Consider the following 72,089-nt stretch of genomic DNA (forward strand, 5'->3'; position numbering starts at 1 on the left):
AACCCAAGGAGAAGTTCGTATCTGACCTCAATCTGATCACACTAGGTTGAGGAGGGTTTGCCCATTGGACCATACTGTCTCCATCACGGCGCTCTCACTCGAGATAGGGAGACGTTCTCTACGAACCATCCTACCCAGTCTTAAGACTTCGAGCCCAAGGAGAAACTCGCAACTAACCTTGTCCTTGCTATATGAAGTCAAGGGAGGATTTAACTGGTGAACTGTGCTTCCTAGCCCTGACATTCTCACTCAAAGGGGGAGGCGTTCTCTACGAATGGTCATGCCTTCCCTTGAGACTTCTAACCCAAGGAGAAAGGTTCATAACTGACCTCGTCCTTACCCCACCGAGGCAGATGAGGATTTTAACTGGCGAACCTTACTTCTTACCCTCGGCGTTCTCACTCAAAAAAAGGGTGGGGGGGTGCGGGGAGCGTTCTCCATGAACCTTCATGCCCTCCTTTGAGACCTCTAACCCATGGGGAAGGTTCATAACTCACCTCGCCCTTGCTATGTGAAGTCAAGGGAAGGCCTTACTGGCGAACCCTATTGTTCCACCTTGACGTTTTCACTCGAGGATGGGGGGAGGTGTCTTCTGCGAGCCTACCTTCCCTAGTCCTGAGACTTCTAACCCAAGTGAACGGTTCGTAACTGACCTCATCTTCGCGTAAAGGCAAGAGAGGATTTTACTAGCGAACCATACTATTCAGCCTTGGCGTTTTCACTCGAGGGGAAGGTGTTCTCTACGAACCTACCTTTCCCAATCTCAAGACTTCTAACCAAGGTGAATGGTTCGTAACTGCATTTTACAGTTCCCTAAAAACTGTGTACAATGCTAATAGTTCAACTGAAGTAAAACTTGAGGTGGGTCGCATTCCAAGTACGAGGAATCGCGTCGCCCTCTAATGTCTCAAGCATGTATGCCCTATTCCCAAAGGCCTCTGTCACCCTGAAAGGACCAGTCCACTTGGGGGACAACTTGTTGTCTAGCTGGTACGTGTGGGCCTTTCGCATCACCAGGTCGGCGACCTGGAACTGGCGAGGTCTCAGATTAGAGTTGTACTTGTACTCCACCCTTCTCTTCAAGGCTTCAGTTCTGTTGTTTGAATCACCAATGCTCGATGTCACATCGGCCTTACTCTGTTGCTGAGGACACATCGGCACATCCTGGTGATCGACGTCTGACCACTCATCGGCTCCCTGGCGCATGTTGCTTGTGAGACAGTGGCCCATGCCGCTTGTGGGTCCCATCTTACATGGCCCACCATTACTAGTAGTCAACGATGTCCGAGGACTAGTCGGTACAATTATCAATCATCCTAGAAAAGCAAAGGATACTAATAACATCCAAAAACTAGTGTTAAAATTAATAACTCAAATTGAAACTCCATCAGGCAAATGCAACTCTTCCACATAACAACTTGACACAAAGAAATGTGTCATTCCATAATCATACAAAACTTTTAACTCTCTATTAGCTACTACAAAGACACACTCCTTACACCAAACTATCTCACTTTGAAGTGTTTGTCCCAGTCAAAATAAAATCATGTCAACAACTCCAGGCTAAACCACTTTCTCATATGGTCTACTAATTATATTGATGCCTTTATTGTTTAATTTGATTAGATCCACATGATATAATTTGCTTCCTCCATCATGAGATTTGACTATTCTTTTGCCACCACCTCCTAACCTCTCCACCATTTTAGCCTTCTCATCAAGGTAGGGAACCCTCTAATGGACATAGGAGTTGCATTCCTTTTCAACTTATGCTCTAGACCATCTTCAAACTTCTTACTTCTCCAAACTTCAGAGGTATCTTGTGTATATAATTTGGTTAGGTTTTCAAACTTAGTGGCATAAACATTCATCTTTGTATACCTTTACTCCGCTCCCGGAAACTCAACTTTCTTTGCATACTTGACACTTTATAGCAAATATTCTTCCAAAAATATCAACTTAAAACTTTCCAAATTCACTACTTCATTTTTTACCTCCAACATTTATTGGGTGTCCATTAACCAAAATTGATGCCAACCGTCCAGGCACAAACTCTACTAGAGCAAGGATCAGAAGACTCAAAGAAGAATGAAATTCAGTAAAGACCGTTAGAGGGATATTGTTTCCATTCTTTAGACCTTCATCTAGTTATTAAAAGTTAGAATATGATTTTCTTTTCTTGAATAGACTAGGGTCAGGGTTTCTAAACCTACCTAGGGTTTAATTGGGCTCAATTTTGGCCTATTTTAAACCCTAGGTCAGTCATGGAAACCTAGTTGGCGCACATAAATCACATTGCATTCACATGGCAAGTGTGACTAGGGTTTAGGGTTTAGGGTTTAGGGTTTAGGGTTTAGGGTTCCATTTTGTTTATGGTTTTTGAGATTAACAATTATGGTGAGAAACCCAAAGAAGATTCTCACTGGACACGAACTTAACCAAGTGGTTAAGTAAGTGTGAAGGTTCACTTCTAGAGGGCAAAGAGAAAACATAATTATATGGTGATGATGATGAAGAGCTGCAAAATTAAAGCATATAATGGAAAGCAACAAGATGGAAAAATCAAAAAGGAAAAAGAAGAACACAATAATATAAGAGGAAATGGAAATGGCGTAAGGAAGGAAGAGATGAAGAGATAGAGGAAGCTTATGGATGATGATGGTGGTCACGCCACTTGGAGTGGTGAGAGACTCCAAGATGAGTGGTGAAGAGCCACCACTTGAAGTGCACAAACACTCAAGATAAGACCCACTAAAAGAGAGCTCTCGGGTGTCATTGACCACTAGTAATGATGGGGCCACGTAAGCTAGGTCCCACGAGCAGCGTGGGCCAGTGTCTCGCGAGGCACGTGAGCCAAGGTGTCGAAGAGTGGTCAGGCATCGATCACCAGGATGTACTGATGTGTCCTCGGCAATATAGTGAGGGCGATGAGAGATCAGACATCGGTGACTTGAACAGCAGAGCTGGGCCACGAGAGGTGGATCCCAGACCATACACCAGTTATCAGTTAGGGAGAAGCCTAGATCACGAGGGGTCCATGCATGTGGTGTGGATGACGCGTTCAAGCGTAACAAGAGTAAAGAGCCACTGGAAGAGATATGACCTATGAGGGTTACGTTCCAGGGGTAAACTGCATGCATGGCACGTGAACAGCTAGGGCACTCCCAGGACGAATGACCCTAGAGATTAGGTGCACAAGTTGGTACCCAGGTGGTCATCCCGTCGGAGGTTGCACTCCATTAAGGGAGCCACACGCGCTAGATTGCCCTAAGAGTGGGTGATAGCAACGCTAAGGCACACCTTCAGTAACCCTAATTGCAGTTAGCAGAAACAGTGGAAATCCTAGAGTATATAAGGGGTGGTACACACAGAGCTTTTTACAGCTAAGTTTTTTCAGCTTCTCACTACCTAAGGTTTTAATATATATGATTTAAACACTCAGTAAAGAAATGATATATTCAAAAACTAATTCACATATCATCCTTGATTTGTGACCTCAATTTTCATACATTTTATTCATGTATATCACAACATACTCAACATATATTATTATTCATATGCATTCCAACTTAAATCATATTTCATCCTTCATCATACATTTCAAATTCTACATCTCATAATGTACATCATCAAGCACATAATAAGTCATACAATCACATATCATTAAATAAAATAAACCAATAATAGCCAACACACTCTTTACATCATATATTATGCCCTTTTACTTATTATATTTCCTCAAAATTCAAAGTAACTTATAAGGCAAGGCTCATTATGTGACAATTGTTAAAGATAACAATTTATATCGAGTACTACTCATCCAATCATGCTCAAATATAACTCTTAAGAAAGTTAGAGGAAAACTTACAACAATTATGAAGAGGTCGAGTTTAAAAAAAATACTTAGCTTAAAATTTTAAAGAAATGCAACAACTTTAACTAACACTGACAACTTGACCTTTGCTCACTGAAGCAATTATAACTAGAATTCTTAACTTCCTTTTTAAATTACTTCAAGCCATTATAAATTTAACATCCAAGGATACAACTTTCATGAAAATCACTACGCCCAATTCAAAAAGCATTGATACACTCAACACCTACCTAATTGTTAAGAGAATCTTTCAAAGTAAAACACATTTCCTCCCTGCCTAAAATTCGTTGGGCAGTAGGAGGATAGGCTGAGCAGATTATGCATAAATGTTCCAAGTTCTACAAAGTCTTAAAGTGTTTAAAACCTCACATTGGCACCCTAATCTATAAAAAAAATTTAAAATTAAAATGAAACCAATAATAAACCTTTGAATCATAAAGAGTAAATCAATTTAAAGTATTAAAAATCTTACTAATTAGATTTGTATAATTAGAAAATTCTTTAAATTAGTTCTTCAATGTACATTAAAAAAGACAATAACTTAATGAGTATTCAATCTTTAAGCATTACTCATACTATTCATATAAATTTATTGGCTAAAGAGTTAAGTTACTTTTCTGATGGCAGTTCAAGCTGAGTAAAATGCTAAGTTTGCCTCTAGATGGGATAAAACACTTCTGGTTAGTAATATTCTCATCTAACTCATCTCCATCCAATGTAATCTCTTCAGTTAGTTCATCTTCATCCGATGTGGGACTCCCATCTTGTTGGGTTCTTCAAGTGGACATATCAGAACCGGACGCCACTTTTAACCCAAAAGCTTCAAATAATGAGTTGATGACTTTTTCTCCTTATATATTTCTCATCTTGCTCATCTCCACCCCATGTGATACTCCCAACTCTAAATTTGAATCTCTCACAATTATAGTGCTCAACAAGAAGAGATCTTCCATACTTGCTATTTCCAGGAAAACAACTATCGAATCTTTAATGGTCTTTTATCAAAGGTGTTGAAAAGGATGGTTAAACCATGTAAAATTGTTAAGTAAATAGACTATCTAGTCAATGCTAGACAATCCTACACCCTCTTGAAGGTATCATGATATGTCAGTCTATATGTTTTGATGATAACAAAAACTATACGATGTGTTAAGATATTTAACAAAACTACTAAGTCTGCAAATTCATTAGACGTTATGGGTTGATTGAACCTATTAGATGATCATGTAAGCTAAACATATGATATGGTTGAATAGACATTCACAAAACATGTCAAATATTATCAATACAATGTATTAGATGATGACTTTCATAGTCAATGTATCAGAAGATACAAAGTGAAGAGTGAATGTGGTAGAGTATGCCAAAAGTGCCAAAACATTGTTCAATGAAGTGATAGGAGTTGTCTACAAATGAAAGTGTTAGACGATGTCAAACACTTAAAAGCTCACACTTTCAAAGAGAAGCATTTGAGTAATAAAATCGCCAGAAGAAAAATTTGGACAAAGTCCTATACACAATCCAACATTCAATACATCAGATGATGATGCAATTTGAATGTGACAAACGATCATGCTTCTTAAATGTGTTGGACGATAAAATAAGAGGGAAGTTTTCGAACTTAGTATTTACATTCTATAATTATTCCAAAATGTTTTCTAAACTTGTTTTGATATGATTAGTTCATATAAATAAAAGATTTAATCAAAACTAGTTTATTAATTTGATAAAAAAAAAACTTCAATAAATAATGTTTTAACTAGAAAGATTTTGAAAAACAAACATTCACTGTATTAAAAAAAATTTAAAAAAACATTTTAAGAAATTAAATCCAAGTTAAAATCTGATTATACTTCAACATTTAAAACTTGTGTTAACTTGAAAACTATTTGAAAGTGCATTTTGTTAAAATCCTGAAATAGAAGGTCTAGATAATTCAAAAATATAAAGGATATTGTTTCCATGATTTTCATATGTTTAAATGATAATTGAATTTAATATTCCATGGATTTCAAAAATATGATTTGGTATATTAATGTTATTTAAGTTTGATTGCTATCAACAATTAAAACTTATACAAACTTAGATTTTTCTTTTGAAAATGCATTTATAGTAGAATTTCTAAAATAGGAAGGTTCGGATAATTTAGAAATATCAAATATAATGTTTAAGTGATACCTATGCTTTATTATAATGATAACTGAAATTCACAAAAGGTTTCTAAATGTGTTTTAGGAACAAAAAGACACAAAGGAGAATAAATACAAAGTTTCCTTTTAGAGCGTCCAACATGGAAACGAAGTTGTTGCAGAGCGAGATTTGTGCGAAGAATTTAAAGCCTCATAAAGTTATTGCAACAACTAAGAAGAAAAATATATAAAGAAATATATTCAAAAGAAAGATGCATTCAAGACATATATGAGAACATTTCCTATATAACATCTAACGGTAAAGTGATAAAGTGAAGAATGTGGCACATAACTTATTCGAAAAATATATATCAACATTCAAATGAGTCACAAGAAAGGAAACAATTCAAAGAGCTTAAAAGAAATTTCAAATGAAGATGACATGAAGATTATCGAAGGAAACATTTTCTAACTAGACGTCTATTGCATTCATGGAAAAACAACGTGACAAAGATAATTAGTCACAAAGCATTAAAAGGTTAACGTTCACATAATTTATTTAAAGGAAACAATTTGAATTGTTTCTACAAGCTTGCAGCGTGCAATATACAATCAAAGCAAAAGTTTTTTTGTATAGAATTTGATTAGAAGAAGATGATGAACAACATCAGAATGAAGGACATTGTTGAAGATACTCAAGATCAGAATAAATAATTAAAGTATCAACATACACATTTGAACAAAAGAAGAAATAATTCAAGGTTGATACAAGCATTCAAAGCCACAAAAACACATTAAAGACACACAAATTCTATCATAGCGAAAAGCTTCCATAACGAGTGTATAGGGCATTGAAGACAAAAAAACAACTTGGAAAATTACATCAGATATTTGAGTAAAGAGACTTAATGTTACAACAATCATAATTGAGGTATGAATAGAAACAATTTGAATTGCCTCACATAATAAAGACACGAAAGACTCAATTAGAGCAAGAGTTTCCATTTCTAACGTCCAACAAATATAACTTCAACAATTAATTCCAAAGGCTATATAAAGAAGAAGAAGAAAAAGAAGAAGAAGAAGAAGAAAGGGGTGTGTGTTAGCCATTATAAATTTGTCACACATTGTGAAGAATACTTTGTGATCGTTCATTGTTACTCTCTCTAAAGAGTGTGTTTTCTCATTGTATTGAGAGGTCTTGATCTTAGGGAGAGATTAAGGCTAATTTCCTGGAAAGGTATATAATACTTGGTAACCTACTGAGGGGTAAGAATATTGAGTGACTTGAAGACGTGTAAGTATACTTGTGTGCTTGGAGAGTTGTAAGAATACTTTTATTAGTAAAGGCTCTTAAGCGGGTTACTTAAGAGGATTCGACGTAGCCCTAATTGTGGGTGGAACTAGTATAAATCTGTGTTTACTCTCTCTACTCTCACTCTATTAAATTGTATTGGTTATAATTTGCGATTTAAGTTCAGGCTTTATTCAACCCCTATTATGGAGCCAATTGCACCTTCACAAACAACTCTACTAGTAATAAGTTTGAAATGATTTTGAATTGGAAATTGCTACCAAAGTTTTTGATTATCTAAGGAAGGAAAAAATTATTGTTGAGAGTTGTTTTTTTTTTTTTCTTAGAACTCTTTGATGATTAGCCGAAGCATACAAGGAAATCTTTTTTCTTGTTGTCATGTTAAATAAAGTTATGATTAAGGCAAAATCAATATTTAGGTGGGAGAAAATTGTTATACCCAAGAGAAAAAACCATATGTATTGATCATTTTGGAGTTAATTCTCTACACGAAAAATATACATAGAATTTTATATCACTAAGGAAGTTTTTGTTTTTGGAGCAAAAAATCTTATCTAAGACCTTGTGATGTGAGTTGATTTTGAGATTCATTAATTTGAGACACTTTAAGAACAAAATAAGGAGGCTTAAGGAAACATCAATGGAGTTCAATGCCTTCCAAATGATGAAACAAACTCATGAACATGAGTGTCATCTCCTTACACAACAAAATACCGAAAGGAAACTAGATTAGAATGCGAAAATTGAAAGGAAAGCAAGAACAACACATTAAATCGAATATAAACATAATATAAAGCAAATGAATTGATTGAAATGAAGAATTAAGTGCAGAATTGAAAAGGAAACACAAGAACAACAAGAACAATAGGTAGAATTGAAGAGCAAGACAACATAACCGAATAGAAATTGAAGTATGGTGCGAAAATGGAAATGGAAGATGAAAGCAAGAAGAACTTATGTGAATGAAGCCATGGAAGGGAAGAACACGCCACTTGGATGGTGATTGATCCAAGATAAGTGCAAGATGCCGTCACTTGAGAGCTTCCCAAACTCACAAGATAAGACTAGTAGAAGGAGAACAAGTTTCACACTCACACACAAATGTGTATAGTAACAATACTTCAATTTTCAAATCTGAATTTACATGAGCATAGCACCTCTATTTATAGTGTGAGAGGGCTGAAATTTAGGTGGGAAAATTCAAATGAAACTCATTTGAAATTGCCACCAAAAACAAGTCACATGGAAAGTGTGACTTCACATGGGAGGTGTGACTTATCTTTGTACATTAGCACCCCTTATATCTATATCTACACCTTCCTTTTATGTTCTACATAAAACCTACTCTACTTTTGTTTATTCTTTACTTTGGACCTTTATGTGAGCCCACTTATTTACAACATTTTGCTAATTATTTTAAGAAGACTAATAGGAACAACTTCAAGTGCTTTGGCCCTTGTCCATTCCTCCTTATGATGAAGTTTTTCTTTGCTTGTTGAGATAACCCTTCAAGTACAACATCCTTGGTCATCTTCATGTATTTTTGGTTTACATCACCTTGAAATCCTAACTATGCTAACAATCTAAAACTCAACTATCATATATCATTACATCTTATGCCATAAAAAAGATTAAAAAAAAGGATCAAAGTTATAGTTTTTTTTTTCTATTCATAAAGAACACCTATTTTTTTTCTCTTATGGTTTTGGAAAATTTACAAAGAGGGAGGATATTCTTGTTGAATAAATAACAACATAGAATACAAATTTTGTGAACTTGTAATAACTATTTCACAGTCAAGATTTTCACTTTCACATGGTTAAATTTAATGTTATCATGATCATCAAGATTTTCCCTTTCACATGGTTAAATTCAATGTTGATCATGATAATCCATAGATGGCATTATATATTGTATTGGATAGGCCGAGAGGTCGGCATAATAAAAACTAAATTAAAATAAATAAACAATAAACCCAAATTAAATAATTGCAAGGTGCGAAGAGTAAAAGCCCAATTAAATCAAAAGCTTAACAAGTGAACACTATAAATAGATGATCTGCTTAAGAGGTAAGTAAAGTGATTTTATCTAATAATTGAACAAATTGATTTTGACTTTATCATCGGAGCCCCTTGTAGGTACACCCACCCACCCGAGAGTTTATCCTAAGCCCATAAGCCGAGAGTGGAACCCGACCAAGCAAGACGAGAGTCCATCTTCGGCAACCAAGAACCAGCCCAAGCCCAAACAAGTGGACCTTGTAGCCAAAAGCCCAAGATAGTAGTGAGTGTCTGAGATACCGAGAAGAGGAGAAGAAAACTAATTGTTTCTAATGCCCTGTAAGTACATTTTGGCGCCCACCGTGGGGCCGAGAAGCAAGTTAGCTAAAGAAGTAAAGAATGATGAGTCGAAGAGGAGATTATTCGAGAGGACAGAAAGATAATCAAAATGCAATGTCAATGGTTATGTTGATGCAATTGCAAGAAGAATTTTAAACACTGAAGAAAAGTAATGAAGAAAAGTTGAGCATGTTGACAACTGAGAATGCATACATGAGGCGAAGGTCAAATGAAGAAATAGTTTTAAACGCATCATTTGAGATTGTTCAACCGAGAGCATGTATCCATCAAAGTACATATAATGAAATAAGTTTTGAAGCTACAAAGAGAAGACAACGGAAACATCTGGCACGTTTGCCGGAACATTTGTAAGAAGACATCCCTTCTCTAAGGCGATCATAAAGACTCCATTACCCGAGAATTGGAAATATCCAACTATGAATACCTGGTGTACCGACCAGTCCTCGGGCGTTGTTAACCACTAGTGATATTGGGGCCATGTAAGCGGTGTCTCACGAGCGGCGTGGGCCAGTATCTCGCGAAGTACGTGCGCCAAGGAACCAAAGAGTGGTCAGACATCGGTCACCAGGATGTACCGACGTGCCACTAGGCAGTGTGGAGAGGTGGGACATCGGGACTCAAACAGCAGAGCTGGGCAACGAGAGGTGGATCCCAGACCACACACCAGTTATCAGTAAGGGAGAAACCTAGGTCACGAGAGTCAATACGTGTGGAGTGGATGACGCGTTTAGGCATAACACAAGTACAAAGCCACTGGAAAGATGCTCGCACCCCTAAACACCCCTTGACGGCGAGTAAGGATACCAGCCAACTTGGCCCATTTCTCCTCATTCAGAACCATCCCTGTGTTCAAATTTCAGAATACAAGAGGTTAGGAAACACAGGGATAAAACATGTGAATGTACATGGGCAGAAAGTGCAAACATAACAGTACGATAACAAGAATCAGTTCCTCGAGGGTCCTGGGTTTCTTGAACCCTAACTCAGGGAAACCCACATTCGAAGGAAACCCAAAAAAAAGGAACAGAGGACGCTTAAAAATACAAGGAGTTAAACAGCCTCAGGCAGTTATCAAGCATCAGAATCAATAGATAAGGGCGATCAACAATTAAAGTTCGTACCGTTTGATCAAGTACGATGAAGGTTCTGGAGTTTGTAGGGAAAATGCGAGAGCGCTCGAGGAAGAAGACGAAGCAATCAAGGGTGTTTCAGAGAATGATAGAAGAGTGATTGGACGCGCGCGTTTTCGAACATCTAAAGTAAACAAGGAAGCGTATGCACCGTTAAGCCCTGACTGTTGATCAAAACACGTGTGCGCAGGTAGGACAGGCTAAGAGAAACGTCACTTTCCTGCACTATTCCCGTCCTTTCATACAAAGCCACGTAGGTCACCAAGGGCAAGAACTTAGTCTCTTCGCTAAACAAGTTACAGCTCGAGACTGGGGGTTTTGTGTACCGACCAGTCCTCGGGCGTCGTTGACCACTAGTGATGTTGGGGCCACGTAAGCGGGGTCCCACGAGCGGCATGGGCCAGTATCTCGCGAAGCACGTGCGCCAAGGAACTAAAGTGTGGTCAGACATCGGTCACCAGGATGTACCGACGTGCCAGTAGGCAGTGTGGAGAGGAAGGACATCGGGACTCGAACAACCGAGCGGGCCACGAGAGGTGGATCCCAGACCACAAACCAATTATCAGTAAGGGAGAAGCCTAGGTCACGAGAGTCCATGCGTGTGGAGTGGATGACGCGTTTAGGCATAACACATATACAAAGCCACTGGAAAGATGCGACCTGTGAGGGTCATGTTCCAGGGGTGACCTGCATGCATGACACGTTAATAACTAGGGCGCTCCAAGGACGGCGACCCCAGAGATCAGGTGCACGAGGAGGCATCTAGGTGGTCGTCCTGTCAGAGGTTGCACTCTAGTAAGGGAACCCCACGCGCTAGGTTATCCTAAGAGTGGGTAACAACAGTGCTGGGCCCACCCCCCTCAGAAAGCCCATTTTGGGTAAAGTGGAAACCCTAGTTTCAATCTATATAAAGGGAAGTAACAAACTTAGTAAGGTACACTATTCATTTGCGTTGCCCAATACACACACAGTTATAGTCTTACGTTATAGTTTTGGTGTTTCCTAGCCCTAAGATTGACTTGAGCGTTGGAGTGCAAACGGCCTCTAGGGCGCCCTTTGTCTTTGTGTTTTCAGGCATAAAAGCACGTGCAAGTGCAAGGATTCTGGACGTGAGAGTGACGTAGATGCACGAATACCTTTTAGGTCAACCGACAAGAACATTTGGCGCCCACCGTGGGGCACGATACAAAATATTGTCTCACCAGCAAGAACCAGACAGATCCAGGAGATGAGAAGTACGTGGCAGGGACCTGTTGCACCAAACAGGGGCGAAGGCCTCACCCTCCAATAGGTTATGGAGACGATGCAGGCCCTTCAAGAAGAGATGGTTGTGTCAAGAGTAAACCAAAAACGCATCCAGGCTGATTTGGTGGCGTCGCGAGCAACGAGCAAAGAACTGCGTCGTTCGAATGAGGAACTGCGCAGGGATTTGCAAAACCACACAGGCGAACGTGAGGAGGAAGATCAAGAACCTGTGACGCCGCCCAGGGAGTTCCCGATGCTGTTCTCACAAGAAATCATGGACGCCGTAATACCAGCCACGCTTGTAGGGCTCAAAGTTTCCTTCACTGGTACGGAGGACCTAGAGGCCCATCTCACGGCTTTCCACATGCAGATGATGCTGGTTGGGGGCTCCGATGCGGTGAGATACAAGTTGTTCATGAGCACCCTAGTAGGAACAACGATGGACTGGTTCATCAGCCTCCCTGATGGCCATGTGACGTCATTCTCACAGCTTACAAAGTTGTTCAGGGCACAATACATCGCGAATCAGGCTCCCCCATCTATCTCTTATGATCTCTTTGACATAAGACAATATCAGGGAGATTCGTTGAAGGAATTCCTCCATCGCTTTGGAGAACAGGTTGTGAGGTTGAACCTCAAGGACGAAAGGATGATGGTGCACGTGTTCAGGAAGGGCATTGTGCCAGGCCCCTTCAGTGAATCCCTTATCAGAAACCACCCTAAGACCTTTGCCGAGATAAGGCGTCGCGCGGTGACTCATATTGCGGCATAAGGGGAAGTTAATGAGAAGCGCACGTGTGTGGTTCCCACACGCCCGCGTGCATCAGGTCGAGCTCAACCCCTAAGGGTGCATGAGGCAACGACAAAGAAGAAAACCCTCACGAAGCAGCAACCCTATCAACCAAGGAAGCCTCAAACCAGGGGGCGTGAGAGGGAGAACGTTCCACCAAGGCACGAGTTCGTGGTAGAATTGAAGGACGTCATCGCAATCCCCAACGTTGCGGAGAGGCTGAAGGTACCTCCCAAGACCGATAAGAACGCCTGGTGTGAGTTCCACTAAGCATTTAGCCATTCCATACGCAACTGTTTGGCACTGGGACACCAACCAGATGAGTTGGTGAAGAACGGTTTCCTGAGGGATTACTTGCAAGAAAAGCAGGGGACTGAGGACGTGGCGGTGACAGGCGGTGGTTCGAGGCATGAAGTACCCGTGCACGGTGAGATTCACACCATCGCGGGACGTTTTTCGGGAGGAGGTTGTACCGCCTCTCAGCGGAGGAGATACACACGAGCAGTGATGTCGGTAGAAACAGAAAGGGCCGACGATGCTTTCGATGTTGAACTTGTCTTCACCAAGGCCGACCTTCAAGATGTTGTCCCCATGACAATGACCCAGTGGTGATCTCAGTGGTAACCGCAGGAAGGAAGGTGCACCGTGTGCTAGTGGATCAGGGAAGCTCGGCAGACGTAATGATCTGGACGACTTTCAATAAGCTGCAACTGTCCCCTAACATGTTAAAGCCCTATGATGGCTGCCTGTACGGTTTCGCGGGAGACCAGATGGAGGTGCGCGGATACTTAGAGCTGGGCACTACTTTCACGGATGGTACCGGGTACCGTACGGAGAACATCAGGTATCTCGTCGTCAATGCCTCCTTCGCATATAACATGTTGTTGGGTAGACCTACGCTGAATAGGTTGGGGGCGGTGCCGTCGACGAGACACATGAAGATGAAGCTTCCTGACTTGGCAGGAAAGGTGATTACCATCAAGTCAGATCAGAAGGAGGTCAAGAGATGTTACGAGAACAGCCTCAAAACGAAGAGAGGGGTATTCATGGTCACTACACGATCACCGTACACAGAGGAGGTCGCCCAGCCCGAGGTCAATTGCACCGAAACCGCCTGGACCAAAGCAGAGATTGCCTGCAAAAAGATAGCCCAGGATAGCAGACTTGATCCGTTTGGTGATACACGGGAAAGAGAGATTGGAGGAAAGGTCTCCAAGCTTAGCAACACCCCTAACCAAACGGCGCAGGATATGAATGCCAAGGTCCGACCTGTCCACCAAAGGGCAAAGGAATGACACTTAATGGACTTAGAAGGTATGTTCGTAAAGATAGCTGAGTACAGGCTGAAGTCGAACCCCGAGAAGCGTGTGTCCGGAATAGAAGCAGGGAAGTTTCTAGGTTTTTTGCTCACTGAGCGCGGTGTAAAAGCAAACCCGGAAAGGTGCGCACTGAGTTGGCGCATGTTTGTCTTGTTTGAATTTGCACCAGTTGGAGGAGGGGGCAGCCTCCCTTACCAAGAGGGTAAAAAGGTGTCCATCAAGTTGAAGGAGTACTTAGCCAGCCCTCCAGTCCTGTGCAAACCACAGCCAAGCATGCCACTTAGTTTGTATCTAGTGGTTATCGATCAGGCGATGAGTTCAGTCCTTGTTCAAAAACAGGACCAGTTTCAAAAACTCATATGCTTAGTGGGCAGAGTATGGCAAGGACCTAAGGAAAGAACCAGGTACCGAAGAAGGCGGCCCCATTGGTTTCACGTCAGATCTCCCCTGTGTGGACTGGTTCTTTCAGAGTAACAGAGGTCCTCGGGAACAAAGCATGCAGACTTGAGACGCTGAAACGAGGCCGATTCCTCGCACATGGAATGCGACCGACTTCAAGTTTTATTTCAGTTAAGCAGTAACGTTGTACATTGTATTAGGGGACACTCTTCTTCCCTTATAAGGGTTTTTTAGTGAGGTCACCCAATAAATTTCGATTGAAATATTTTCTCGAGTTATGTACAATTCAGTTAAGAACTAGTTTTCCTTGCGTTAGAAGTCTCGTGAGCAGAAAGGTAGGTTCGTAGAAAACACCTCCCCCCTCGAGTGAGAACGCCAAGGTTGAACGAAAAAGTTCACCAGATAAATCCTCCTCGCACTTGAGCGAAGCTGAGGTCAATTAGGAACTTGTTTTCCTTGCATTAGAGGTCTCGTGAGTGGAAAGGTAGGTTCGTAGAGAACACCTTCCCTTTGAGTGAGAACGCCAAAGTTGAACAGAAAAGTTCACTAGATAAATCCTCCTCACCCTTGAGCGAAGCTGAGGTCAGTTAGGAACTTGTTTTCCTTGCGTTAGAGGTCTCGTGAGTGGAGAGGTAGGTTCGTAGAGAACACCTCCCCCCTCGAGTGAGAACGCCAAGGTCAAACGAAATAGTTCATCAGATAAATCCTCCTCGCCCTTGAGCAAAGCTGAGGTCATCCAAGGAATTATGTCCCTTGCATTCGAAGTCTCGTGAGTGGAAAGGTAGGATTCATCAAGCACACCTCCCTTCTCCGAGTGAGAACGCCAAGTTTGAACGGCCTGGTTCATAGTTACACCCTCCTATTTTCTAGATTTATACAGCGAGGGCAGGGTACCAAAAGGCGCTAATAAAAGCATCACGGTGCCAGGCACCACGAGTTAGCAGTTGAGTAAGATAAAGAGCAGTTTTCAGTCAAATTAAGCTTAAGGAAGTAAAAGTAAAATTGCAGGCGGACAATAAACTGTTTGTTTGACAACCAAGTACAAGCTAAAAAGGAAGAATCCTTGGAACGATCTGCCCGTTTACAACACGGTTTGATACCGTGAAGGGTGAAGCGTCCATCTCGGGGTGCACACAGGAAACCTGAGCGAGGGCATCCTCGAACCCTGCGTCGTAAGCATCAACAACATCTCCGGTCAGCTCAGCCTCAGCTTCTTCGAACCTCTTGGCTTGTTGGAGGAGCTAGGCCTCAACACGACCCAGTTGCACTTCTCGATTGATGGACCTTTCTTCAAGCCTTGCCATCTTGGCTTTGGATGCCTCAGCTACCTCTTCCAACTCAAAGACTCGAATTCGCAGGGGCAGGATTTTTGCCTCCAGCTCGACAGCCTCTTAGAACTTGTCATGAAGTCGTTTTGAGAAATCCTTTTCAAATTGGCAAAGGCTAGCCAACTCCTGCTTCAGTGCGGTCTCGCAAGTAGCAAACGAACAAGCCAGCAGGGTCGTCTCTTCCTTAGCCTTGGCCTCTACCAGCACCACCCTCTCCTCAGGCCTAGTTATGAGGGCATTGGACTAGGCAAGAAGAGCTCCAAAGTTGAGGCCCAGCCTTTCCCTCGCTGCGGTCTCATCCGAGTCCACCGTCATCTCTAGTTGGAAGCCTTTGAGGGCATGTTGCAGAATGGCGGGCAGTTTGAGGGCAGGTGGATCCGCAAGAGCACTCGTCCCACCGTCTTCAAGCGCGAAGAGGTCAGGGACGAGGGAGCGCTTGGCGTTCGGTCTCGGGGCGATGCCAGGCGACATACAGTGGAGGAATGCGAGGTCGTCGCCATCGTAGGCCTAATCCTTTTAAAGATTTCCCCTTAGTGGAGTCCTCATCAGATTCGCTCTCCACTACCTTTCTCTCGTAAGGAAATGGAGCAGGAGATGCTTGGGCGACGACAAGAGAAATCGCGACTACAGGAATGGAGGGAGTAGGCGAGGGCGCAATAGTGGCAGAAGAGACGGCGCGAGGGCTAGAGGTGCTCGCACCCCTAAACACCCCTTGACGGCGAGTAAGGATACCAGCCAGCTTGGCCCATTTCTCCTCATTTAGAACCATCCCTGCGTTCAAATTTCAGAATACAAGAGGTTGGGAAACACAGGGATAAAACATGTGAATGTACATGGGCAGAATGTGCAAACATAACAGTACGATAACAAGAATCAGTTCCTCGAGGGTCCTGGGTTTCTTGAACCCTAACTCAGGGAAACCCACATTCGAAGGAAACCCAAAAAAAAGGAACAGAGGACGCTTAAAATACAAGGAGTTAAACAGCCTCAGGCAGTTATCAAGCATCAGAATCAATAGATAAGGGCGATCAACAATTAAAGTTCGTACCGTTTGATCAAGGAGGATGAAGGTTCTGGAGTTTGTAGGGAAAATGCGAGAGCGCTCGAGGAAGTAGACGAAGCAATCGAGGGTGTTTCAGAGAATGATAGAAGAGTGATTGGACGCGCACGTTTTCGAACATCTAAAGTAAACAAGGAAGCGTATGCGACGTTAAGCCCTGACTGTTGATCAAAACACGTGTGCGCAGTTAGGACAGGCTAAGAGAAACGTCACTTTCCTGCACTATTCCCGTCCTGTCATACAAAGCCACGTAGGTCACCAAGGGCAAGAACTTAGTCTCTTCGCTAAACAAGTTACAGCTCGAGACTGGGGGTTTTGTGTACCGACCAGTCCTCGGGCGTCGTTGACCACTAGTGATGTTGGGGCCACGTAAGCGGGGTCCCACGAGCGGCGTGGGCCAGTATCTCACGAAGCACGTGCGCTAAGGAACTAAAGTGTGGTCAGACATCGGTCACCAGGATGTACCGACGTGCTAGTAGGCAGTGTGGAGAGGAAGGACATCGGGACTCGAACAACCGAGCGGGCCACGAGAGGTGGATCCCAGACCACACACCAATTATTAGTAAGGGAGAAGCCTAGGTCACGAGAGTCCATGCGTGTGGAGTGGATGACGCGTTTAGGCATAACACAAGTACAAAGCCACTGGAAAGATGCGACCTGTGAGGGTCATGTTCCAGGGGTGACCTGCATGCATGACACGTGAACAGCTAGGGCGCTCCAAGGACGGGCAACCCAAGAGGTCAGAGGCACGAAGAGGCATCTAGGTGGTCGTCCCGTCAGAGGTTGCACTCCAGTAAGGGAACCCCACGTGCTAGGTTATTCTAAGAGTGGGTAACGATAGTGTTGGGCCCACCCCCCTCAGAAAGCCCATTTTGGGTAAAGTGGAAACCCTAGTTTCAGCCTATATAAAGGGAAGTAACAGACTTAGTAAGGTACGTTTTTCATTTACGTCGCTCAATACACACACAGTTATAGTCTTATGTTATAATTTTGATGTTTCCTAGCCTTAAGATTGACTTGAGCGTCGGAGTGCAAACGGCCTCTAGGGCGCTTTTTTTCTTTGTGTTTTCAGACATAAAAGCCCGTGCAAGCGCAGGGATTTTGGATGTGAGAGTGACGTAGATGCACGAAGACGTTTTAGGTCAATCGGCAGGAACACCTGGAATGATACATGGAATGATGCTATTTTATGCTGAGTGTTTGCAACAACTTTAAAGGGGGCAACATTAAGTTGGTTCACTCGTTTACCGTCGTTATCTATTGATTGTTTTGATACAATAGTTGATAAGTTCGGAGCTCAATTTGCTACGAGTCGAACACATCACTTAACTTCAATTGCTCTGGTCAATATAAGGTAGGAGAAAGGGGAATCACTGAGGTTATTTATTCGCAATCTAAGTCCAAAAGTAAGGTTGGGACCATTTTTCGATAGTCTTTGTAAACAATCGACAACTAATCTTGATGAATTGAGGCAATGTGCAACGAAGTTTACGCAGATGGAGGAGTTGAGAGATTTTCGAAATCAAGTAAGAATAGATGGCGGAATTGAGACGAAGCATAATGAGAAGGAAGGGGGACAACAGTACAAAAGAGCTAAAGAAGGACCTCGTGGACAAAAATTTCCATATTATACACCGTTAAGTACCAACAGAGAACGAATATTACAAGAAGCAATTGCTATAAAGATAATTCCAACACCTAGGAAGGCAAGAACACCAGAGCGAGCTGATCAAAGCAAACACTGTCAATATCGTAAAAATCATAGCCATTATACGGAAGATTGTATAGCTTTAAAATATCGAATAGAAGAGTTAATTCAAGTTGGACATTTGAAACGTTTTGTGAGAGATGGAGCAATGAGAAGTAGACGAAGTCCATAACTAAGAGGGAGGGGGTACATCGGTAGAAAGGCGGAGTGGTTCGAAAGGAGGGATGAAGGGAGGGAAGAAAGGATGGAAAGGAGAGATGAGAGGAGACATCACAATCCTCAAAGGAGGAGCAGCCGTGAACGAAGTCTGTGTAGACCTATTAGAGGTTTTATCAATACCATTTTTGGAGGGTTTGGTGGAGGAGGAATGTCAACATCCGCTAGACAGGAGCATTTGAGGAATTCTCGGACCATAAATTCTACTTTTAAGAAGAGAAGTATGCCACCAATAATATTTATTGATGAAGATTTTCAAAACATTGATCCTAAACAGGATGATCCGATGGTGATAACGGTGGAGATAACGGAGCATGTAGTTTTGAAGACTATGGTAGATCAAGGAAGTTCTATTGATATCTTATTTTGGGAAACTTTTCAAAAGTTGAACTTGAGGGAAGAGGATATGACACCATACTGGGAACAAATAATCGAGTTCTCATGTGAAAGAGTTTATACAAGATGGTACATAGACTTGAAAACAATGTTTGGAATGGGAAATGTAACAAAAACAAACAAAAATAGATACTTAGTGGTTGAGGCATGCACTTTATACAATGCTCTTTTGGAAAGGTTTTCATTGAATAATAAGCTAGCAGCCATAGTGTCGACACCACACTTGGCTATGGAATTTCCAACTGAAAGGGGAAAAATCGCAACTATCTATGTTGATGAAAGAGTTGCACGAGAATGTTACATGGAAAGCCTTAAGATGGTTCAAGAACCTATAATACTGAGAAGAAGGGAGGACAGAAGAAATTTGGTTGCAATGGTGGATTTAGATTTGAGGATGCATGATGAAGAAAAGATGGAATCGAGAGAAGAGCCAACGCTTATTCAGTTGGGATAAAATGAAAAGCAGTGCATATATATTGGAGGAAGTAGCATGCTTGAAGAGTTGATGAGTGGGTTGATTACAACATTGAGGAGAAATAAGGACTTGTTTGCATGGAAGGCTACAGACATACCTGAGATTGATCCTAATGTTATTTTCCATAAACTGTCTTTATGTCGAGAAGCGAATATGGTAGCTCAGAAGAGAAAGAGAATGGGAGAAGAGAAATGAAAAGCAACTTTTGAAGAAACTGGAAAATTATTGCAAGTTGGTTTTATCCGAGAAATCCAATATACAACCTGGTTGGAAAATGTTGTGCTAGTTAAAAAACCGAGTGGGAAATGGAGAATGTGTATTGATTACATAGACTTAAATAAGGTGTGTCCGAAAGATTCGTATCCTTTGCCTAGTATTGATAGGTTGGTGGGTGGAGCTTCTGGTCAAGCAATGATGATCTTCCTAGATGCTTATTCATGTTACAATCAATTACAAATGTACGATCCAGATGTACCAAAACAGCTTTTACCACTGAGATGGCTAATTATTGTTACAAAGTCATGCCATTTCGATTGAAGAATACAGGAGCAACATATCAAAGGTTGATGGATAAAGTGTTTAAGGAACATATTTAGAGGAATGTGGAAGTGTATATTGATGACATGATTGTTAAGTTATGTGAAGTGGAAGAACATGTAAAAGATCTTGAAGAAGTGTTTGCGAGAATAAGAAAATATGATATAAGGCTAAATCCCAAGAAGTGTGTTTTTGGTGTGAGAGATGGAAAGTTTTTGGGGTTTATGTTAACCAATATGGGGAATGAAGCAATCCTGGAGATGAAAAGCTCAACCAATTTAAAAGAGGTACATAGATTAATCGAAAGGTTAATTGCTTTAGCAAGATTTTTGCTGGTGTTGCCGAAAGATCAAAACCAATAATAAAAATGTTGAGAAAAGCATAAGCTTTCAAGTGGAATGAACAATGTGAACAAACTTTTTCAATGATTAAAAAGATGCTAGCTGAACCTCCAATTTTAGTGAAACCAGTATCATCCCAACCCATTATTGTATACTTAGCAACCTCGCATGAAACCATAGGAGCAGCCTTAATCCTAGATTTTTCAGAACAAAAACCAATATACTTTGTCAATCAAGCCTTACAAAATGTCGAAAATAGATACCAGCTTGTTGAAAAGATAGCCCGTACCTTGGTGTACGCAACAAGACGTCTCTAACCATACTTTCATAATCATCAGATAATAGTGAGAACCAATTGTCCGATAGCAAAAGTATTGAGAAAAACATAACTTGTAGGGAGAATAGTGGCATGATCAATAAAGCTTCCAGAGTTTAGAATCAAATACGAGCCGAGAGGAACAATCAAAGCACAATCTCTTGTAGACTTTATTATTGAATTGCCAACAACAGAAACTGAAGAAGAAACATGGCTTTTGTATGTAGATGTATCGTCAAACAAGAAAGGAAGCGAAGCAGGAATAGTACTGGAAGGACCAAAGCACTTTCAACTTGAAGTATCTTTGAGATTTGACTTCAAGACCTCCAATAACCAAGCTGAATACGAAGCTTTAGTTGCAAGTTTAATTCTTGCCAGAGACATGGGAGCTATGAAGATTATTTGCAAACGTGATTCTTAATTAATAGTAGGACATATAAAAGGTGAGTATCAGGTAAAAGATCCTTTGTTGTTACGTTATTATCATAATGTCTTAAATATTATGCCAAATTTCAATAAAGTCGAGATTGAGCACATTCCGAGAGAACAAAATTCAAGAGCAGATTCACTATCCAAGCTAGCTAGTCAACGAAAACAAACTCAACACAATTCAATCATACAACAAACCATGAACAGTCTGACAATTGGAGTAGAAGAATGTTCGACAATTACAATAACAAAAGATGATTGGATCAATTTATGTAAAGAGGTGATAAAAAATCAAGAGCAAGGCATTGATAACGATGTTAATATTACAAGAAAAGCAACCAAATTAATTATGATAGGAGATGAGCTATATAAGACAGAACATTCAACTCCATTGTTAAAATGTCTCTCACAAGAACAAACCGAATATATTATTCGAGAGCTTCATGAAGGGATTTATGGACTACATTGTGGGGCACGAATGATGGCAACAAAGGTTTCACGTGTCAGATACTATTGGTCGATTGTATGAGAAGATTGTAATGTATTTGTTAGGTCTTGCAAAAATGTCAAGAGTTTGGCAATCTCAATCACATACCATCTCAGGAGTTGCAAGGAATTATTTCATCTTGGTCGTTTGCAAAGTGGGGTATGGACATTTTACGTCCATTTCCTTTGGGGAGAGGACAAACATAGTTTTTGGTGGTTGCTATGGATTAATTTATAAAATGGATAGAAGTCGAAGCCCTTACAAGAATAACAACTCAACAAGTTCAAACATTTTTTTGGAAAAATATAATTTGTAGATTTCGTATCCCACATACCATAATAATTGACAATGACCGACAATTTACTAACAAAAACTTATGGAATTCTATGCAGATCTAGGAGTTAAGTCAAAAACAACTTCAGTTGAACATTCACAAACAAATGGGCACGAGGAATCCACCAACAAAGTTATTCTCGGTCAACTGAAAAGAAGAATTGGAAACGCTAAGGGGTTATGGGTTGAGAAGTTACTAGAAATATTGTGGGCATATAAGTGCATGCCACAAACAACAACTGAAGAACTCCATTCAACCTTACTTATGGAACTAATGCCATGATACCAGTCGAGGTAGGCGAACCAACATTGCAAAGAAAAATCGAAAACTGGGAAATAAATAATGAATGTTTAAAAATGGATCTGGATTTGATCGAAGAACTTTGAGAAAAAACAAAGATAAGAGAAGAGACAGTGAAGCGAATAACATGTAAAAGATTTAATGTAAAGGTCAAGACGAAAACTTTCAATGAATGAGATTTAGTATGACGAATGAGAATTGAAGCAAGAAAAGATCCAACTCAAGGAAAAATAGCACCAAATTGGGAAGATGCAAAACAAAGCTTATAGATTGTAAACAGTTGATGCAAAATTTCTTTGGTGGAGTAGCGGAAGCATCAATGAAGGAAGATGAACAAGGAGCTCACGTAGAGCTTGTGGATTCCTTGAAGGTGCATGCTAGGTGTGGAGAGTGAGTGGTGAGGCCACCTCACTTGGAATAGGTGAAAATTGAAGACTAAATGTCTATCCTAGAGAGGTAGGAGACAAGGAGTGAAATTGGCACAATTTTGGCAGCAATTCACTCTATATTAATCTTGAATTTACATGACCCAAGCACCTCATTATATAGCAATTGAGGGTTGGATTTGAACAAGAGAATTGGAGGGAAATTCAAATAAAAATGAATTTGAAATTGGCGCCTAATTTGAACTTAGCACATGGAGCACATGAAGCATATTTAACATGTGATGGAAAATGTTTAGCACATGTATCATATGGAACATGTGGAAAATGAGTACTCTTCTCCATAGCTTAATCATAACCGGCCTTGGTTAAATTAGGTGTTTTAGAAACCCTAATTTAACCTAGGTTGGGTTTTAGGTGCCAAATTTCATCTAAGGAAAAATTACAAATAAACTTTCCTAGTCTAATTTTGACAAGAAAATAAAATCTTCTCTACACTATTTAAACTAGGATCTAGGCTTCTTCAAACATGTAGAGAAATGTTTCTCTGCCATCACTAGCAGCATCCCAGTTCTCTTGTATCTCCTTTACCATAGACCTAGTTGTGGGCCTTGATCTTCTAGTTGTTGGGCTTGGGCTTGGGCTTGTGCTTGGGCCTCTTCTAGTAGTTGTTTATGTTTTGATGACTTGGAGGTCTTCTTGAAGATGTTTGTTCATTCCTTTAACCTAGAGTTGTTCACTTGATTGGGCCTACAAAAATAAACAAAAGTCCAATTAGACCCATATTTGCAATTAAATCAATAAACAACCTTTAGGTCTTCATCCTCCTTATTATATGGTTGTGTGAGGCTCGTGGACGGTTTCCATCAAAGGAAGTTTTCACTCCAGGTGAATCCCCCTCCGAGAAGCATATTTCATTTACTTTAAACTTCTCAGCCAAAGAAGTTTTCATTCCTGGTGATTCCCTCCTGAGAGAAACGTATCTTATTTGTCGTGAACTTAACGATCAAAGAAGTTTTCATTACAAGTGAATCTATCTAGAAACTCTTTTTATCATTTCTGAGTTCTCGGTTTAGGAAGTTTACATCACTAGAAAATCTCACAAGAAAAATACATGTTATGCATCTCCAAATTCTTGATTAACAGAATGCTCATTTTAAGGAAGGCTATTCTATCCAACACTCTAAACCCAATCAAAGATGTTTTCATCATAGGTAAATTTCCTTTAAAGAAAAGTCGATTTAGATTAAGTGATAACTTTTGGTTTAAGTTAAAACATAATAAAATAGCATAGTTAAAAAGATAACTTAGTCAAACTATTTTTCAGGCTAGGCCGAGAGGTCAAAAGGCATCGGCATATATTTAGCTATTTTTCTAAGTTTGTAAGTTGATACATTAGAAGACCGAAAGGTAGTTAACGAAATAATTTATTGGTTCAGTGTTCTTTTCATATATTAATGTTAGCATGATAATTACGAAAATAAACAAAGAGAGAGTTGAAAAACAAGATAATAGTTTATTGTAGTAAAACTAAAAAGTTCAAATCGGTTGATAAAGATCAAAGTAAGATACACAAAACAGGTAATTAATAACCGGGTGATATATCAAAAAGCAAAAAGAAATTAAGATTAATCATTCAACATCCACGATGTCGTTAGCATTTGTAGTTTCTTCTTCCGCACCTTCTTCATAAGGTATATCATCAATTGGAATAAGCTCCTCGTTATGAAAATCTTTCTGGACATCAAAGTTTCCTTCATTCAAAGGAATCTTGTAAAAGTATTCAGCTTGTGAAGTGCTTTAGAAAAATCCAACTTATGTTGTTCAACTACGAAATTTTGGGCTTCTTGTAAGTCTTTCTCCAATTGATTTATCTTCTCGACATCAGCTTGTTTTGAAGTGGATAAATTGGTCAAGCCTCCTTTCAAATTTTGATTTTAGCTTGCAAAGACCGTCTTTCAACAATTAAAGTAGCAATTTCATCCTTAAAACTTCCTTCTCGGCATCACAACGTGAATGAATATCCAAAATTTGTTTGATTTGATTAGTCAAAGCAGTATTAGCTCCAAGCATATATTCAAGGCTCTTTTCGGATTCAACAAGCTCTCTCTTCACCTTTTCATGCTTGGTGGTAGAAACACCATTAATAGTTTCCTCTTTAAGCCTTTTAGAAACCAGCAAACACCGAGTTGAAAGCTCGATAGTTGCATCTGCAAAAGAAAACACATTTGCTAATCGAAAAAACATGCCTTTCTGGTCCATTTAAGTTTATATGAACAAATTCTGAAAAAACGTGTTGATGCACTGAAAAGACTTTCTGGCAGCGACTGAGAAGAACTGTCGACACCATGACAATGACGTCTTGGTGAAGAATGAGACCGCCTATTACCTTTGTCTCTTTTCCTCTCTTCTTCGGAGGTTCAACATGAGCAGCATTAGTGTTGTCAAGAATGGGCTCAGCCCGAGAGATAGGTTCAATGTTCTCGGCCTCCCTTCTCGGCTAAGGGGTAAAGCTACCAGGCTTGTTAAGAAGTTTTTGAAAATAAGCACGACTTTTTGGATTTGTAACATCCATTAAACCTGAAATCCAAGAGAAAAGTTAGCAAAGTAAAAACTCTCTTATTAAGGCAACAAAATTTGAATAAAAGCGTACTAATAAAATTTCTTTCCAGTTTAGGGGCGAGGTAGATTCGCAACAAAGCACAAGTAGGAAGCTTTCGGGATAAGTGATCAAGAACTAAAAGAACTTGAAGGTCTTCTAGCTTCATTGAATGGCGTGTGAACAAGAGTTAAACTTCAAAGGGCTACTAGTCCAGTAAAAAGGAAATTTTGGGACATTTTCGTTATAAAAATATTTTTTCCCGGTTTTCTCAATAATAATTTTTTAAAAGAAAAACCCTTTGAAATTTTTATAAGAAGAAGTAAAAGGAGAAAGAAAACAAGCCTTCGACCGGCTAATCAACGAAAAACAACCGGGACCGAGAACTATAAAAATGAAGAAAAACTTTCGGACTATGAGATAATGAAAGAAATTGACATATAACACGAAAGGCTTGCATAAAAGCTCAACTATTAGGATGAAGTTGAGTAGGGGTCACATTGAGAATGCGAAGAACACCCATTTGAAACTCATCAAGTGGAAATAGAACGTGAATGTCCGTAAAAAGACATTCATAAAAATAAAAAAATTCACAAGCTTCACCCTCACAACCATGACAAACATTGTTAATAGTCTAACAACGCCGAAAAGAAATAATTTCCTTAATGGCTTCAGGTGAATAAATAGAGATATTAGCAAAAATCTGCGAAGGGTTGAAGACCAACGATACCGACAGAAATATTCACAAACTCTGTAATCAACCCATTCATAGCTGCATCGTAGGCTCCAGTTTTCTTCTACCTTTTCGGCTCGTTCTTCATCCTCAAGATCTGGAGCTTCATTTCTTGAACTTACACCAATGCAAGCCTTACTTCTTGCAAGGGACAGAGTTGTGGATGAAGCGGCCGAATGAATATCCCTAATGTGGATGAAGCGGCCCCGTTACTCGCGCTCGAAAATCTTGAATCCCTGTCAGAATCAGAAACAAAGCTTGAGGAAGACATAATACCTTCTAAAAATTGGTTAGAAATACTTCTCGGATACAGAGTGACAAATGTAGTAAAGCAGTGGAGCAATGTTATCACTATTTATAGAAGTCAAAAATCTCTTCCAAGCGAAACAACATAACATTTCAACTGTTAGATCTTGAGACATCGCATGGCTAGAGGTCAAAGACGTTTCAAATTAATAATACATTAATAATCATGCACATGAAATGATGTGACTTTTCGTACATAGTGCATTTAATGTATGAGATGTTTTAAAAACAAGAACACTAAACATCAAGATGAATGAATAGGCCCAAAACATCTACAATATATTTAATAATTGCAAGGTGCAAAGAGTAAAAGTTCAATTAAGTCAAAAACCCAACAAGTGAGCACTATAAATAGATGATCTGCTTAAGAGGTAAGTAAAGTGATTTTATCTGATAACTAAACAAACTGATTCTGACTTATCATCGGAGCCCCTTGCAGATACACACCTATTCGAGAGTTGATCCTAAGCTTAGAAGATGAGAGTTGAACTTGACCAAACAAGACAATTAAGAGTCCATATCCCACAAACAAGAACCAACCCAAGTCCAAACCAGTGGATCATGTAACAAAAAGCTCTAGATAATAATGTCCAAAATAGCTAAAAGAGGAGAAGAATACTAATTATTTTGAAAGTACATATACAAATTTGTTTCTCTTCACATACATTCTCAGCATTTTTCTGTTTGGATGGCCGTGTTTTATTCAATAAAAAAATTGTTGTCATTGAAACGTTGTTGTACAGATTAAGTCTCTTTGAATGTGTATTATGTCCATGGTAATTACTTTTGTAAGTTTTTTTTGGGAAGTTGTTAAAAGTGGGTTTTTTAATCCCTGGTTGATGTTATTTATATTTTTTTTCTTAAAATTATTTTAAATTAAAGAATCATACTCGTTTTCATATATTTTAAAGATAGAGTGTGTTCTATAAATTTTTTTTATAATATTTTCATTACAATCAATTTATTTGTCTGTGATGTTTAAAGACATTAAAATTAAAAATAATATTCAACTGCTAATTCATATCATTACTTTTTTTTGTCTAATTAACTTTTATTTAGTTGCTACAATTTTCAGCAGCTGAAAAATAGTCAGAGACGCCTGTATACTATTCTAATAATTGTTAATTTGGATGAATTCGAATATTGGTACTTCTTATACAATTTTATTGTAATTTTGAAACAATTTAAAATGACATATTTATTAATAAATTTAATTAATTAATAACTATATTACTACATATAAATTTATCGCGAATTCAAGACGGTTATAACAAAATTATATAAATAGTAAAATAAATAAATAAATAAATAATAATAATATTGATATATGTTGTAATAAATAATAATATATATTTCATTCATTGCTTTTATTATTTAAATTTAAATTATTTATTTCTCAATTTCATTACCGTCTCGCTCATGTTTTAATTTTTTATACCTATATTATTGATATGGAATGTTCAAACTTCTTCAATGAAAAAAAAATGCTGTAGTTATAAAATAAGTTTGATTTTTTAAATATTGTCAACATAAATATTTTCACCCAATCAATTAATTAGAAATAAATTTTATATCAATTACTATAAACATTTTTTCATTCGAATCAAATTTAATTAAAGAATTCAAATTTCTTATCACATACTTCAGAGATTCAAATCCATCTGAAGAACATCATATAGTACGACCCCAACTTACTATTGGTACAATTAGAAAAAAACTATTGATGTATTACAAAAATTCACAAATCAATACAATAATCTTATTCTATTCTAAATTCTAAATGCTAACACATTTTATTTAATTCCATATTTATTACATTACTTGTCCACTATGGGGTCAAAAAAATGACACTACTCTACCCACCAACCTTCCTAAAATCCTAAACCAAAAGCTATTTTCCTTGTTAGGTAAAGTTCCCAAGCCTTCACCAACTTTTTCAATTATTTTGGTGTAAGCAATTCCAGTATATTCTACATGTGTTAGTTGGCAACCAAAAACCACTTTATGTGACTCAATCCAACAACCACTAGCATTGCCATCTGCCACCAACCCCCATACCCAGTTCTCACAAAACCCCTCTCATTGCATACATTAACAAAAAAACAAAAAAAAAACTCATTTCAAAGAGACAGACCCTTCACAGAATAAGATCCAGGAACTGTGTGCAGAGCACAAGGTGTACGACATTAAGGAGAATTGAAATGGCCCAGGTGAGCAGAGTGCACAATCTTGCTCAAAGCGCTCAGATTTTTGGTCATTCTTCTAATCCCAACAAACCCAAATCGGCGAATTCGGTTTCACTGAGGCCACGCCTTTGGGGGGCCTCAAAATCTCGGAGCCTCTTGCATAAAAATGGAAGCTTTATGGGAATTTGCAATGTGGGTATGAGAAATTCCGGTGTGTTTAAGGTTTCCGCCTCTGTCGCCTCCACAGAGAAGCCGTCGACGGTGCCGGAGATTGTGTTGGAACCCATCAAGGAAATATCGGGTGCCATCACATTGCCAGGGTCTAAGTCTCTGTCCAATCGAATTCTGCTGCTTGCTGCTCTATCTGAGGTGAAGTTTATTCATTTATTTGTATTTTTTTTTTTTGCGGTTATGTAATTAGGAGCTGTAATCCAGATTTTGAATATTTGAATTTTTGTAATCTTCTGTGAAAATGAAGCGTCCTATTCCATGACAAATATTGACGCGAAACTAAGGGGCTTATAATGAAAAATGAGCATAGAAATGGACAGTCAACATTTGATTTAAGTAAAACAATCTTTGAGTCTTGATTATCCCAGTATGATTGTGTGAGCAATATTGACTCTAGAAGATAACCAAAGCACAAACTAGAATGGTGTTTCAAGTTCTGTGTCACTTTCATTCTGTTATTTTTACAACTTTTAATTGCATAATAGATGGCTTGTTGGACATAAATTATGTTATTCTGTTTTTTCTATATAGGGAACAACTGTTGTAGACAACTTGTTGTATAGCGAGGATATTCATTACATGCTTGGTGCATTAAGGACCCTCGGACTGCATGTGGAAGATGACAAAACAACCAAGCGAGCAATTGTGGAAGGCTGTGGGGGATTGTTTCCCACTCTTGGAGAATCTAAAGATGAAATCAATTTATTCCTTGGTAATGCTGGTACTGCAATGCGTCCTTTGACAGCAGCTGTTGTGGCTGCAGGTGGAAATGCAAGGTCTGTTTTTTATTTTGTTTATTCATTTTGATATTTGAATTATTTGTCGTATAACTTATCAGAACAAAGTTCATGTTCATCTTCCATCCTGTTATAATCTAAAAATCGCATCGAGATTAGTCATCTTTTTTTATTTAAAAGGAACCTCGAATTAGCTATGTATTTATTTAACATGTAAATTACCCTGTCAAACTTGCCTATAGATATTTTGATTATACACTGAGGAATGCAACTGAGGGTCTTCCTCATGATCTACTTCAATCTCATCATTTTCTTCTGTTATAATTTGATCTTCTATCATGATTACTGGCTTGAGTCTCTAAATAGACCATCTCGATGTTCAAAATATTTCAGCTATGTACTCGATGGAGTGTCTCGAATGAGAGAGAGGCCAATTGGTGATTTGGTTGCTGGTCTGAAGCAGCTTGGTGCAGATGTTGATTGTGTTCTTGGCACAAACTGTCCACCTGTTCGTGTGAATGGGAAGGGGGGACTTCCTGGTGGTAAGGTATGGCTGGATTTCCTTTAGAATAAAGTGGCCTAACCTTCCTGGAGCAAAACTCTAATTTAATGAGCCTCCCTATTTCCCCCTCTTAAGGATAAAACACTATTGCTTTGTTTGGTTTAGGAAAGAAAGAGAAAAGATTGAAAAAGGAGTAGAAAATGAGATGCTTATTTAGGTTATTTGATAGGAGAGAAAGTGAAAGAAAACATAGTTATAATTTTAACTTGCTCTTATTTGGTTGTAAAGAAAGCGATAGGAAATAAATTGTATAGATTGACATAACTATACTTCACAAAAAAAAATATATGAAATAAGGATAATTTGGTCTTTTAAATGCAAAGAACACTTTCTCTCTGCTTTTCTTCTGAAATCTGAGAGGAAGAAAAAAATGGGCCCCACATGAATTTTATTCTTTCATTCCATTTTATTGAAAAACCAAACATGGGAAAGATGCATGTTTTTCATCTTTTCCTTCCCTTCCTCTCCTATCTCATTTTCATTTCTTCAAAATGCGTAGTAGGGAATGTTTAGGAGTTGGGTTTTGGAGAGGTACGGAGGGGAGGGATTTTTTTTTTTATTTCTATTAAATATTCTCTAATCTGATAATTTTTAAATGAAAGGAATTAAATTTATATTAGAATAAACTTAATCTCCTGATCATTTATTTATATACCTCAATTCAATAATAAAATATTTTTTCTCCGTTCCCTTTCCCTTTCCCTTTAAAGCCTGAGTTTCAAAGTCAAACATACTGTAATTGAGATATATTTTGGAAGGACCATTGTGTTGTGGGTTTGGGTTTTCAGAGTTTATCCCTCACTTTTATTATGTAGCCTTTGGTCTCTTCATGAGTCAATTGTTTATTTCTCTTAAATACATCCTCATTCATAAATACTTGTTTAAGAAACACTAAGCTTTCTTGTAGTTATGCCTTCTCCTCCTTATTTTCTTCAAAGGAATTTTTTTCAGTGTTTTTTGATCCACTTTTGATCTCATTATCCCATTTCACTTGCAGGTGGAACTGTCTGGATCAGTTAGCAGTCAATACCTGACTGCTTTGCTTATGGCAGCTCCTTTGGCTCTTGGGAACGTGGAAATTGAGATTGTTGATAAACTGATTTCTGTTCCATATGTTGATATGACTCTTAAGTTGATGGAGCGCTTTGGAGTTTATGTGGAACACAGTGGTAATTGGGACAAGTTCTTGGTCCACGGAGGTCAAAAGTACAAGTAGGTTTCTATGTTTTACTGTTGCATGGCCTTGTAGTATCCAACATACAATGAATTAAAAACTCATGATTCCTCCCAGGTCTCCCGGCAATGCTTTTGTTGAAGGTGATGCTTCAAGTGCCAGTTACTTCCTAGCTGGTGCAGCAGTCACTGGTGGGACTATGACTGTTGAGGGCTGTGGCACAAGCAGTTTACAGGTATTCATGCTTGACAGTGTTTTCTGTTATCTTTTATTTTATTGCTTTTACAGGTATTGCTTTTATTGTCCTTATTCCCAAACAATAGAGCTCATCATTGTATCCTCAATGGTCCTTGGATGTCCTGCTGTTTCATCTCTTGAGCAGATACTACTTTCATTATCCCTCTCAGCAAACTTTTCCCCGCCTCTTTTGTGTTTATGAATTGATATCATCTTGTGGACTTTCACTTTTCCCTCCTTCATTTTATTTGTTTTTTAAGTACTCTTTTGAAAACATTTATTCCACATTTGTATAACTGTGATTAGAATATTTTATCAAGTAAATCAATTTAGCACATCATATGCTTCAATGATAGAACTAGTTAAAGTCTGGACAATCAGGAATATCTTGATTATTGTTGGGGATTCTACATCGACTAGGAATAAATCTAGATTATAATATAATAATCTATTCCCTCCCTCATTTTATTTGTTTTTTAAGTACTCTTCTGAAAACATTTATTATTCCACATTTGTATAACTGTGATAAAAATATTTTATCAAGTAAAGCAATTTAGCACATCATATAATGATGCTTTGATGATAGAATTGGTAAAAGCCTGTAGAATCAGGAATATCTTGATTGTTGTTCGAGATTCCACATCGACTAGGAATAAGACTAGATTATAATTTATAAGTGGAGTTCAATTCTCGCCTTTACAAGCTGGTTTTCTGAGATTGAGTTAGATATAAATCCAGTTACTAAGATGGTATCATAGATCTCGATCTTGGGAGTCCTATTTTTGCTGCCTTTTTAACCGCTGTCACCGCCATTGTTCACCGTTGTCATTGAGGTTAGTGGTAGGATAGAAAGGTGTGGCCCACCTACTGCCGCCACAGAGAGGGTCATCAGGACCTCTAGAGCACCAAGAGGTGACGTCTCACTTGACTTTGATTTGGTTCCATTGCCAAATAGGTCTTTCTTATTATGAATAAAAATGATAAGGGTTGAGTCTTTATTATCTCTTGTTTGTGTGTTTTTCAAATATCCCCCCGAAGGTCATGAACTTGATTCCTAGTAGGAACAATTGTTGAGGGGGAAATTGTTGTAAGTGATATCAATTATCCCATGACATAGGCAAGGTAGGCTGAGTCGCAATAACGAAGTTTGATTCCTAGTTGGACAATTGTTGAGGGGGAGATTATTGTAGGGTGCAATTGTCACATAGCATAGGTCAAGTGGACCAAGTTACAATCAAATTGTGGTGTTTAAGTTGCTATGCTCTTAAGTTGAAAGAGATGCACCTTGACTATTAGCTATAACTTTTGGCCTGGTGGTAAGCACTCGATTAACCACACTAAATGCGTATTTGATGTCTAGTCTTGAGACAGTGAGGTAACTAAGTCTGCCCATTAGATGTGAATATCTTCTAGGGTCTTTCAATGGCTCCCCATGACTCATAAAAAGTTTCAAATTTGGATCCATAGGACTCCTGCTCCCTGCAACAATCGATCATAAACCTTGGTCTAAATGTCTAAAACATACTTCGATACCAAGAAAGTATCTAAGTTGACCCAAGTCCTTGGTCTTAAACTGAATCGGAAGGCGAGACTTTTGTTGGAGAATGCCATCGAAGTTGTCACCGGTAGAGACAATGTCATTACCATTTACAACTAGGCACACATGTCGGAGGGAGAATGAAGTGAAAAATTTGAGTAATCAACTTCACAGTGAGTCATACCAAACTTAAGCAAAATCGAGTTGAAATGATTGAACTAAGCATAAAGAGATTGCTTCAAGCCATAAAGTGAGTGATGAAGCTTACAGGTAGATGGCCATTGAAGACTATACAACTGGGTGGATGATCCACCTCTACTTCTAACATACCACTGACAGACATGGGCACCTTCAGAAATGCCACCCATTAATCCTCCAACATCTTTTTCAGCTCCAACTGCTCTTCCACCAACCTTGCCTAAAGGTAAAGGTGGAGTAGGAGCTATTACACGAGTTAGGGCAATAGGTGGAACCTCTGGAGGGATATCTTCAATGATGGAAGAAAAGAATGGAGTAGTCTCAAAGAATGTAACATCAACAAATACTAGATATTGTTGCACCTAGGAGAGAAACATCAATAACCTTTTTGGAGTTGGGAATAACCTATAAAATAATTTTAGGGATTTAGCATGGAGTTTATTTTTACTTGGAGTGAGATCATGGACAAAACATGTTCTCCCAAAGATATGAAGAGAGACAAAATGAAGTTGGATTTTAGGGTTCAAGATGGAATAGGGAATTTGATTGTTCAGAACCGATGAAGGCATGTTGTTAATCAAATGACATGCACTAAGAAGAGCATCCACGATAGAGGAACATCTTAGTGAAGAAGAAGAGTGCAAATTGTTTCCATTAAGTGGTGGTTTTTGTGCTTGGCAACACCATTTTGTTGTGGTGTGTGAGCACATTAGCTAGCTGAGACTGTGGGTGAGCTTTGCTTTGAGACATTTATCGTCAACATGATCCCAACAATTGTAATAGTTGCAATAGGGAAGACCATGATGGCCACCATGTCATGCACTACGTCCTCCATTGCCACCACCTTGATTAGAGAATTGAGAGACTAGGACAAAGGAATTCTTGGTAGATGTTGAAGTGCTTTCCTAAGTTTAAGAATTTGGATTGGCATTCTTCTTCAACATGACCCCAATAGTTTTAGTAGTTGTAGTGGTGACGATGGTTGCCACCATGTCGTCCATTGTGTCCTCCATTGGGACCACCATAATGAGAGGAATGAGAGACTAGGGCAGAGGAATCCTCATTAGACGTTAAAGTGCTCTCATGAGCTTAAGAAATGGAGAGACGCAACAACTGCCCTTGAACTGCATTGTAGGTAGAAACAATAGAACTTGAGAGAATCTGATTATGGATGGATGCTTCAAGGTCAGGTGGAAGTCCAGCAAGACGAAGTACCATGAAAAATTGACTGTGTTTGTAGAAATCTCTGCTTCAGTAGTAAAGGGCATAAAAGTTAGAATATTCTGCAATCAGACGATCAAGCTTACCAAGATATGTCTGCATGTCCATGTTCTTCAATTAGATGTTCATCATTTGGTGAGTACACTGTTGAAGTGATGAGCAATGTTTAAATGCATTTTCAGCTCATAAACACTGTTTTTTAGCTCAATGTCTCTATCATTCCTATAGTTTAACAAATACATTATCTTCAGTTACAGTTGTGATGGAGATAGACATGACCTCTCATGCAACTTGTGTTGTATGTCTAAATCATCTTTTGCATTAGAACATGAATTAGAGAGTGAGGCTGAAAATAATAACAGACACAGCTTAGTTCTAAAAGAATTACAGGGTGCATCTGACAATTTTATATGGGAATACTGAGATCAATAACAAGTTACAAGGCTTGCAGAACTAATTTTGATGTTATAGTCATAGGCAATGTTAAACTTGTAGATTGTTTGAGGGTGGTAAAAGATTGTATCTTGTGGATTGTTAAAAGATTGACATGGGTTGTAAAATTCTTCATAAAAATGCAAAGTTACATTATTTACATCCATATTCTTAAAAAAGATATAGCATAGATGAGAAAAATAGCTTATAATCAGAATAAGTCATAAATCTCTTAGAAAAACAAGAATAGGCCCACACAAAACAACACCCAAGAGGCCCAAACACACTAAAAACAGGATAATATGCCCAAACATAGGACCCATTTTGCCTGTTGACCCACAGGCCTAAACCACACCTCCCTTTCATTTTGTTTTGCAAATGAAGTTCTGGTCAGAAAAAGCATGTAGTAGCTAAACAATTATATTGTTGTGAAGAGTAGTCTTAATTGGTTAATTATCAAATTTTATCTTTTAGAAATACAAAATTAGAAATAGTTTGGTTAGTTATATAAATAGGGTTTATGGTGTGATATTAATTACTTGTCATATGTAAAGACTATGGCAGCCCCTATGAAGCCATTTTAAATTCCACTATTTTTTAATTTGTGCTTATTGTCCCTTTTTTTAAAGGGAGATGTAAAATTTGCTGAAGTTCTTGAAAAGATGGGAGCTAAAGTTACATGGACAGAGAACAGTGTCACTGTTACTGGACCACCACGAGATTCTTCTGATCGAAAAGTCTTGCAAGGCATTGATGTCAATATGAACAAGATGCCAGATGTTGCCATGACCCTTGCTGTTGTTGCACTATTTGCCAATGGTTCCACCACTATAAGAGATGGTATGGTTTAGCTGTTTGTTTGTGCTCAAGAGCTTGTTGTCACACTTTTTTTTTATTGTGGTTAATGAAATTATTATAATTACACTAATATTGAAATTATAACTGACCATGTGAAAGTGTTTGAATTTTTAACTTGAAAAGCTTCCTTTGTGGATGATTTTTCTTATATCTATCGGAGTGTGGGGTATCTATGTTGTTCCTTCAAAATTTGTTTTTAAAGTTGTACAACCTGGGGCACCTGCTCTGTGGGTTGGTCCAGTCCTTACTCATGACAGTCTTTTGCATCTAACTGGTGAAGACCTGTTGACCCACTGAGATTGGCCTGAACCCCCCTACCCCTTCCTTTTAAATAAAACTCCAAAAGGCTACTTGTAAGATTTCAACATGATGACCCTTCCTTTAAAGTGTATTATGGCATCAGACCACTTGACTCTGTTCAATTATGTTCATTTTTTTTAATTTATATTGTTATCATCAAACGAACCAATCTTCAAATTTGATGCTGGATAAATGTTGAATCTAGTTAACATTGTATAATCCTTTGCTTTCTCATTTATTATTTTTCCCTTCATATATTTATATGTATTTTTCATACTATGTTATTGTGAAAAAAATCTTTTTCAGCTTTTTAGTTTGAAAATGCTATTTCATTGACTTTGCCTTATTTCCTGGTTTTGGTTATATAACTGTGCTTTGCTTGACTTTAATGCTTCAATAGTATTTTTCTTAATGATGGAAGTCACTAGAGTGCTGCCAGCCTGTTCAAGGTTCTTTAATGGCATCTTGAATATGTTAGAACATGGAATTATGGTATAAAACCACTCTATCTTCACCTAATAGCTTAAGCTTTTGGAAACTTGGTTAACACGATGGTATTATTAGATTCTCTATATTAGGTGGTCTTTGAGTTCAATCATTGTCACTCCCAGTTCTTCTAGTAAATTTCATTTTGGTCCACTTCAAATAAAAACATGAATTTAAGTATAAGGCAGGTGGGTCGTTTGTATTATTCATGTTTGGAATGTAGTATAGAATCACTCATGTGTGTCAACTAAAGTTTTTGTGATTGTTGTATAGTATCATTAGTGTCTAAACTAGACATGATCTTTTTGTGGAAGGAAATTTGACATGAAGAACTAGGATGCTTCTTGTTCTGAGATTTTTTTTATAAATATTTTTAATAATTGAAAGGTTTTAGTTGTATCCAAAAAGGGAGCAGAAATAGTGAGCCAATTTTTCTCTTGAAAGCAAGAATTAGGAGCATTTTATGTCATTTCCTATGTCATACATTTTGAACTATCTATTTTATCTTTTAGCATACTGGTTTGCTTCTAAGACACCCATTTATTCATTATTTCCTCTATTTTTCAGTGGCGAGCTGGCGAGTTAAAGAGACAGAGAGAATGATAGCAATCTGCACTGAACTCAGAAAGGTGAGAGTCTTGCTGCTTCCACTGTGGTTTCTATGTTATGGACTTTTAACATCTCACTGACCTACTGTGTTGGCATTTCAGCTAGGAGCAGCGGTTGAAGAAGGTCCTGATTACTGTGTGATTACTCCTCCTGAGAAATTGAATGTAACAGCTATAGACACATACGATGACCATAGAATGGCCATGGCATTCTCTCTTGCTGCCTGTGGAGATGTTCCGGTAACCATCAAGGATCCTGGTTGCACCAGGAAGACATTTCCTGACTACTTTGAAGTCCTCGAGAGGTTCACCAAGCACTAGGCTTTCTTGTACATTGATTAGAGAAGAAATACAGAGAGAGAGAGAGATAAAATACTCACAAAGCAGTGAGTATGTTGCTTGCTTTTGTTTCTAAAATTTACCCTGTAAGGACATGAGATAATTTGTATTGTTGAAGAGAGCTATTTGTTTTGTATTGTATCAAAGTAATTTAATTTTCAAGTGACATCATTCTTTTCCTCTAAACGTGGTAGTGTACATTGCATCTTTGCATTTGATTCCATATCTATTGGAATGGGACCTCACCCTTTATTGTGTATCATTTTAGTCAAACACACTAGACAATATGTGGTCAGAAATGAGTCTAGCTAGCAAATGTGCCTGTCATTGCATGTTTGAGTTCAAGACATTTTTAAATGATTGACAAAATGTTAAAGGCTCTCTTCAATTAAAGTTTGACACATCTGGTCGAGTCTTTTGTTCATAATAGTTGTGGCTTGCACTTGATTATCAACTTTTCTTATTGGTACTTAGTTGGGGATATGTAAATTTCTGCTCACTACTTGCAAGAGGGCATGGATTTCTCTCATCTAGACCTTTACATCATGTAAGAAAGAGAAATGTGAAAAACTTGTGTGGCCTGCAACAAATAGCAGTGCAAGCATGACCTTGGGGACCAAATGGCCATCTACAACTGCCCCACCAACTTGAAAGCCCTGGTCCTGGATGATGTACTTTTGTTTTTCATTTTTTTGACAATAAAGAAAGTTCATATTCATCGCAATTGCAAATCAAATTCATCTGTGAAAGTAACATGAAATTCACCATAGGCTTCATTGTTCATCAGGCATGGCCAATGCAAGAATTTTTGGCCACTCATTATAAATGCCAAAGACTAGGAAAATATATAAATTATTGCACATCTAAAGGCGAGGTTCTTTGCTCTGATCCACTTGTCCAAGTACTAAAAGCATATATAGATTATTGCAAATCTCCTGAGATTTTTTTGTAACACTAAAATGGATGCGAAAATGTACTAAATATTTTACAGTACAGTCTGTTTTGACATTAAAATATGTACTAAGTACAGCTTATGTTAATTCATGGAAAATGATGATATGTGAATTAGAAGAAAGAAAACCATAATGGAAGAGTATTTTTTTTCTATCTTTTTCAATATTATTTAATAATAGAAGGTTGCACATGGGAGGGGGTACTGGCTCATGTGGGATATTAATTTTTGTCCCTTACCTAAAAAGAGAGAAAGAGAAAATAACTATTTAAAAAGAGTACAACACTTCTACCACCTTTTGTTCTGTTTTCACTACTCTTTCCTGCCTTGTTTGTTGGCTTCTGATAGTGACGAATATAATATCATGTTCAGAAAAATTGGTTGAAATTTCAGCTTCAAAATCATGTTTATTTTATAACTTTTCAAATTTGGTTGCATGTGAGAGAATTTGCAGCTCTTCAACAAAGAAGCAACACTTCAATACTTGGAGTGATTTCTTTAACAACGATAATAAAATAAAATATATAATTTTGTACAAGTTATTCAAATCTTTCATCAATGAGTCCATCCCTTCTAGTACTTTTCCAAAACAAAGTATTTGCATAAAGATTTTGATGTCCTGTAGTAACAACATAAAACAGTTTCATTTTCTTATTTTAATTAGTTTCAAAATTAGTATATATAATAATACATATTCTCCCTAGTTTATATTATATTTATTTACAACAAGAAGAGCAATTTTGATTTCTTAAGTATTACTCTATTCTTGAATGTTAGTGTTAAAGACCTTGTGAACAAAGCAATCTTGTCCTGATCCTGTGGCTGTTCTACAGTAGTCCTTACGTGTACCTTTGCACATGATACTTTGCTGCCCTCACATAAATTGTTTCATAAGGATTCTTGGGAGATGCTTTTGCCTTCATTTTCAAGTTTGTTTACACTTCAAGTTGTTCTTTCAATGCCTTCTCTTTTCTTCTGGGTCCACCTCTCTTTAACACTCCAGCACACAAAAACAAGTACACAATAATTAATCACTACTACCTCATACATGGCTTCCACTATCTTTCAATTTCATATATTACCTCTGTTATATGTTTCCTTGAATTTGTATTTACACAAATAATCAAAACATGATCGTTTACCACCTTAGTTATAAGCAAAATTAGTTACTTTCTTATGAATTATTAAGTTTGTTAAGTATTCTGGTTTTCATACCATAAAGATATACGTTTTCTGAATTACTTTCCTTTATATTTGATACGAATAATGATTAGGAATAAAAATAATGGCATTTTTGAAATAATGACATTAAATAGAGTATAAATTTTTTGAAAATTGTTTATATTTAAGTCTACCAAATAGGGTATGTTGTTAACTTTGAAGATTTGATTTTGATTTTGAATGTAGTATTTTGTTTTTATTGTGAAGTGATTATTTTGTTAAAATTTATCTTGGAGTACATGGTGTTTAGGGAGCAATGTATAAAAGAGAAAGGTGATGAGGGTATTACTAATTCTAATGGATTCCTCAAAATTCAACCTTAGCTAGTTTGCTACGACAAATGAAGTATATGGTAAGAAAAATGGGATGTGAGAGAAAAAGTATGAATTGAAATGTATAACAAATTGTATTTGGACTTTTCCATGCCTTGAATGGAAATGTTTTAAGATGAGTTTCAACTTCTAAGAAGAGATATGTCTAAATAAATTTAGGTGATGGTAAATTACTCAACCTTTTAAGTGATTCATTGGTGTAGTTGAATTTGATGGAAAGGGAAAAATCAAGAAGTGTCTTCATGGAAAAGTTATATCAAAGATCATATACTACACTTAATGGTCAATGTTTTACTTTGATTACAAGGGATGCATGTGATTAATGTGCAAATAAATGAATTGAAACCAAAATTAAGTGGTTATAATATTATTCCTCAAAAACGGCTCTAGTAAATCTAACTATTGTATACATAGAGTTAAAACGATTCTAAATTTAGGAGAAGTTTTACTATCTCTTACTCCATTTTATTCAACACAAATTTTATTAGGATTTCATGCCCAACTTAGTAAAAAGAAGTTTTAGGTTTGACTCTCTAACAACTTAAATTGAGATTTTCTAAATTTAGAAATCATTAATTGCGGTGTTAAAGTCTATAATTAAACCCATTAATCCCAATGGTTTTTTCTAAAATATTTGAATTAAAAAGATTAAAATTCAAATCCACACGAATCTCACACGTCTTCCCTTTAATAGCAAAAAGCCTCTAAAGATCTCATCCATTGCATTTGCACAATTCAACAAACAACCCATTATTATTATGTTCCCTTCATAAATTTCACACTTAAAACCCCTCCTTCTCCAAAGGAAGTTTCCTCCACACAAAAATATCCTCAAACAAAGAGCCTCTCTACAAATCTATTTTAAAACCTCCCCAAATTCAAGGATCTCCAGCCAATCAAATTAGCATATTGCATCTTTTACAACCCACCCACTTGCATTGCATTTCTCCAATGAACACCTTTTGTGCTTTCATAGACAAAGGGAGGAAATACTAACTCAAAATTAAACACCCAAACACATAATCCTACTCCATCTTCTTCTACATTTCATCAAAATCTTCCTACCCCTCTCTCTATCTTTGAAGAAGCATTTCAACATTATTCTAAATCTTGAAACTTTTTTTTCTGAGTAAATTATAAACCCAAAAGGGATGCATCACCTCCAACCCATTCCTCCAAGAAACTAGAAGATTCCCATTTCGCACATACAAATATTTCTTTTTTCCTTTTGTTTTTAAAAAGAAAAGAAAAAAACAACTCACCAAACCTTCCTTTTTATTTTTTTCCTGTTCTCTCCATAACTTTCCTCATCTCAGAAACAAACACAGCCAAACCAAACCATACCATCACCGTTATAACGCTACCAGAAAACCCTAGAAACCCAACAATTTTGGGAACCTCAAACCCAATCCCAGAAACCAAAATCGGCCTCGCAATTCGTCGAATCCGAGGAAGAGAAATCGTGGGCACCTTTCAAAATCCTAGATTTTCCCGATCAAAAGTCCCAACTGAAGCAAATGTCGCACATAGACAGTGCCCCTTCGACCCCAGGGAAGTTCAAGATGGAGAAAGCCTCGTACTTTAACCGCGTGCGGTGGCACACCTCGCTGGCGAAGCTCGCCGTGTGGTCCTTCGTGTTTTTGGGCGCGATCTTGATCTTCTTTTTCCGGTCGCCGGCATCGTCGCCGGTGCCGGCGGACCTCTCGCGGAGGTCACTGAGGACCTACAACTGGGGCGGACCCGTCTGGGAGAAACGGGTCCGAGCCTCTGCCCGGGTCCGGTCCCGAAATGGGTTTGCCGTTTTGGTCACCGGGGCCGCTGGCTTTGTCGGCACCCATGTTTCTGCGGCGCTGAAACGCCGCGGAGATGGGGTTCTGGGAATTGACAATTTCAATGAGTATTACGACCCTTCACTAAAACGTGCACGCCAGTTGCTTTTGGAGCGCACTGGAGTGTACATAGTGGAAGGTGATATCAATGATGAAGCACTCTTGAGGAAGCTATTTGAGGTTGTTCCTTTCACTCATGTTATGCACTTGGCTGCTCAGGCTGGTGTGAGGTATGCCATGGAGAATCCTGGCTCTTATGTGCATAGCAACATTGCTGGTTTTGTGAATTTGCTCGAGGTTTGTAAGAGTGTGAATCCACAACCTGCTATTGTGTGGGCATCTAGTAGCTCAGTTTATGGACTCAACACTAAGGTTCCATTCTCTGAGAGGGATAGGACTGATCAGCCTGCTAGTTTGTATGCTGCCACTAAGAAGGCTGGTGAGGAGATTGCTCACACTTATAACCATATCTATGGTCTTTCATTGACTGGCTTGAGGTTCTTCACTGTTTATGGCCCTTGGGGTAGGCCTGATATGGCTTACTTCTTCTTCACTAGGGATATTTTGAAGGGGAAGGTGATACCTATATTTGAGGCTGCGAATCATGGCACCGTTGCAAGGGATTTTACTTATATTGATGATATTGTGAGGGGTTGTTTAGGGGCTCTGGATACGGCAGAAAAAAGCACAGGGAGTGGGGGGAAGAAGAGGGGGCCTGCACAGTTGAGGGTGTTCAATTTGGGTAATACTTCGCCTGTGCCGGTTAGTGATCTTGTGGGTATCTTGGAGAGGCTTCTGAAGATTAAGGCAAAGAGGAACATAATGAAGTTGCCACGGAATGGTGATGTTCAGTTTACACATGCCAACATCAGCTACGCTCAGAGGGAGCTCGGGTATAAGCCAACCACAGATCTGCATAGTGGTTTGAAGAAATTTGTGCGGTGGTACCTGAATTACTACTCTGGTGGGAAGAAAGCTGTTGAGTGACTGATTCTTTTGGCCATGTGATAATGTCTTTGAATTCTTGTTCATTATGATTCTTGTGATTGTTCCTTAGCTTTTTTCTTTCGTTGTGCGATCACCGTGTTTCATGTGTCAAGGATGATGCCATATTAGGAGGAAGTAGGAACCTTGTTTCCTGCCTGCATTGAGGAAGTTTTGTTGTTGGTGGAGATTAATGCCAAGAAAACCAGATACATCATATTCTCTTTTATTCTTTTTTTTTCCCTGAATGTAATTGTTGTAGTTTTAGAAATGTAGCATTCATGACTGATAGAGCATATGCTGATTGGTGGCAGTGTATAATAATTGTTAAGAAAATTTAGTAAAATCACACGATAGTTTGAATTCCTGTTTTCTGACTGAATGAGTCAATAAGACATGTATTTTATTTGCTTATGTAATTTTTCACCTATAAATGGACTCCTGTTTAATAATTCTTGCACAGCCCTACTACTTTGTGTTGCTATTATTGCTAACATTTTGATGGTGGTTCTGTGACACCAGGCACCGTTTCTCCTGAAAAGCCAGCTTGCTTGTATGTTTTTATCAGCAGATTATGAGATAATACTTGATTTTTTTGTCAGATAAATGATTCATAAGTTGTAAGAACTACTGACAAACTTTTTTTTATGCTTTCTTATCATTTGGAGGGATTCGTTTTTGAAATATTATTTTGGAATTATGTTGCAGTTTCATTGCATTTTGGTCTCTGGTAATCCAAATACTACTTTTGCTTGTGTCCCTTTGTTTTTGTTAACTAATAAAAGTTCTATGGAAATGTTTGAAGTCTTTCTGTTAAGGACATTCTTTTAAATGTAAGTTGCATATCTAATTTTTCGTTAATTTCATTTCAACTTTATATCTAATTTCTGTAATGTAACTTTTACATTTGAATATATAATTTTTTGTTTTTTCGTTTCCATTGTATTTAGATTTGAAGTTTGCCCCTTTCTGATAAAAAAGGAACTGCAGAGTTGAATTTGAGAGAGGTTGTTTTGGCATGATTGTTGGTTCCAATTACTCACTGTTTTGCTGGATTTCTCAGAAATACCTTAACCTTTATTTATGAAAAAATTGCCATTTATAAGAGTAATTCACTATTTGGTAAAAACAATGAGGTTCCTACTTTATACATGTATTAAGCAATTTTGAATTGGTGATCAATTTTGAACATTCAACAATCATAAAGATTTTGTCTGGTTGGAACCTGCATGTTACAGCGTGCATTGTTTGGAAATATTTGTCACTAAGACTTGTCTTCACTATTAGAATGCTCACAATCCTTACAATCAATTGAAGGCAAAGTATAATTGTAACTATGAAATCTCAAGTTGTTTTTAAGTACTAAATGGGATATTTTTTGGTGATTTTTCTATTAGAAATCACTGACAGATTTAAATAGCCTGATATGTCCAACCAAAAGGGTAAGATGCATGCCCCTAATCTCTTAATTTTATGTTTTTTTTACAAAAATAGACCACATTTGTCCTTTATTATCAAAATAAGGTTGTTTTTTAAAGTTGAGAAAAACTTCAACGTGATACAATAATTTCATTGTGGAAGAAATAAAAGTAACTCCATTTTGGTAATAAGGGAAAAAATACTTCAGTTTTGTCAAAAATCCTAATTTTCTCTAGGTTAAATTACTGAGCTGGTTCTTATAGTTGTTTTTTTTAATTTTTTTTTTTAAAAACTCCTGTTTTAATCACGCACTTTAAATCTTCATTGTAATAACTAAAAAATATATGATGATATTAAAATGAAATGTTTTTAAGTACACAAGCTAGAAGTGAAATTATTGCAAACATAGAGACTAGTTGAATAAGATTTTTATAAATCACAAACAATTGGAATATTTATAGAAATTCAAAATACATGCTCAAAAGAAACAAACTCAGTTGCAAGAGATTGCTACTCAATAACTTCTGAGAATAGCATTGAAGCATGCTTAGAAAATAAAATAGAAATAAATAATAAAATCTTAACATTTTATTGGTTTTAATACTCCTAAGGAAATTAGCTCAATCAAATTTAGTGTTGAACGTTTACCACACAAATAGATAACGATAATAAACAGAAAAAAAAAACCCACAGGATTAAGTCGTCCATCCATTTTTTTTTAACTTTCATGTTATATAGTAAAGTATTAAATTTGATTTACTAAAGTTAAATTAAAAAGGGTTATTATTTAAAAAGGACTAATTTTGAATTGTATTATTTAAAACATATGAATACATAATATAATTTGAATTTAAACTATAAATATTTATAATTAATTTTAAATATTGATTGAGTAATTTAATATCTGAAGAGGAGAGTTGATTCTGCTATAAATGTATATAGTAAGATTTCTCACCCTATCCACTCTACACACCCTTTTCCAACAATAGTCTCCATGGTAAGTTGTTGCTTCACCCACTTTCAAAACTTGGCAATTCTTTTTACTTCTGTTGGAGATCCCACATCGACTAGAGATTAAGATATTTCATAGTATATAAGTGGGTGCAAAACTCATCTTATAAGTCTGTTTTATGAGTTTGAGTTAGACTTAAAGTCCAATTCTTAATATGGTATCAGAGTTATTTTCGAACATATCCTACCGATTGTTTGTTGGACTTATCAGACCACCCGCTATCGAACTGTTATCGGACCGCCCATAATATACAATCCCACAGTTTTATGAGGTTGAATTAAACTTAAAGTTCACTTATTAATTATTATTCCTTCTAAATTCTCCCAATAGGAGAATTTAACCCATCTTTTTTCATGGTTCGCCAAGTTGCAGGCTCAATACCACTACAACTTGCTAACTTCACAAAGTTGCATATATTATTTCTCATCTTAATTTTCTACTAGGTTCAATCCCATCTATACTTTGTCATTTGAAGACTTTGAACACTTTTTTTTATCTTGATTCAAACAAACTTGATGGTACGATTCCAACAGATATGGGAAAATTGACAAAATTAAAGAAATTATATCTCTCATTATTTACTCATTGGTTCAATAGAACTTGACGAATTTGTTCTTTCAATGTAACAAAATTACTGGTCCAATAATGACCTTAATTAGTGTTAGTCATAATTCTCTTGTTGGCGAGATTCTATTTCTTTCTAGAAGGAGCTTTGTATTTATTCGATTGGATCTTAGTTATAATAATCTATCATATATAAACCTATCATACAATTTCAGAACTTTCTAGTCAACCATATATAAACCTTTCACACAATTTCGGAACCTGCTAGTCTACCATATATAAACTGTATCGACCGGTCCTCAGTCTCGGACGTTGACCAAAGTCAACATGGTGGGATCTCGAAGGTGAGGTCCACTGGAAAGTTCAGCAGGACAGGAAGGAGTCTCTTTAGGCTCACGGGTAAGAGTGGCCGAGGAGGGGGCGACACCAGTAGGGCGTGGAGTCCTTGGGCCTCGACACCTCAACAGTAAAGATGGATAAACAAGGTGGTTTTCAAGCCACACCCCGGTTACCAGAAGGGAGAGGCACAAATCACAAGGAACCCATGCATGGGGTGTAGGGATGCGATAGTACGCACCACCGTTAAAGAGTCACTGGGACAGAGATGACTCGTGAGGATCACGTCCCAAGGGTGATCTGCATGCATGGCCCGTGAGTAAGGCAGGGAACTCCCAGGGCGGATGACTTAGAGATTGGATGCATGAGTTGGCATCCAAGCAGTCATCCCGTGCCAGTAACACTTCGGTAGAGGAGTCTTACACATTGGATGGCCCTAAGTCTGGGTGTTAGTGTCGCTAAGACGCGCTTATAGAATGCTTAAGTCACAACTAAACAGAAGGGCAAGAACACTGAAAGGTATATAAGTGTGACAACAGATATAATCAGGTACGCTTTACGTTTGACAGAACACATTACGCTTTCATGACTGCAATTTACGCATTTCTGAGAGAAGAACAGAGAGAGTAAGAACACACACAATGATCTCAGAGTAAGATTTTGGTGTTCATTGCCCAAGAAACTGACTTGACCGTCGGAGTGTAAACAGCCGCGAGGGCGCCCTTTGTTTCTCTGTTTTCAGGTGTTTCCAATCTTGGAAGGGATCGTGGGAGGAGAGGGTTCTTGGACGCGAGGTTAACAGAGACGCACGAAGACGCTTTGGTCAACAGGCGGGAATATAAACCTTTCATACAATTCCTTTGACTTCTTGCAAGATCTTTTAAAATTAAATTTATTGATGATTTATTTTGTTCTTATATATCATTATAATTTTCCATTTTAAATTTTTTATCCCTTATATTATGTAGTATAATATTGTGTTTGTGTTCGAATAGGAAACTTCATCTTTTTTAAGATAATTGACGTAAGTTAATATTAGGATTGCACATTTTAGAGGTTGCACTTTGTTTTTGGTTTTGAATTAGCAAATATGGTGATAAACTCAAAGAAGATTGTCATTGGACACAACTTAACCAAGTGGTTAAGTAAGTGTGAAGGTTCTTTGCTAGAGAGGAAAAGAGACAAACACAATTATAGGGTGATGATGATGATGATGTTGCGAAATGGAATAAAGCATAAAGGAAACAATGGATACGTATTATGGCTGAATAGTAAAGGAAGAAAACAATAACACAATGAAATGGAATTATGGAAGGCGTAATGGAAGAAAAACGAAAGAGAAAGATGAGAGAAAGCTTATGGAGTGGAAGATGGTTCACGCCACTTGGAAGGATGGGAGCTTCCAAGATGAGCGGTGAAGAGCCGCCACTTGAAGTGCACTACTCTCAAGATAAGACCCAAAATATGAGAGCACTTAAGACTCACTAAACACTTAGACATAGTTTTTTTTCTATTCAAAATTCAAGTTCAAAATACATGAGGGAAGACACCCTATTTATAGGAGAGGGTGCCTTGATGGACAAGAGAGAGAGGAGGGGCGGAAAAGGAAAGAAGCCTTCTAGAAACTAGGTTAAACGTAGGGTGCCGCCCAAGATAGGAAAACTTCTAAAAATTAGGGGTAAAAAGAGTGAGAAAAGGGGCGGTCAAGGTTTCTAGAAGGTAGGGAGAGTTGGGTTTGACTCAAGCCCACTTTATACTAAGTACACCTTATTCTACTGAAATTAAAAAACAAAGAAACTGGCTGGGGCTCAACTCAATCATGTGGGCTCTGCTCCTGGTTTTCCTCTCATGCACTGGCTGTGGACTAATCCTGACCTAATGATATGATCCCAAGAACATGATAGAGATATGATATGAACATGTTATGGATTCAACAAGAGTTGGAATATGATTAGGCACTTTTTAAGAATTGGATCAATGTTCTTAAACATTCAAGAACTCACCAAATCACAAGAACCAAGCCAAACTCACATAGAAACCCATTTTGAACAACAAACCCATAGATAGAAACTCAAGAACACAACATATAGCATTTATATCCATGGAGGTCGTGACCAAAACAACAAGAACAACCAATTTGCACCGATTAAAATTGAATATAAGTGCAACAAATGAAAGAGGAGATCATAAGGAAGAGATTGCACCGATTGAAAGTGAAAACAAACAAGTAGAACAAAAATGGGTAATTTGGAAAGTGAAGGGGAAAATGGACTTATGTGGATGAAGTTCTTGGAATGTGCACGCCACTTGAAGGATGGTTGGCTTCAAGATGAGTGTTGTTGCCGCCACTTGAGAGTCCAAGAATTCACTCAAGATAAGACTAGAAGAGAAGAAGACACAAGTCTCTCTCACTCACTCACCAACTTGGTAGAGGTTCTTTACTCTCAAAATCAATCTTATTATTTCAAAGACCTAAGCCTTCCTTTTATAATGAGGAGGACTGGTCACAAGTATAAGAGAAGCTTACAAGAGAAGCTTTGAAAGGTTACCTTCTAACTCTTCCTATTCTAGTGCCTAAAGGAGTGTGAAGAGACACCTTTCTAGATCTTTCCTAAAACTAGTGCCTAAAGGTGCTATACAAAGGAGGTATCTTTTAGGTTTCCCTCTTTAGCATCTTCCTAAACACTACTCTATATGTTTTACATTTTATACAAAAGAAACTACAAAGAGAGATATTAATTGGAGCCCATTCTTGAATGCTCGTAGTCTTCTTTTAGGCTTGGTCCTCTCTTTATTTAATTTCTTCTTTATTTTTGAGAAGACTAGAAGGAAGAACTTTAAATGCTTGGGTGGATGGCCTCTTCCTCCATTAGTGAAATCCTCTTCTTTTTTTATCTCCATCACCTAGTCCTGAATTTTGTGTCATGCTCCTGATAGTTGGACTAATTCAGTGGGTGCTCTATCTCTCAGAGTTTCATCAATAATGAAATTCATTCAAATTGAGATTGAATTTATCTCATTTCAAATTGTTTCATTCTTTAAATATTTTATTTGATAGAACAATTCAAATTTATTAGATTTTAACTTTTATTGTATTAACTAAATATTTCAATTACTACCAAATTAAAAAAAAATATTAAAATACTATACAATTATTAATAATTCAAAAATATTAATGTTGATGATTGCTGATATTATTTTTCACTTAAAGTTCATTAAGATCTCTTCAATTAATTAATATTCATAACTTTTTTGGTTAACGTCAACAAATATTGCTTTCAGTGCTGTCGAAATTATTTAGGCTAAGAAATAATTTGAGTTATTTTTATGATGTTGTTAGTTATTTTTTGCTTAATTTTTCAAACAATGTCGACTACCAAATTTATTTAACATTAGAAACAAAGAAGTTAATTTATCTGAATAAGAAATAAGAGTGATCTGAATCAACAACAAAAAATTAATCTGGATCTCGAACGGGGTCGGGACCCAGAGAACTATTGGTATCACTCTCCTATCGGTTGGTCGGTCTAGGCTTCAATCTTTCTCCTTACAGGCTTCTCTCTCCTTCCTACTCGTCGCACCTCTCAGTCTCCTCGTAGCACCGACTCAAATGGTATCTGCAGAAGACACTCCGACGCTCAAGTCAAGAAAGGGGTTTGACACTCGGTTGTCAGAGTACTATAAATAATGACCTATCTAATTCTAGGAATCTGTGCTATTTATATTACCTTAGCAAGCCTTACTCATTAGGTCAGATTAGGGAGTTGGACCGCGTTTAGGGCTGCGTTAATTAGCTCCTGATCGCAGGTTAGCTTTGTTGACCTTGCTTAAGTGCATAATTGCGCTTGGTGTCGGTCGACCCATTGCATCAGACCATGATATCAGTCGATCCAGTGATGGGGACCGAGTCGTGGGACCATGATATCGGTCGGCCCAGTGATGGAGATTGAGTCATGGGACCATGATATCGGTCAGTTCAGTGACGGGGACCGAGTCATGGGAGCACTCATGCGACCCATACCGATAATATACTTGCCCCCCAGGCTCGAGAATGATTAATCCGAAGAGTCTTGAAAAGAAGTATATTGGTCAGTTTGCTGGGTTTTGCGTGATGATTGGGGTTCTCGAGGCCTGACGTGAACCAGGCGGGACCTGCAGATGTGACATGACCCACATTGATGAGGGGTTTGTCGCGTGCGAAATAGCGAAGACCGTTGGATTAAAGAGATCTAACGGTTGAGATCGTTGCTATGCTTCGTCTCCCAAGGTCTCCCAAGACCCTCGAAGGCTATAAATAGTGGTCCCAATAGTGCCGAGGTAATGCACCACTATTCTGATAATTGCTCTGAGATCCGAGTACCTCTCGTCCTCCTGCGTTGCTATTTTTCGTCTTTCACAAGGTTAGTCATTTCTTCATTGCCTCGTCCTACCTCCTATTCTTCAGCTGCCCCTTCCCTCGTCCTGTGAATCCGTCATCTTCGTCTTCGTCTTCTGTGTCTTCATCTTCCGATTCCAACTCTTCCACAAGCGAACCTATCACGGTTGGTGCCCTTTAGACGGTGCATCCTGTGGAGGATACGATTTGGGGGGACAACCTGGGTAGTGTTGTCGACCGGTTGGGCTCCCCTGAGTAAGTCATCTCCCCCTCAAAGCTTGATTGGGTGGATCCTAAGGTAACTAGGATCACCTCTGTTTTCACGATCGAGACCTTTGTTGCCCAGTTTTTAGACAAGGTCCCGATCTTGAAGTCAGATCTGCCGAGCCTTGCCTCATCCTAGCTTCTTCTTTATCGAGCCTTGCCTCCCGACTAAGACTACAAGTATGGGTCGGTCTTCTTCTGCCGAGCCATCTTTCTTCCATATGTACTCCTGTTTTTTCTTGGATCTACATATTTCTTGACCTTTTGATGACTTTACCTCGGGCGTCCTTCAGGCGCTCGATGTTTCTCCCACACAGTTGCATCCAAACACCTGGGCGTCCATTCAGGCCTTCCGCATGATATGTGATGTCCTTCGCCTTCATCCTACCCCTTCATGATTTCTAAGCTATTATACTTCTCACCCGGCCGAGCCTGTTCTGTGGCATTTATTGATCAGTCGGACAGGTAATGTTTTGTTTAATGCCTTCACGACCTCTTATAAAAACATAAAGGAGAAATTCTTCAAAATTATCATATGACTAGAGGGTACGCCATCTTTTTTCGATGAAGTTGACCGGTCGAGGTTTCCTATGTTTTGGACTAGGAAACCTCAAAAGTTTAAGGAGTGGCCTCGTCCGGTCGTGAGTGCCGAGGAGCGAGAGATTCTTTCTCTCTTCGCCAAGCTCCCAAGGAAGCTTCCCACGCAGAAGCTAGTTGGTGTGTATACCGAAATGCAATGCTGGGCGGCCTTTAAGGGTATGCTAGTTTTCTCTAGTCTCGGTCAGATACTTAGTCTTCACCTGACGGTACGATGCCAACGCATCCTCCTCCTCGTTCACCATCGATAAACGTATGAGCTCAATAGGCCAATCCCACCTCCTGGTGCCGGGACATCCATGGAGGTTTCAATGTCACCCCTGTCGGTGTCGGGGGTTGACTTATAATTTGCAAAGGGGGTGCAAATTGGTTTGACGGCTCCGACGAGGGAGCTCATTCGGGCCGTCCCCTTGGATGATTTTCTTTGCGGAAACATCGAGATGATGTGTCGTGCGTTGGTTTTGGCCCGCCTGGGCACCGAGGATCAGGTCAACCATGCAGAGGAGATCTATTGGCTCAAGCATGAGCTGGTTAAGGCTTCGGGGAACCTGAAGAAATCTCTAGTTGCTAACACTGAATACGCCCCCTCGGGAGGCTGCTGAGCGAGAGATTGCTCAGGGCCGGGTGGCGAAGCTCGAGCGATGAGTGGAGGAGAGCTCGGTTGAAATTGCCCGGCTAAGGAAGGTTGTTGAGGAGGAAGGCAACAAGAACTCGATACTGCAGGTCGAGAACTCTGAGCTGAAGGGGGAGAAAGAGAAAGTGGAGGCAGAGCTGGATAAGAACTTCGAAGATACTCTGGAGTTAATCAACCAGAGTTTTTTCCAGGCCGTGCACCAGGCCCACGTCCTCTACAATGATCCACCATTGTCGGATGACTTCGACCCCAAAATGAAAGTGTACGAGGGTCGAATCTTGCCAAGAGAGGAGAGTAGGGCCTTGAGGAGCGCGATTGAACCTACACCGACCGAGGATGTTGAAGACGAAGATGAAGATGAAGTCTTTTCGCTCTATGTTTTTTCCCTTGAGGCCAGGGTGTGACCTCCTCCTTTCCTTTTATCAATGAAATGGTCATTTGCTCTTATGCGATATTTTAATTGAATAATGAAATTGCACAAGTTAAATAATTAGTCGGACTACCTTAATTGAATTAACAAGTTAAGTAGTCAGTCGGAATAACTTAATTGAACATAGAAATTGAATGTGTTTTAAGGTGTCGACAGAGAATGTCGGTTAAGGCTTCATCCAGACCGCACCATCTTTGGGGTATCGACAGGGTATGTTAGTTAAGGCTTCATCTAGACCGCTCCATGTTTTTATGGTGTCGGCAGGGTATGCCAGTTAAGGCTTCATCCAGACTGCACCAAGTTGGTGTCGGCAGGGTATGTTGGTTAAGGCTTCATCCAGACCGCACCAAGTTTTTAGGTTCCAACAGGGTATGCCAATTAGGGCTTCATCCAGACCGAACCGTGTCCTTGGGGTGTCGACAGGGTGTGCCAGTTAAGGCTTCATCCAGACTGAACCGTGTCTTTCGGGCGTCGGTAGGGTATGCCGGTTAGGTATTCATCCAGACCGAACCGTGTCCTTGGGGTGTCGACAAGGTATGCCGGTTAACGTTTCATCCAGACCAAACCGTGTCTTTGGGGTATTGGCAGGATATGCCGGTTAGGGCTTCCTCGACTGAACTGCTTGTCAATGAATGCAAAGATTTACAAAATAATTTGAAGAGAAACGCTTCGTTAAAACTTGTCTAGCCGAAAACCCTCATTAGGGAGTGTACCGACCAGCCCTCGGACGTCGTTTGACCACTAATAATGATGGGCCCACGAGCGACGTGGGCAAGTGCCTTGTAAGGCACGTGAACCAAGGTTCCGAGGAGTGGTCAGGCGTCGATCACCAGGATGTGTTGATGTGTTCTCGGCCGTATAGTGAGGACGGTGAGAGATCAGACATCAGTGACTCAAACAGTAGAGCTAGGTCGTAAAAGGTGGACCCCAGACAACACACCCCAGTTATCAGTTAGGGAGAATCCTAGGTCACGAGGGTCCATGCGTGTGAAGTGGATGACGCGTTCACGCGTAACACAAGTATAAAACCACTGGAAAAGATACGACTTGTGAAGGTCACGTTCTAGGGGTGAGCTGCATGCATGGCACGTGAACAACTAGGGCGCTCCCAAGAGGGGTGACCCCAAAGATCAGGTGCACGAGGAGGCATCCAGGTGGTCATCCCGTCAGAGGTTGCATTCCAGTTAGGGAACCCCACACGCTAGGTTATCCTAAGAGTGGGTAACTGCGACGCTGGGGCCCACCCCCTCAGGAAGCCTATTTTGGGTAACGGAAACAGTGGAAACCTTAGGCTATATAAAAGGAAGTAACAAACTTAGTAAGGTACGCTATTCATTTGCGCCGCTTAACACACACAGTTATAGTCTTACGTGAAACAATTTTGGTGTTTCCTAGCCCTAAGATTGACTTGAGCGTCGGAGTGCAAACGACCTCTACGGCGCCCTTTGTCTTTGTGTTTTTAGGTGTTCAGTCGAAAAGGTACCAGGTCTGGACGCAAGGATTCTTAGGCGTGAGACTCTCGTAGACAAAGGTGTTTTTGGTCAACCGATAGGAACATTTGGCGCCCACCGTGGGGCACGATACAAAACATTGTCCCACCAGTAAGGACTAGAAAGATCGAGAAGATGAGAAGTACGAGGCAAGGACCTGTTGCACCAATTGGAGGCGAAAGCCTCACCCTGCAATAGGTTATGGAAACGATGCAAACCCTTCAAGAAGAAGTGGCTGTGTCAAGAGCATACCAAGAACGCATCCAGGCTGATTTGGCGGCGTCGTGGGCAACGAACGAAGAACTGCTCCTTTTGAATGAGGAATTGCGCAGGGATCTGCAAACCTAGGCAGGCGGACGTGAGGAAGGAGATCAAGAGCCTACGACGCCACCTAGGGAGTTTTCGATGCCGTTCTTGCAAGAAATCATGGATGTCGTGATACCGACCACGTTCATAGGGCCCAAAGTTGCCTTCACTGGTACAGAGGACCCGGAGGCCCATCTCACGGCTTTCCATATGCAAATGATGTTGGTTGGGGGCTCCGACGCGGTGAGATGCAAACTGTTCTTGAGGACTCTGGTGGGAATAACGATGGATTGGTTCATCAGCCTCCTTGATGGCCACGCAACGTTGTTCCCACAACTCACCAAGCTGTTTAGAGCACAGTACATCGCGAATCGGGCCCCCCCCACCCATCTCTTATGATCTATTTGACATAAGACAGTATCAGGAGGAGTCCATGAAGGAGTTCCTTCACCGTTTCGGAGCACAGGTGGTGAGGTTGAACCTCAAGGACGAAACGATGATGGTCCACACGTTCAGAAAGGGCATTGTGCTAGGCCCCTTCAGTGAATCGCTTATCAGAAACCATCCTAAGACCTTCGACGAGATAAGGTGTCGCGCGGTGGCTCATATTGCGGCGGAAGGGGAAGTTAACGAGAAGCGCACGTGTGTGGTTCCCATGCGCCCGCGTGCATCAGGTCGACCTCCACCCCTAAGGGTGCATGAGGCAACGACAGAGAAGAAGACCCCTGCGAAGCAGCAACTCTATCAACCAAAAAAGCCTCAAACCAGGGGGCGTGAGAGGGAGAACGTGCCACCATGGCACGACTTCGTGGTAGAGCTGAAGGACCTCATCGCTATCCCCAACATAGCGGAGAGGCTGAAGGTACCCCCCAAGACCAACAAGAAGCTCGGGCCCAACAAGAACGTTTGGTGTGAGTTCCACCAAGCATTCGACCACCCCATACGTAATTGTTTGGCACTGTGGCACCAGCTAGATGAGTTGATGAAGAACGGTTTCCTAAGGGATTACTTTCAGGAAAAGCAGGGTGTCGAGGACGTGGCGGTGACAAGGGGTGGCCTGGGGCATGAAGTCCCCGTGAATGGTGAGATTCACACCATCGCGGGAGGTTTCTCGGGAGGAGGTTGCACCGCTTCTCAGCGGAAGAGGTACGCACGGGCGGTGATGTCGGTAGAAGCACAAAGGGCCAACGATGCTTTCGATGTCGACCTTGTCTTCACTAAGGCCGACCTCCAAGACGTTGTTCCCCATGACAACGACCCGGTGGTAATCTCAGTAGTAACCGCAGGAAGGAAGGTGCACCGTGTATTAGTGGATCAAGGAAGCTCGACAGACATAATGTTCTGGACGACTTTCAATAAGCTGCAATTGTCTCCTGACATGCTAAGGCCCTATACTGGATGGCTGTTCGGTTTCGCGGGAGACCAGGTGGAGGTGTGTGGACACTTAGAGCTGAGGACCACCTTCATGGATGGTACCGCGTCCCATACGGAGAACATCAGGTATCTCGTCGTCAATGCCTCCTCCGCTTATAATATGTTGTTAGGTAGACCTACGCTGAATAGGCTGGGGGCGGTGCCGTTGACGAGGCACATGAAGATTAAGCTTCCTAACTTGGTGGGAAGGGTGATTACCATCAAGTCATATTAGAAGGAGGCCAAGAGGTGTTATGAGAACAACCTCAAAACGAAGAGAGGGGTATTCATGGTCACTGTGCACCCACCACACTCAGAGGAGGTCACCCAGCCCGAGATCAATAACGTCAAAATCGCCCGGGCTGAAGCAGAGATCTCCCGCACAAAGATCGCCCGGGAGAGTCGACCTGAGCCGGTTGGCGATGCAGGGGAAAGAGAGATTGGAGGAAAAACTTTGGCAGCACGCTCGACCAAATGGCGTAGGATCGAAGTGTCAAGGTTCGACCTGTCCACTAGAGGGAAAAGGAACGACACCTAGCTGACTTAGAAGAGCTATTTGCGACGATAGCTAAGTACTGGCTGAAACTGGACCCCAAGAAGCGTGTGTTCGAAATAGAAGCAGGGAAGTTTCTGGGTCTCTTGCTCACCAAGCGTGGTATGGAAGTGAACCCAGAAAGGTGCGCACTGACGAGGCGCATGGCTGTCCTGTCTGGATTTGCGTCAGCCGGAGGAGAGGGCGACCTCCCTTACCAAGAGTGTAAAGAGGCGTTCATCAGGCTGAAGGAGTACGTAGCCAACCCTCCAGTCCTATGCAAACCGCAGCCAAGCACGCCACTTAGCTTGTATTTAGCGGTGATCGATCACACGATCAGTTCAGTCCTTGTTCAAGAACAGGACCAGTTTCACAAACTCATATGCTTTGTGAGCAAAGTATGGCAAGGGCCTGAGGAAAGATACTAGGTGCCGGAGAGGGCGACCCTGGGTGGTCACATGTCAGCTATTCCCCAGGTGGGCTGGTCCTTTCAGAATGACAGAGGTCCTTAGGGACAAAGCATATAGACTTGAGACGCTGGATGGAGGTGTGGTTCCTCACACATGGAATGCGGTCAACTTCAAGTTTTATTTCAGTTAAGTAAAAACGTTGTACATTGCATTAGGGGACGCTCTTTTTCCCTTATAAGGGTTTTTTAATGAGGTCACCCAATAAATTTCGATTTGAAATGTTTTCTCGAGTTTTGTACAATGTAGTTAAGAACTTGTTTTCCTTGCGTTAAAGGTCTCGTGAGTGGAAAGGCAGGTTCGTAGAGAACGCCTCCCCCTTCGAGTGAGAACGCCAAGGTTGAATGAAATAGTTCATCAGTTAAATCCTTCTCGCCCTTGAGCGAAGCTGAGGGCAATAAGAACTTGTTGCCTTTGCGTTAGAGGTCTCGAAAGTGGAAAGGTAGGTTCGTAGAGCACACCTCTACCCTCGAGTGAGAACGCCAAGGTTGAATGAAATAGTTCACTAGTTAAATCCTCCTCGCCCTTGAGCGAAGCTGTGGTCAGTAAGAACTTGTTTCCCTTGCGTTAGAGTTCTCGAGAATGGAAAGGTAGGTTCATAGAGAACACCTCCCTCTTGAGTGAGAACGCCAAGGTTGAACGAAATAGTTCACCAATTAAATCCTCCTCGCCTTTGAGCGAAGATGAGGTCAGTTAAGAACTTTTTCACCTTGTGTTAGAAGTCTCGTGAACGGGAAAGGTAGTTTCGTAGAAAACACCTCCCCCTCGAGTGAGAACGCTAAGGTTCAACGAAATAGTTCACCAGTTAAATCCTCCTCGCCTTTGAGCGAAGATGAGGTCAGTTGCAAACCGTTCACTTGGTTAGAAGCCTCGAGTGTTGGAAAGGTAGGTTCGTAGAGAACACCTCCCTCTCGAGTGAGAACACCAAGAATGGAGAAGTATGGTTCACCAGAGAAATCCTCCCTCGCCTTTGAGCGAGGACGAGGTCAGATACGAGCCATTCCCTTGCGTTAGAGGATCTCGAATGCGGAGGAGGTAGGTTCGCAGAGGACACCTTCCCTTCGAGTGAGAACGTTAGCGGTAACATAAATGGTTCGTCGGTGAAATCCTCTTTAAGAGGTCAGTCACAGGCTATTCCTTGGGTTAGAAGTCTCGAGAAAGAAAAGGGCAGGTTCGTAGAGAACACCGCCCCCCCAAGTGAGAACGCCAAGGTTGAGCAGCGTAGTTATAGTTAAATCCTCCCCTGGTTCTGAGCAAGGGTGAGTTCAGTTCAGGTTAGTGTGCAAACCCCCGCTACTTATGCGCGGTGGATAAGATGGGCAAGCGTGCTACCTAAAGTTCAAAGAGATCGTTAGAGGCACTGTTGGAACGCAGGTCGCCCGGGCGAGGACTTAGTCTCTTCGCTGAACAAGTCAGCTCGAGACTGGGGGGCTTATGTACCGAACACTCCTCGGGCGTCGTTTGACCACTAGTAATGATGGGCCCACAAGCGGCGTGGGCCAGTGCCTTGTAAGGCACGTGAACCAAGGTGTCAAGGAGTGGTCAGGTGTCGATCACTAGAATGTGTTGATGTGTTCTCGGCAAGACGGTGAGAGATCGGACATCTGTGACTCAAATAGTAGAGCTGGGCCGTAAAAGGTGGACCCCAGACAACACACCCCAGTTATCAGTTAGGGAGAAGCCTAGGTCATGAGGGTCCATGCGTGTGAAGTGGATGACGCGTTCAGGCGTAACACAAGTATAGAGCCACTGGAAAAGATACGACATGTGAAGGTCACGTTCCAGGGGTGAGTTGCATGCATGGCATGTGAACAACTAGGGCGCTCCCAAGAGGGGTGACCCCAAAGATCAGGTGCACGAGGAGGCATCCAGGTGGTCATCCCGTCAGAGGTTGCACTCTAGTTAGGGAACCCCACGCGCTAGGTTATCCTAAGAGTGGGTAACTGCGACGCTGGGGCCCACCCCCTAAGGAAGCCTATTTTGGGTAAAGGAAACAGTGGAAACCCTAGGCTATATAAAGGGAAGTAACAAACTTAGTAAGGTACGCTATTCATTTGCGCCGCTTAACACACACACAGTTACAGTCTTATGTGAAACAATTTTGGTGTTTCCTAGCCCTATGATTAACTTGAGCGTTGGAGTGCAAACGACCTCTAGGGCGCCCTTTGTCTTTGTGTTTTCAGGTGTTCAGTTGAAAGGATAGCACGTATGGACGCAGGGATTCTTGGGCGTGAGACTCTCGTAGACGCACGAAGGTGTTTTTGGTCAACCGGTAAGAACAGGGAGAAAACAATCAGACAAGGAAAGCGTGCGTGAATTTTATTAATTTAAATACAATAAAATTTGAGGTGCGTGGTATTCCACGTCCTCGGTACAGTTTTTCCTGAAAGCCACTATAAGTGGTGGCTCCCCCCCCCCCCACCCCCCCAACTACAACTTCTCGGACTCGGAAGGGTTATTCTCAGTTGGACGAGAATTGGCCTTCGATCTTCCATGCCTCACTTCTTATTCTCCAAACAAGATCTTCCTTCTAAAAGCTCCTCGGTCGGACCTTCGTGTTGTAATGCCTTGCCGCTCGAAGCTTGCATGCGGTCTCTCAAATTTTGCTTTTGTCCCGAAGCTCGTTGACCAGGTCTAGACTGAGCGAGAGACTGTCTTCGTTCACAGTCAGGTCAAACATTTACCTCCGGATGGTAGGCTCGCCTACCTCTACCAGGATCATTGCCTCGGTGCCATACGTTAGGCTAAACGGGGTTTCTTGCGTAGATGTCTGGGGGTGCAGCGATACGCCCAAAGGACCTCCAACAACTCTTTTGTCCACCATCCTTTTGCCTTACTGAGTCCCTTCTTTAACTCGTTCGGGATAACCTTATCTGGAGCCTCGACCTGCTCGTTGGTCTGGGGTGCTCGACAGAGGCTCTTATTAATTTGATGTCGAGATCTTCGTAGAATGATTAAAGTCCTCGGTCAATGAATTGTTGACCGTTGTCGGTTATTATGGTGTGTGGTACGTCGAACTGGCACACAATACTTTGCCATACAGAATTTTGCACATTCTTGGCCGAAATGGATGTGAGTGGCTCGACCTTGATCCATTTGGTGAAGTAGTCAATGCCGACCAAGAGGAACTTGGTCTGACCTTTCCCCGGAGCGAAGGGAAAAATGATATCCATTCCCCAGATGGCGAACGACCATGGGGATATCATGTTGTGTAGTGCTTCCAACTTGAGGTGATGCAGGGGGCCGAACTTCTGACAGTTAGCGCATTTCTTCACATACTCTACACAGTCTCCTTGAACGGTCGACCAGTAATAGCCGACCCTGAATTGGCAGCCATCATCTGTGTGCCAGAATGACTGTCGCATGCCCCCTCGTGGATTTCTTTGAGGATGTACTCGACCTGGTTCCCAGTGATGCATTTCAGCAACGACCTCGAGTAGCCCCTTCGGTAGATATCCTGGTTGATCATCATGTACCTTGAACTTTGCTGCTTGGTCTCGGTTTCGGTGTTGTTGGTCGCTAAGCATTCGGCTTCGGCCACGCTAGGTTGTCTTAGCCAGATTTGTATGATAGACTTATGGTGGCTCTTCTTCTTGGTAGTCGAGAATCAAGACAATGCATCGGCCCTGGTGTTGTCTTGGTAGCGGATGTGTTCCACCGTTACCTTCTGCAACCGAGCGATGTTGTTGTTGACCGTGTGATAGTATCTTTGAAGGAAAGGCTCCTTCACTTCGAATTCTCCTTTGATATGACCGACCATAACCTGTGAGTCGCTTTTGCAAGTTACCTCGCGAGCTCCCATGTCGTATGCCAGGTTTTGTCCCCAGAGGATAGCCTCGTACTCGGCTTGGTTATTAGTGGCCTTAAACCCAAATTGGAGGGCTTGTTCCATAAGGAGATTGTCGGGCCCTTCGAGGACGATTCCCACTCCGCATGCGGTCTTGTTTGAGGATTCGTCGACGTATCTCGTTCATTCGGTTGAAATGTCCGGCAGAGGTTGAGCTCGACAGAGAAGTTAGCCAAGCATTGGGACTTAATTGCGCGTCTTGGCTCGTATCGGATGTCGTACTCTGAGAGCTCGACTGACCACCCTATCATACGACCTGCAAGGTCGGGTTTAGATAAAATTTTGAAAATGGGATAGTCAATTCTTACCGTGATGGAGTGGTTCTGGAAGTAGGGGTGCATCTACCTAGTCGTTAGGACGAGGGCGAGGGCTACCTTTTCAATCATTTGGTACCTTGTCTCGGTTGCGTGGAACATTCGACTGGAGAAGTATATTGTTCGTTCTTCACTCTCTACTATTGATCAAGAGATTTGAAGAATCCAAATCCAAGGTGTTTGATGAAAGGCTGGAGTTGTTGCTGTGTGTGGGTGGGATCTGGGTATATTAAAGTGTAATCCGTTGGGTTCAATAATGTCAAAGTTCAAGAGGGGGGGTGAATTGAGCTTTTAAAACTTTCACGCAGATTCAGATTTTATCACAATACACAAAAAATAAATCGATTTATTTATCAATGAACAAATTTATTTTTACTCTGTTTGTGTATTAAAATCGTTTATATCAGTTAAGTAATTCTTGATGTTAAGCAGATTAATGCTCTAGCTACACACATATTGATTTTAGAGAGGAGAGTATGAAAAGCAAAATCAGTGCACTTCAACTTCTAAAGGAAGTGATAAAGGTTCAATTACTAGCTTGACAATTAATTGGGTAACCTTCTGTACCGACCAGATAGTCGGGAGTGATGATGTGGCAGCAAACGATAATATAGGCGTGTTGAACGGAACACCTGGATGACAGAAGGGAAGGAAATCGGGAAGCTCGTGTAGTCGCCAATCGTTAAGTTGGCGTGCTTCGATCTCTAGCATATCTAAACCGGCGGTCACCAGGCTTGTGTCGTAGTCGCCGGATGCGAGCCTAGGCGACCAAGTGATCAGAGATCGCCGAGAGGAGGACATCGCCGAAAGATCAGGAAAGCTTGTTCAAGGCTTTCAAAGGGCACGAGTGCGAAGGATGAAGTTATCAGATGACCATTCCCTAGCTAGCCAGAGGTTGAGGCCAGGGAACAGCTTACCAGGACATACACGATGAAGCAAGTGAAGCAGATCATGATGGCGGCCGGCGAGACCACAGGGAAGGTGTGCATGGTGACCCCCCGTACTCGCCACACAGAAGAGATCGCGCTCCAAGGCAGCTATACACCGAGTTACTCCTTGCATGGGTAACTTAGTCGAACAGCCTGAAGAGTAAGAAGTGACGCTCAAGCAGAGGACGCTCTAGATGGTGACACGTGTACAGCTGGATGCGAGCCACGTGTCCAGAGGTGTAACCGTCAGGAGAGAGAAAGTGCACAGGTATATAAGGGATTCTAACGAACTTCTGAGGTACGCGCGTTTAGAACACTTCTTTACGTTTGAGAATACTTGAGTACGCTGAGAGAGTTTTTGCACGGTTCCCCGAGTTTCTAGCTTTTCTCTCTTAGAGTTTTGGTGGTTCCGTCACTGACTTGAGCGTCGGAGCGCGATCGGCCGCAGCGGCGCCACTCTGTCTTTTGTAGGTTCTTGAGGTGAATCGAGGTGTGAAGGACGGAAGCTAGCGTGGTGCAAAGCCGATCCAGAGGAAGATACCTTTGACGAGGCAAGGCTCTTGCGTTCTGGTCAACCGGCAGGATCATCAGGCAGGGTGCAAATTGCTTAGCTTTCTGGACGCCTTCTCGGGGTATAATCAGATAAAGATGCATCCTATGGATGACGAGAAAACTGCCTTCATGACTGAGAGGTCGTGCTACTGTTACAAGGTGATGCCCTTTGGGCTGAAGAATGCGGGGGCCACGTACCAAAGATTGATGAATAAGGTACTTGCACCAATGCTGGGAAGGAGTGTGCAGGCGTACGTAGATGATATGGTCGTGACCTCGCCAGAAAAGAGCAAGCACGTCCCGGATCTAGAGGAGTTGTTCACCACAATCGCCAAGTTCAGATTGAAGCTGAACCCCGAGAAGTGCATTTTTGGCGTGGAGGCAGGGAAGTTCTTGGGATTCCTCTTAACTGAAAGAGGAATAGAGGCAAATCCTGATAAGTGTGCTGCCATATTGGCGATGAGGAGCCTGACTACCGTGAAGGAGGTGCAGCAACTTACAGGTCGGATGGCCGCCCTGTCTCGTTTCGTATCGGCTAGCGGAGAGAAAGGCCATCCGTACTTCCAATGTTTGAGGCGAAACAACAAGTTTGTCTGGTCGAAGGAGTGTGAAGAAGCCTTCGTGAAGCTTAAAGAGTACTTGGCGAGCCCGCCGGTTTTGTATAAACCCTTGGTAGGAACCCCTCTCAGCTTGTATTTTGCTGTGACTGAGAGAGCGGTGAGTGCGGTGCTCGCCCAAGATCAAGACCAGGCTCAGAAGCCTATTTACTTCGTCAGCAAGGTGTTGCAAGGCCCAGAGGTGAGGTATCAGGCCTTGGAGAAAGCTGCACTGGCTGTAGTGTTTTCGACGAGGAGGTTGCGCCACTATTTTCATAGTTTTACAGTGCTGGTGATGACCGACTTGCCCATCCAGAAAGTCCTGAAGAAGCCTGATGTAGCTGGGAGAATGGTGAAGTGACCGACATTAAATATGAGCCCCGAGGACCGATCAAAGGGCAGATTTTTGCTGATTTTGTGGTCGAGCTCTCGTCAGAAGCAGCGCGAGTTGAAGGGGATGATTTTCGTTGGGTGCTCTCGGTGGACGGATCGTCAAACCAGCTGGGTAGCGGTGCTGGAGTCATTCTAGAAGGGCCCAACGGCGTGCTGATAGAACAGTCCCTGAGGTTTGCCTTCAAAGCCAGCAACAATCAAGTGGAGTATGAAGCGTTGATCGCCGGAATCTTGCTGGCCAAGGAGATGGGGGCTAGGGTGCTGATGGCTAAGAGTGACTCGTTATTAGTCACGGGACAAGTAACAGGCGAGTTCCAGGCCAAGGATCCACAAATGGCGGCTTACTTGGAGTATGTGCAGGAGTTGAAGAGTTCCTTTGTCTCATTTGAAGTGGTGCATGTGCCCAGAGAGCAGAATGCCCGAGCAGACTTGCTAGCCAAGCTCGCCAGTTCGGGCAAGGGGGTAGGCAGAGGACAGTGATCCAAGAAACTCTGAAGACGCCTAGAGCATTTGTGGCAGACCACCTGGTTCTTCAGATAAGTAAGTCGACTGTGAAAGCAGCGATGAGTCACAGGTCCTTGACTCAGGAGACCTTGAGGTCGCCAAGAATAAGAGCATGTCGGGGGGAGAGGGTGAACATGACGCAGGTCTGTGCCACGCATGAGCCAGACACATGGATAACCCAGTACCAGCGCTGCCTGGCAGATGGCCTTCTCCCGCTTGGTCCGACGGAGGCTAGGAAGATAAAGAAGAACTCCAGCAAGTTCACCATGATAGATGGCGAGTTGCATAGGTTTGGGTTTACACACCCACTCCTAGAATGTGTGCACGGAGAAAAATACACTAGAATCATGGCTGAGCTCCATGAAGGGATATGTCGAAGTCATGTCGGGGGTCGAACTCTGGCTGCAAGAACTCTCCGTGCAGGTTATTACTGGCCAACAATGAGGGAGGACTGCAAGAAGTATGCACAGTGTTGCAAGCAATGTCAGCAGCACGCCAATTGGCACAAAGCGCCTCCAGAAGAGTTAAAGTCAATTTACAGCCCTTGGCCGTTTCATACGTGGGGAATTGACATTCTGGGACCTTTCCCATTGGCGATCAGGCAGATGAAGTACTTGGTGGTGGCGATTGAATACTTCACCAAGTGGATCGAAGCAGAACCAGTAGCCCAGATCACCGTACACAAGATTGAGAGCTTTGTATGGAAGAACATCGTGTGCCGGTTCGGTGTGCCTAAGCGCCTGGTGCAAGACAATGGGACTCAGTTTGCAAGTCACCTACTGAAGAAGCTGTGCGAAGAGGTGGGAATTCAGCAGGTGTTTGCATCCGTCGAGCACCCTCAGACAAATGGCCAAGTAGAGTCCGCCAATCGGGTGTTGCTAAGAGGCTTGAAGAGAAGGCTAGAGAAAGCTAAGGGATTGTGGGCTGAAGAGGTGCCCCGCATAGTTTGGGTGTACCACACCACCGAGCAGTCAGGAATCCACGAGACCTCGTTTAGCTTGGTCTATGGATGTGATGCAATGATTCCAGTGGAAATCCAGGAGAGCTCGCCGAGATTTCAGAATTTCTTGGCGGAAGACTCAAACGAAGAAAGAAGGTTGAATCTGGATTTGCTGGATGAGGTCAGGGAGGAGGCAAGGGTAAAGGCTGAGGTAGTGAAAAGGAGGATTGAGCGAAGGTACAACTCGAAGGTGATGCCAAGGCAGTTTAGAGAGGGCGACCTGGTGATGAGGAAGACCCACCAGTACGAGATGGAAAACAAGTTATCGCCTAAGTGGACAGGACTGTTCAGAATAACCGAGGCGCTCGGGAACGACGCCTACCGCTTAGAAACATTGGAAGGAGGGGCGATTCCTCGCACTTGGAACGCCACACACCTCAAGTTATATTACAGTTAAAGCTTTGTAAGTAAAAACGAACATGAAGAGATTTGCAAGCTTTCTGTTAAAACAGTTTGAAGGGGGCACTCTTTTTTCCCTAAGGAGGGTTTTTAACGAGGCCACCCAATAAAGAAGAGTTTCCAAAGTTTAAAGTTTCTAAGATTGCATGCTTGTTGTTTCGAAAGTTTTAGAAAAAGACCTTATCACTCGTACGTGATTCAAGGCAAGTTTAAAGTTATGCTGCATGTTTTCTAAGTAAAAGTTTTGAAGTCTCCATCGCTTTTCGGCGATTGGCGGCATCAGCTAAAGTTTTAAAGTCCTCATCGTCTTTCGGCGATCGGAGGCACCAGCGACGACTAAAGACCTCCTCGCCCTCGAGCGAGTGCAGGCGAGAAAGAGAAAAAGTCCTCAGTGCATCCAGGGGGGAGGAGATGTACACCCTCGGCAAGTTGAGGCACCAGATAAAGTCCTTCTCGCCGTCAAGCGAGTTCAGGCAAGATAAAGTCCTTCTCGCCGTCGAGCGAGTTCAGGCCAAATAAAGTCCTTCTCGCCGTCGAGCGAGTTCAGGCAAGATAAAGTCCTTCTCGCCGTCGAGCGAGTTCAGGCCAGATAAAGTCCTTCTTGCCGTCGAGCGAGTTCAGGCCAAATAAAGTCCTTCTCGCCGTCGAGCGAGTTCAGGCCAGATAAAGTTCTTCTTGCCGACGAGCGAGTTCAGGCGAGAAAAATTCCTTCTCACCTCAGAGTGAGTTCAGGCAAGATGAACTGAAAGGTCAGGGGTGTTCGTGACCTTAAACGGCGGGAAAGGAAGGAAAACGCCTTTCCCCCTTTAAGTGAAACATCAATATTGACTTAGTAAGACCAGAAAAAACTTCCACGCTTGTAGGCGGTGTGAAGACAAATAAAATCCTTCTCGTTTTGAACGAGTTCAGGTATGGTGTGAAGGGTGAAAGAAGTTCGAAAAATAGCTAAGGTAGGTTCAAAGAGAACACCTCGCTATCCGGCTTATTGTTCTGAAACTCAGGGAGGTAGAGAAGGATCCGAAAGGCACCTCTACCCCCCAGATGAGGGAACGGTAGCCAAGTTATGAAGGCAAAGAAATCTTACATCGCCAGAACCCTATGGCGATCAGAAGAATTCTAGGCGATGACAGGAGTAAAGGCTAACCTTGCCGGGCAGATCAGGTAAACTGTATTGTGATACCAGTTTAAGTTAAAACCTGCTGCCTAGTAAGTAACTAATTGCCTTAAGTTTGCAAGTTATGTTAAATGTCACCGTTTGAAAGTTGGTAGTTGCTCAGATTTTACTTTGAGTTAACAGTTTGATAAATTGTTATGAGATTAATAGTTTGCTCGAGTTCAAAGCAGTGAACAGATAAGCCTGAAGAATCGCTAAGTCAATTTGTTTAAGCGAGTTCTACCAGTTAAGTTGGTCAACCATACAACGGGTAAGAAAGCAGATGAAGGTTAAAGAATGCGAAGTAAACAGAAAGACGAGGTGCAAAAAGCATAAGGAGTTACATAAAGCAATGTCAGTTCAAATACATAAGAAGAAAAGTTACACGTAAAGTTTTTACAAAACAGAAATAAGCACCAAGTTTTCAAAGAGCAAAGTGATGGAGGGAGACAATTAATCTTCAGAGGGCACGATCTTCCCATCCACCACTTCATTGCAGATCGACACCATGGAGACAACGAGCTCGGGATATTGGCACGAGACTTGCTCCAAAGCGGCGTCAAACCCGGCAGAAAGGACTTGGGCGGAGCTTTGCTCGAGCTCTTGAGCTTGCTTCTTCAGCTCGTCAGTTTGCCTCTTCAGCCCTTCAGTTTCTTCGCGAGTCCGAGCAAGCTCTTCAGCAGCTTTCTTGTTTTCCTCCCGAGCCTGGGCCAGTTCCGCAGCAATCCTCATGTTTTCCTCTTGAGCTTTGCCGAGCTTAGCCTTGGTGTCGTCCCTCTCCTTCTCAACTTTCCCGAGTAACACCTCCCGATCTGCTGACCTCTTTTCAAGGTTCTCCACCTTGGCCGCATCTGCTTTCATTGATGCCTCCAAGTTGGCCACCTTGAGCCTGTAGGGTACCAGCTTACTCTCCAACTCAATTTTCTCTTGAGCTAGGAGGTGCAGTTTTTGGCGCAGATCGGAGGCCTCCTTCCGCGCGCCCCTCAGCTCAGCGCTCATGGCGTCCTCCAGCCTTGAATGATCAATTTCTGCCACCATTAGGTTGCAAGACAGTTTTTCTGCCTCCATCCTTATCAAGCGGTTTGCCTCCTTGAGTGCCGCATTCTCATCTTGAAGCTTCTTGCTCGAGTTCTTCACAGCCTTCGTTATGATTGAGGGGAGATCCTCTGCCATCATCTTCAATTTGGCTGTGAAGGGCCCCCAGATCTCTTCGATGGAGGGGGGAAGGTTTGTAGTTGTTGCTGGTGGAGGTGCTGAAGGAGCTTGGTGCTGACTTTCACCACCACCCTCTTGAGTCTGTAGAGCAAGGGGGGTTTCTTGGCGTGGTGGTGAAGTGGGAGATTCGATTATGAGTATTGGAGAGTTGTGAGCACCCTCATCTCCACCTGGTGCGGCCCCAGCAATAGAGGTGGTTGAAGGAGGACCCTCTCCAGCAGATACAAATGGCGTGGAAGCGCTTGGAGGATTCTCAATGAAATTGGGCTCGTTGCCTTCAACCATAGGGGGCGCGACAGCTAAGGGTGTTGCTTGGACTGACGGTGTTGGAGCTGGAGGTGAAGGAGGTGTTGGAGCTGGGGGTGAAGGCGGTGTTGGAGTTGGGAGCGCAGGTGGCGAAGAGGGAGCCACCCTTGTCCTCTTGGTAACGAGGCCATCCTTGGTGGTCTCTTCATCCTCTTCATCCTCTTGTACCACTTGAGGAGTTTTCCTCTTTGGCTTCCTCAAGACAAGTTTTTTTCTTTCAGGGGCGGGTAGTACCCCGGAAGAGGTTGCGCCTTGGGGGGGAGTTGTGCCTTGAGCGGCGGCGATCTCCACCACTGAGTTGGGCACGGTTTGGGAACCCGTCGCCAACTTGTGAGTTCGGGCGATCGCCCTCAATTCAGCCAGTTTACCTTTTCCCAGCATGTTATCTGCACAAGGTATAGAATAGGTGAGCAATTAAAAAAGAAGCAGAAAATACAAACATGTCTGTACAAGGATAACACAAGCAGCACATAGGCTAATAACGGAATGCCGAAGTAGAACGGAAAAAATGCCAAGTTGGTGTTAAATTTGATGGTGAGGTGGGGCTTACTGATGTGGGCTTCGAGTTGACCCTCGAGGAATTCGAAGGTGATTATTGAGGAAGTAGGAAAGTTAATGTGGGCATCAGCCACCCTCTTCCAGAAAAGGCAGAGGTCCTTGTCCAACTCACCCATGTTGTCAGGACTTCTTGGCCTTCTGAAGTTTTCTTTGGAGTCCTTGCTCCTCTAGTTTACCCAATACAAGGGGAAGCCATCGAGCAGCGAGGGGTCTTGATCGTTTTGACGTACTTGGACAAACTTTCCTTTCCAGTCTTTGTAGGATTGCTGGAAGATTGAGAGGATCGATCTCCCAGCAATCCCGTTTAAGCTCACCCAGGGGCGGTCTCCGGGATTCTTGGCCTCGAACAAGAAAAGGAAAACATCTACCGAGGCCGGTAGTCCCAAGTGCGCGCACATGATTTGAAATGCCCTCACGAATGCCCAACTGTTGGGATGGAGCTGGGCAGCGGCAATGTTGAGCTCGGTTAGTAGCTCTCGTTCAAAGCGGGTGAAGGGAAACCTGAGTTTCACCTTCTTGAATAAAGTGGTGTAAACGAAGCAAAATAACTCGTTGTTGTTCCCCTTGTCATCCGCGGTGATTGGCACGTCGGGAGGGCAAGGCAGCACCATTAACTTGTCGTCGTGCTCCTTGTGGAACGAGAGGTTGGGTTCGTCCCCTTTCTTCAACCGTAGCACCGCCAACGCAGAGTTTACTGAAGAGGTCTCCTTCAGCAAAGTTGGGGTGGCCCACGTGTAGAGTTTCTTATAGTCTTGTGTAGGAATGGAGGCTCCTCCGGCGACTGGGGGAGTTGCCTGAGTGGGGTTGGCGTGAGAAGTTACAGGCCTCTCAGCTTGGGTAGAAGGAGCACCAGATGCTCGTGGTGGGTTACGCGCTGGTGGAGGATTTACCCCAGGAGCAACCCTACGCGCTTGAGGCGAAGGATTTCGCGATGGAGGAGGAGGGTTCGCGGTGGTTTTCGTGCGAGCCATCGCAGGAACTGCAAAGGAAAAAGGAAAGGGATGAACAAAGATTGCAGAAAACGACTCGATGGAGGACGAAGAAGGAGGAACGAACCAACAAGAGTTCGCTGGGATGAACGTAATGGAAGACGAAGCCCTAAGCTACGAGAGAGGAGGAAAAGGAAAAACAGCCCACAACGTATGCTTCAGACAGATAATGGATGATGCGAATCGGTTAAAATGCAGCAAATATCAACAGAAAAAGTAAAAGAGGTACCTTTTGATGATCGGATGAGCGTTGAAGAGAGTTGGAGATTGAGAGAGTTTAGAAGCTTCGTGGGTTCGCAGAGAAAAACTTAGAGTGTTTGAAAATGCAGAAAGATGATGGAACAGTGGAAGTGCAAGGGGTTTTAGGGGTTTTTCGAACGTTTTCGGAAGCGCAAACGACAGCTGAAGATGACCGTTGATGAAGCCACGTGTCGAGCGATTGGAAAAAGGGGTTTGGTGGAGCGTCAGAAAAGCAGAGGGTACGGACGTTTGGAATTCCGTGCCAGCACTACGTAGATCGACGATGATGTGACCTCTTAGTCTTTTCGCTGGACAAGTCTTCGCTTAAGACTGGGGGGCTTGTGTACCGACCAGATAGTCGGGAGTGATGACGTGGCAGCAAGCGATAATATAGGCGTGTTGAACGGAACACCTGGTTGACAGAAGGGAAGGAAATCGGGAAGCTCGTGTAGTCGCCAATCGTTAAGTTGGCGTGCTCCGATCTCTAGCATATCTAAATCGGCAGTCACCAGGCTTGTGTCGTAGTCGCCGGATGCGAGCCTAGGCGACCAAGTGATCAGAGATCGCCGAGAGGAGGACATCGCCGAAAGATCAGGAAAGCTTGTTCAAGGCTTTCAAAGGGCACGAGTGCGAAGGATGAAGTTATCAGATGACCATTCCCTAGCTAGCCAGAGGTTGAGGCCAGGGAACAGCTTACCAGGACATACACGATGAAGCAAGTGAAGCAGATCATGATGGCGGCCGGCGAGACCACAGGGAAGGTGTGCATGGTGACCCCCCGTACTCGCCACACAGAAGAGATCGCGCTCCAAGGCAGCTATACACCGAGTTACTCCTTGCATGGGTAACTTAGTCGAACAGCCTGAAGAGTAAGAAGTGACGCTCAAGCAGAGGACGCTCCAGATGGTGACAGGTGTACAGCTGGATGCGAGCCACGTGTCCAGAGGTGTAACCGTCAGGAGAGAGAAAGTGCACAGGTATATAAGGGATTCTAACGAACTTCTGAGGTACGCGCGTTTAGAACACTTCTTTACGCTTGAGAATACTTGAGTACGCTGAGAGAGTTTTTGCACGGTTCCCTGAGTTTCTAGCTTTTCTCTCTTAGAGTTTTGGTGGTTCCGTCACTGACTTGAGCGTCGGAGCGCGATCGGTCGCAGCGGCGCCACTCTGTCTTTTGCAGGTTCTTGAGGTGAATCGAGGTGTGAAGGACAGAAGCTAGCGTGGTGCAAAGCCGATCCAGAGGAAGATACCTTTGACGAGGCAAGGCTCTTGCGTTCTGGTCAACCGGCAGGATCACCTTCCACAATCAAATGGTTCCAGTTGTATTTAACAGTTCATATACCTTTTTTAAAAGAACCAAATAGATTTTCCAGAAATCAAGAACCGAATGAACAAGCCCAGAAAGAACAAATTTATTTTGAATTGAACAAATTTAATTTCTGACAGATTAACAGATAAAGCAATAAAAGAGTGCAAGGATGAAGAGAGATTGAACACACAACGATTATACTGGTTCACTCAAATGAGCTACATCCAGTCTCACCTAATCTAAGGTGAAATCCACTAAACAAACGTATCAAACACACTTACACAACCATTGTTCTTGAACCCTACAAGAAACTTGGCACACTAGCTGAAAAACACTATTCCAGCACACACACTCTTCAAGAAACACTATCAAGAAGAGTTCACAACCACACTTTACAAGAAATTGAAGTATGAAACGAATACACCTGATAGAGAATGCAAAAATATGCCTTAAAACAGTAGAACAGATTGCTCACACAGTGACAACACCTCTAACCAAGCCTTAGAACCAACCAAGAACAAGCACACTTTGTGATTTGGAAAATCTTTCAAGAACACATGCTAATCCTCTGAAATCTCTTATTTCTCTGTTGTAAAACTTGTTTTCTCAATTGTATGATCAACGTTTGAAAGTCAGAACCGACTCTCTTTTTATAGAAAAACATTTTATAACAAACTTTAAAAAACAGTTAAAGCTGTTACAAAAAGCACAGATTGAAAATAAAATGAACTGATTTATTTTCAAAGGCTGTTAGAGAATTAGTTATATGTAGAGGACTTAGTCAAAACTCCCTGGTGCAAGGATAAAACTTGAAAAGCCTTTTAAGAAACCAAAGCACCAGACGAAAAAGAATCTATTCAGTTACAGAAGAACAGATTCATTTTCAAAACAATAACAGAAACTTCTTAACAAGTGAAACACTAATTTTTGATGAAATGAAGACTTAGTCAAAATACTTGATGCACAAAACATGATTTTCAAAAACACTTAATCAAGGCATCAGTTTAAGAAAA

General features: G+C 41.3%; 4 protein-coding genes across 4 annotated transcripts; 3 read left to right on the plus strand and 1 right to left on the minus strand.

Moving 5' to 3' along the window:
- Positions 1-840: 840 nt before the first annotated feature.
- On the minus strand, positions 841-1,230 carry LOC137817102 (uncharacterized). The gene has a single exon (XM_068620335.1). It carries the CDS (start codon positions 1,228-1,230, stop codon positions 841-843), a length of 390 nt encoding a protein of 129 aa, XP_068476436.1.
- A 27,106-nt stretch (positions 1,231-28,336) lies between these two features.
- On the plus strand, positions 28,337-37,801 carry LOC137818193 (3-phosphoshikimate 1-carboxyvinyltransferase 2). Its single transcript, XM_068621468.1, has 8 exons — positions 28,337-29,064; positions 29,458-29,702; positions 30,057-30,210; positions 31,223-31,437; positions 31,517-31,634; positions 35,654-35,864; positions 37,236-37,297; positions 37,379-37,801. Exons 1-8 carry the CDS (start codon positions 28,711-28,713, stop codon positions 37,595-37,597), a joined length of 1,578 nt encoding a protein of 525 aa, XP_068477569.1. The 5' UTR covers positions 28,337-28,710; the 3' UTR covers positions 37,598-37,801.
- Positions 37,802-40,840: 3,039 nt separating this feature from the next.
- Positions 40,841-43,385, plus strand: LOC137818453 (UDP-glucuronate 4-epimerase 3). The gene has a single exon (XM_068621900.1). The coding sequence runs from the start codon at positions 41,638-41,640 to the stop codon at positions 42,934-42,936; it is 1,299 nt and encodes a 432-aa protein (XP_068478001.1). The 5' UTR covers positions 40,841-41,637; the 3' UTR covers positions 42,937-43,385.
- Positions 43,386-54,793: 11,408 nt separating this feature from the next.
- Positions 54,794-56,008, plus strand: LOC137817111 (uncharacterized). Its single transcript, XM_068620342.1, has one exon. It carries the CDS (start codon positions 54,794-54,796, stop codon positions 56,006-56,008), a length of 1,215 nt encoding a protein of 404 aa, XP_068476443.1.
- The last annotated feature ends 16,081 nt before the right edge of the window (positions 56,009-72,089 follow it).

The sequence above is a fragment of the Phaseolus vulgaris genome, chromosome 10 (assembly GCF_000499845.2).
Source record: "Phaseolus vulgaris cultivar G19833 chromosome 10, P. vulgaris v2.0, whole genome shotgun sequence".
Classification (NCBI taxonomy): Eukaryota; Viridiplantae; Streptophyta; class Magnoliopsida; order Fabales; family Fabaceae; genus Phaseolus; species Phaseolus vulgaris.

Coding starts and splice junctions, on each gene's coding strand:
- LOC137817102 (XM_068620335.1), bottom strand. CDS start 1,230: ATGGGCCACTGTCTCACAAGCAACATGCGCCAGGGAGCCGATGAGTGG.
- LOC137818193 (XM_068621468.1), top strand. CDS start 28,711: ATGGCCCAGGTGAGCAGAGTGCACAATCTTGCTCAAAGCGCTCAGATT. Junction 29,065..29,457: donor TGCTTGCTGCTCTATCTGAG/GTGAAGTTTATT, acceptor TTTTCTATATAG/GGAACAACTGTTGTAGACAA. Junction 35,865..37,235: donor TTCCACCACTATAAGAGATG/GTATGGTTTAGC, acceptor TCTATTTTTCAG/TGGCGAGCTGGCGAGTTAAA.
- LOC137818453 (XM_068621900.1), top strand. CDS start 41,638: ATGTCGCACATAGACAGTGCCCCTTCGACCCCAGGGAAGTTCAAGATG.
- LOC137817111 (XM_068620342.1), top strand. CDS start 54,794: ATGAAGGAGTTCCTTCACCGTTTCGGAGCACAGGTGGTGAGGTTGAAC.